This window comes from Medicago truncatula, chromosome 3 (genome assembly GCF_003473485.1).
Source record: "Medicago truncatula cultivar Jemalong A17 chromosome 3, MtrunA17r5.0-ANR, whole genome shotgun sequence".
Lineage (NCBI taxonomy): Eukaryota > Viridiplantae > Streptophyta > Magnoliopsida > Fabales > Fabaceae > Medicago > Medicago truncatula.
Genome location: NC_053044.1, coordinates 34,917,859 through 34,969,045, shown reverse-complemented (window position 1 = coordinate 34,969,045; position 51,187 = coordinate 34,917,859). Strand labels below are relative to the sequence as shown.

At 33.4% G+C, this 51,187-nt stretch overlaps 7 protein-coding genes and 2 non-coding genes across 9 annotated transcripts; 7 read left to right on the top strand and 2 right to left on the bottom strand.

Annotated features, from left to right (window-relative positions):
• The first annotated feature begins 1,701 nt into the window (after window positions 1–1,701).
• LOC11417979 (nematode resistance protein-like HSPRO2) lies at window positions 1,702–3,476 on the top strand. Its single transcript, XM_003600818.4, has one exon. It carries the CDS (start codon window positions 1,866–1,868, stop codon window positions 3,240–3,242), a length of 1,377 nt encoding a protein of 458 aa, XP_003600866.1. The 5' UTR covers window positions 1,702–1,865; the 3' UTR covers window positions 3,243–3,476.
• Window positions 3,477–6,098: 2,622 nt separating this feature from the next.
• LOC11406756 (probable LRR receptor-like serine/threonine-protein kinase At3g47570) lies at window positions 6,099–9,563 on the top strand. Its single transcript, XM_003600817.4, has 2 exons — window positions 6,099–8,822; window positions 8,953–9,563. The coding sequence occupies exons 1-2, from the start codon at window positions 6,155–6,157 to the stop codon at window positions 9,351–9,353; spliced, it is 3,069 nt and encodes a 1,022-aa protein (XP_003600865.1). The 5' UTR covers window positions 6,099–6,154; the 3' UTR covers window positions 9,354–9,563.
• A 5,104-nt stretch (window positions 9,564–14,667) lies between these two features.
• LOC11408305 (probable aquaporin PIP-type 7a) lies at window positions 14,668–16,817 on the top strand. The gene is made up of 4 exons (XM_003600815.4): window positions 14,668–15,084; window positions 15,706–16,004; window positions 16,193–16,333; window positions 16,446–16,817. Exons 1-4 carry the CDS (start codon window positions 14,748–14,750, stop codon window positions 16,539–16,541), a joined length of 873 nt encoding a protein of 290 aa, XP_003600863.1. The 5' UTR covers window positions 14,668–14,747; the 3' UTR covers window positions 16,542–16,817.
• A 3,824-nt stretch (window positions 16,818–20,641) lies between these two features.
• Window positions 20,642–26,112, top strand: LOC11408201 (eukaryotic translation initiation factor 3 subunit F). Its single transcript, XM_003600814.4, has 6 exons — window positions 20,642–20,974; window positions 23,839–23,918; window positions 24,415–24,644; window positions 25,311–25,432; window positions 25,504–25,617; window positions 25,791–26,112. Exons 1-6 carry the CDS (start codon window positions 20,744–20,746, stop codon window positions 25,878–25,880), a joined length of 867 nt encoding a protein of 288 aa, XP_003600862.1. The 5' UTR covers window positions 20,642–20,743; the 3' UTR covers window positions 25,881–26,112.
• LOC112420553 (small nucleolar RNA snoR1) lies at window positions 22,123–22,217 on the top strand. The gene has a single exon (XR_003010733.1). It is a non-coding gene; the product is annotated as a small nucleolar RNA snoR1 (small nucleolar RNA).
• Window positions 23,396–23,494, top strand: LOC112420554 (small nucleolar RNA snoR1). The gene has a single exon (XR_003010734.1). It is a non-coding gene; the product is annotated as a small nucleolar RNA snoR1 (small nucleolar RNA).
• Window positions 26,113–27,869: 1,757 nt separating the features above from the next.
• On the top strand, window positions 27,870–33,411 carry LOC11422604 (26S proteasome non-ATPase regulatory subunit 7 homolog A). Its single transcript, XM_003600813.4, has 10 exons — window positions 27,870–28,191; window positions 31,085–31,177; window positions 31,256–31,337; window positions 31,623–31,719; window positions 31,859–31,934; window positions 32,063–32,121; window positions 32,292–32,414; window positions 32,634–32,691; window positions 32,777–32,862; window positions 33,029–33,411. Exons 1-10 carry the CDS (start codon window positions 28,005–28,007, stop codon window positions 33,095–33,097), a joined length of 930 nt encoding a protein of 309 aa, XP_003600861.1. The 5' UTR covers window positions 27,870–28,004; the 3' UTR covers window positions 33,098–33,411.
• A 2,209-nt stretch (window positions 33,412–35,620) lies between these two features.
• Window positions 35,621–37,278, bottom strand: LOC11408200 (uncharacterized acetyltransferase At3g50280). Its single transcript, XM_003600812.4, has one exon. It carries the CDS (start codon window positions 37,187–37,189, stop codon window positions 35,768–35,770), a length of 1,422 nt encoding a protein of 473 aa, XP_003600860.2. The 5' UTR covers window positions 37,190–37,278; the 3' UTR covers window positions 35,621–35,767.
• An 8,070-nt stretch (window positions 37,279–45,348) lies between these two features.
• On the bottom strand, window positions 45,349–46,302 carry LOC25489365 (translation initiation factor IF-2). The gene has a single exon (XM_013605293.3). The coding sequence runs from the start codon at window positions 46,300–46,302 to the stop codon at window positions 45,349–45,351; it is 954 nt and encodes a 317-aa protein (XP_013460747.1).
• Between the last annotated feature and the right edge of the window lie 4,885 nt (window positions 46,303–51,187).

Sequence of the window (51,187 nt, the reverse complement as noted above, 5' to 3'; positions counted from 1 at the left end):
AACAAGTCCATGACAGAATACTGAATAGTAATGAATTAATAACGTAACCGGCGCCGAGTGATTGGTCACAATGTCAAAAAGTAGTGGCGAAAATATCACGATGGCTGGCTTCCAAGTTCCAACGCGTATGCAATGCATCCAATGTTTAACATATGTAACGTTTTTATCAAACAAAAAAAAAATGCTAAAGTCTAAATAGAACGTTCCCACTACTTAGCATTTAATTTGATTATTTTTTTGGACAATATTCTTCTACGACAGTTCAAAGTAAACAGACGCCTTCTTTCTTTGTCTTGGCATGGTTTTAGATGCTTATGGATAAGCTTTAATCTTCATGTGCCGCTCCACCTTTCCTCTCATTATCCTATTCCTTTTATATCATTATTTTATGGGCTAGCTGACTACTGTCCTTAGAACATCGATTAAAAAAAAGTCATTTTAACTTGTGCCCTTAAGACACATGTTAAGAATTCTATTAATAACATATATTTATTATTAAAAAAATTAATTCTTAACTTTTGAGAAATAAATAGCATAATTTTCAATACATAATTTCTATTTTGGGTATCTTAACATGTACCCTTTGCACAAGTTAACATTTTCCTTAAAAAAAATCTATAAATAAATTTTTTACATTGAAATATAAGATGTAATTTTTTATCGAGTAATGATTACACAATTTTTCATAAAAGTTTACTGTTTTGGATGCTTAACCATTGTCTTCGAAGTATTGATTAGCATTCTTCTTATTTTATTGGTCGTGCTAACGGGTGTTCTAAGGAAGGATACACTTGTTATGGATTCAAAAAATAAAACAATTGTTAAATTTTAGGTAGAAAATCGCTTTTCAATGTTTCAATTATATTGAATATACAATTTTCAAGATAAGTTTTAAATTTTTTAAGAAGTGTCCTACAGACATTTGACCGTGCTAACTTGTGCCCTTAGGGTATGGTGTACCCTTTAGTCACTATTACAAGCAAAAGTTTAATTTTTAAGTTCATTCAATAAATAATATGTGTTTTATTTAATATATCATATACATCATTTATTAAATGAATCTAAAATATAAAATTTTGTTTATGTGATCGAAGAGTGTACACTACGAAAATTTTGTGCTAATTTATTTATCTAAAGACTAAAATTTAATGTTTTATAATAAATATTATCTATGTCCCTATATTTAAACATCTATTTGACTTTATTTTTGTCTCTAAATATAAACTCATTTTTAAATTATTAGATGTATTTATTATTTTTTCCTAAACATACCCCTAATTAATACTACTAATTTGTCTTAAAATTTGAAAAACTAAATTTAATACACATACAAACAAATGATAATTTAATAATATTAACGCACAAAACAGACACATTAGTTATACCAAAAAATTTTCTTAAAAAATGTAAAAAAGATAAACGGAACTTACATATAAGAACAGAGTGAGTATTTAATATTTATGGAATAACGCTCTAAGAAGTTAACACGACAGTTGCTTTATATCCTCGTCTCATAACAAAAATGTTTTGCGGTCATTAATAATAAATGAGCATGCCTTTCTTAAAAAAATGAATTAAAAAAATATTTTCATTTCTTTAATTTTCCCACACAAATTTTAAAATAATTCTTCAAACCACCGCGACTTTCAAATTCCATGCACCCTAAAATCCTCGCAGTCCACACGTCTTTTTTGCTCATTTCCTTGCTGTTTCAAATTGAACAACCCATATCTTCTATCTCTTTTCATATAAATATCCTTCTCTCTTCCCTTATCCATTTCAACTCAACAACACAACAAACACAACTCCATTTCAACACAACACAAAACAAACACAACAATACTCATAGTCCTCAATTTGCAAAGATGGTTGATTTACACTGGAAACTAAACATGCCCAACTCCGACATGTCTTCCAAATCTCCAAAACTATCTATCTCCGAAAAATCATCACCACGCAATTCCTTACCATCATTACAACTACCCTCAATCACCAACGACATCTCCGCAGCAGCACCTCCTCTTTGCGCGGCATACGACTACTATCTCCGACTCCCAGAGCTCTCGAAGCTCTGGGAGTCACGAGAATTCCCCAATTGGAGCAACGAATCAATCCTAAAACCAGCTTTACAAGCACTAGAAATCACTTTCCGTTTCATCTCTACAGTTCTCTCCGACCCTAGACCCTACACGAACAGTAGGGAATGGAGCCGGAGACTCGAATCCCTCGCTACATGGCAGATTGAGATAATCGCCATGCTATGCGAAGATGAAGAAAATAACCCCGAGACACGTGGTACAGCACCAACCGCTTATCTCAGCAGCGGTGAAAGCAAGATAAGAAGCTACAGTGAAACAAGTCTTCTTCCACGCCTTGCTACATGGTACAAATCCAAGGACGTAGCACAGAGGATTCTTCTCTCCGTAGAGTGTCAAATGATGAGATGCTCTTATACTTTAGGTTTAGGTGAACCAAACCTCGCCGGAAAACCGAGCTTAAAATACGACACCGTTTGCAAGCCGAACGAAGTTCATAATCTCAAAACAACTCCCTATGACGACAGAATCGATAACTACGAAAATAACGCGGTCCACGCAACTCATCAGATAGTCGAGTCGTGGATCCACGTTTCTCGTAAACTTCTAGAAAGAATCACAGACGCGATTATTTCTAGAAGGTTTGAGAAAGCAGTTGAGGATTGTTACACGGTGGAGAGAATCTGGAAGCTTTTAACTGAAGTTGAAGATATTCATCTGATGATGGATCCTTTCGATTTCTTGAAGCTGAAGAATCAACTATCATTGAAATCATCATGTTACGAAACTGCATCGTTTTGCATGAGATCAAAGGAGTTGGTTGAAGTAACAAAGATGTGTAGAGATTTAAGGCATAAGGTTCCTGAGATATTGGAAGTTGAAGTGGATCCCTTAGGTGGTCCAAGGATTCAAGAAGCTGCGATGAAACTCTATGTGGCGGAGAAGATGAATGGATTTGAGAAGATTCATTTGTTGCAAGCTATGCAAGGTATTGAGGTAGCTATGAAGAGATTCTTCTATGCGTATAAGCAGGTGTTGGTGGTGGTGATGGGAAGTTCTGAGGCTAATGGAAACCGAGTTGGAGTGAGTTGTGATGGCGGTGACTCGTTGACTCATATGTTCCTTGAACCTACCTACTTTCCTAGCTTGGATGCTGCTAAGACTTTTCTTGGATACTTTTGGGATAATGATAATAAATGGGTGTGAAAGATAATTTAATTTAATTAGTGCTATCATGTTACAACTAAGGCAAGGCGGTGACATTTACACCTTGGTAATTTACTTTAGGTTGATCTGAAACACATAAAAAAAATAGGGGAAAAACAAAGTACGATGTATAATCAATCATAAAATTCTTTCTTTTTTAAATTTAATGGATTAAATTTTGTAAGGTGTTGTTGTATGCATATTGGTGAAATATTTTAACAATTTTTTATGACACGGTTTTATGCCTTCTCTTTTTTTATTTTTTATTTCAAAGCATAAACTAAAATTTATTCAACAAAGGATGCTTAAACTATACTTCTCAAAAAATTCATATTTACCCCATTCAATCATCAGAATACACCTCAAAATAAACACCCGCCCCTAACAACTCAAATAAGCAACAATAGTATATGTAAGACTTGGCTCAACAAATAATGCCAATATTGTTGGATAATTTGACATAATTATTTAGCTCAAACATAAAAGTAAAAAATTTATATTTTCAAAATAAATTTTTTATTTATAGTTTTCTTCATCATTGTTATTAGGGTATCGGTTAGCAAGACTCTTCTTCTTTATACAATACAATAATACTCTTTCAATCTTAAATATAAACAAAAAAGTAGAAAAATGTATTGGTCTAAATTTGGAATACAATACAGTTAATTTTCTATTTATGTTAGTTACCTTAAATATGGTTGAAAAAAATGATGTGAATACTTGTCCGAAAACTTTTGAGTATGCATATTCAAGATCATCACAAATGTATGGATTTTAGGTACTTGAAAAGTTAGTGGGGTTGGTCTACTAAATTATGTTCGAGCTGGTCACGATAATGGAATGTTTGCGTGTTACCGTTGAGATTAGAATGTGGTTGTTAGAGTTATAACACGATTTTTGGAGTTTCATATTCTTTTCTTTCTATCTAACTAATAATTTTGTGGTCTCAAATTTATCTGATAGGGAAATGGAATAATCAAACCGTTGATTAATCAACTAGATCCAAGGAAATTACATGGAAACGTATCAAAGGAAGAGACAAATGTGAAATAGGGAAAATCAATCATATGACTTTAACGTTCATTTTTATCTTTTTGATAAGTGTAACGTTCATTTTTAGTTTTTAACATAAATCTCTGTAAGAAACATCAACTACTAAATATCTAGAATGATTATATTAAAAATGGAAATGCTATTAAGTGTCTTTAAACATTGTAGCCTTAAGGTCTGCAATTTAGTGTTATTCATTTATTCGTTTAAATAGTTGTTTATGTTCTTTATTTGGAGAGGATCTAAGGTTGTTGGCTTGAACCATAACGCATTTAGGTTATGTATTCAGACGTTCTATAACGAGGATCTACGCCTTGGGCAAGTTAAAAACAGTTGCCCACCATGTCTTTGGTATGTAGTCCAGAGTGATTGACTTTATACGATGTTATACGAAGGGAGCATGTCAAATTGAATGGACAATTGCAAGGAGGAATTTTCGAGTAAGATTTTCGAATTCGCGAGTGATGATGAATTTATATAAGGAATATCCTTTTATCTAGAAAATAAATTTTTAAGTTCGACTAGGAGTGTCGAGAGTAGGACATACTCTCAACAAGAGTTTTGTTGATAAGATGCATACCGTGTCTTACGAGGGATTAAGTCGAGAGGGTTGACTCTTCCTCGTAGTGTTGATGGTGAAGAAACTTGCACATCGATAAAGGAATGTGACTTTTTTTTTTCCCTCTTAGAGATTAAGTTGAATTATTTCCTTTTCCTTAAAATAAAATCTGTGAATTTAGTTCCTCCTTACCCTCGGTAAGTAAATGAATTTGCAGTCATAGCTCACCTATTAGAATTTGCAGTCTTTCCCCTTACTACATAATATGTCATGCCCATGTATTGTTTAAGAGGGAGAATTGAATTATTTCCCATCTTGTTTTGGCATCTAATAATAGGTCTTGATTGTTCCGAAGTAAAGCTTAAATATTACTCATATTAACTGTATTGACCCATAATTTAAGAGAGATTTGAATCCTATTCTCCTCTCTATTCCTGTTTTCGTGACACTCTTTTTTCGTCCTAGTATTTTTCGTTGTAAAATCATTTTGTAGCTTCATAAAATTCACAGCAAACAATCTATCAATAAATAAATCACAGTAAATATGCAAACACAAGCAAGACCTTGAGGAGGGATTAAATCTGAAATATATGGAAACACTATTAAATCACACAAGAGTTTATCAAGTCTTTCATTGTCAACGTGAAGATTTCTTTAATGAGTAATTTATAGGTATTTGTTAGCGTCTATTAAGTCTTAAAGCTTATTATGACCGATCATCGAAGTCAAATTTATCTAAACTTAATTGATTCCATTTCTAAAATGAAGAACATTTCAGTCCAACAATACCACTCACTGGTAAATAGCATGATTCAATAACCAAAACTACATGTAGTCCCGACGGCACGGCATCCTCCTATAATACTACTAGTTAGAACGTTAACTTTCTTTTTTTTGACGTAAGATAACTTTTAATTTAAAGGATCTTTTGTAATTTGTATTGTATAAAAAGGACAATCGAATCAATTATGTTGGTCCATCTTATATTTTCACTTTTTTTTTTACTATAAATTTAAGAGTCTAGATACATCATCATGTAAAATTATTTAACTTTGAACTTAACTTCATTTGAACGGAACATAAATTTAGAAAAAGAGACATATCAATATATTTGACTTTTAAGGATTATTTTTATAAAGCATAGGAAATCAAAATTCAATGTAAAGATGTCACACATACGACTTCATGATGTTACCCTATAACATTTAAGTCTATAAAAAAGTATCAAAAAGAAAGTGGTTCTTCTGTATGTTTCATCCTACCAAGCCTCAATAATTTCTAGCTCTTCAGGTTCCTTAACCAAATGAAACCCTTTTTGCACATGTTACATGCACTTTTGCTACTACTATATAATTTAAACATACTTTGGTTTGGCACAAACACATTTGCTTATGCATCAGGAAATGATACAGATTTTTTGGCATTGCTCAAATTCAAGGAATCAATATCCAAAGACTCAAATAGAATCTTAGACTCTTGGAATAGCTCTACACAATTTTGCAAGTGGCATGGAATCACATGCATGAATCAAAGAGTTACAGAATTGAAACTAGAAGGATATAAGTTGCATGGATCTATATCACCTTATGTTGGTAATCTCTCTTTTTTGACAAACTTGAATCTCATGAACAACAGCTTCTATGGAACAATCCCACAAGAATTGTGTAGTTTAGTACAATTACAAAAACTTTACCTCACAAATAACTCATTGGTTGGGGAAATTCCTACAAACTTGTCAAGTTTGTTGAATCTTAAAGACTTATTCTTGCAAGGGAACAATCTTGTTGGCAGAATACCAATTGAAATTGGCTCTCTTAGGAAGCTCCAAAGAGTAAACATTTGGAATAACAATTTAACAGCAGAAATTCCACCATCTATAGAGAATCTTACATCTCTTATTAATCTTAATTTAGGTTCCAACAACTTGGAGGGGAATATTCCACCTGAAATATGTCATTTGAAGAATTTGGCAACTATATCAGTAGGTATAAACAAATTCTCTGGTAACCTTCCACTTTGTCTTTATAATATGTCATCTCTTACTCTACTTGCTGTTGACTTGAACAAATTTAATGGCTCTCTTCCACAAAAAATGTTTCACACTCTTCCCAATCTCAAAACACTTTTCATTGGTGGGAATCAATTCTCAGGTCCAATCCCAACTTCCATATCAAATGCTTCTAACCTTCGATCATTTGATATCACTCAAAACCGATTCACGGGTCAAGTTCCAAATCTTGGGAAGCTAAAAGATCTTCAGCTCATAGGTTTGTCCCAAAACAATCTTGGAAGCAATTCAACTAAAGATTTGGAGTTTATAAAGTCATTGGTGAATTGTAGTAAGTTGTATGTGGTTGATATATCCTACAATAATTTTGGAGGTCCTTTGCCAAATTCCTTGGGAAATATGTCCAACCTCAACAACCTATATCTCGGTGGCAATCATATATTAGGAAAAATTCCCGCGGAATTAGGAAATCTAGCAAACCTATATCTCTTGACCGTGGAAAATAACCGTTTTGAAGGGATTATTCCAGATACTTTCGGAAAGTTTCAAAAGTTGCAAGTGTTAGAATTGAGTGGAAACCGGTTATCTGGAAATATACCAGCTTTTATAGGAAACCTCAGTCAGTTGTTTTATTTAGGTCTAGGAGATAACATATTAGAAGGAAATATTCCTCTAAGCATAGGAAACTGCCAAAAGTTATATCACTTAGACCTTTCGCAAAACAATCTTAGAGGAACCATACCGATAGAGGTTTTTAGTCTCTTCTCACTAACAAGGCTATTGGACTTGTCGGGAAACTTGTTGAGTGGTAGTCTACTACAAGAAGTAGGCAGGCTAGAAAATATCGGAAAGTTGAATTTTTCTGAGAATAATCTATCTGGTGATATTCCTAGAACGATTGGGGAATGCGTAAGCTTGGAGTACCTTTATTTGCAAGGAAATTCCTTCCATGGAGTCATACCAACCTCTCTAGCTTCACTGAAAGGCCTTCAACATTTAGACCTATCACGAAACCACTTGTCTGGATCAATTCCTAAAGGTCTACAAAATATTTCTTTCCTACAATACTTCAATGTATCTTTTAACATGTTGGAAGGCGAGGTACCAACGGAAGGTGTCTTTCAAAATTCAAGTGAGGTGGCGGTAACAGGCAACAATAACCTTTGTGGAGGTGTTTCAAAATTGCACCTACCTCCATGCCCTTTAAAAGGAGAGAAACATTCAAAACATCGTGATTTCAAGTTGATAGCAGTGATAGTTAGTGTGGTTTCTTTTCTTCTTATACTTCTATTTATCCTAACTATCTATTGCAGAAGGAAAAGAAACAAGAAACCTTATTCCGATTCACCAACAATTGACCTTCTTGTTAAGATTTCATATGAAGACTTGTATAATGGAACCGATGGATTCTCAACAAGAAATTTGATAGGATTTGGAAATTTTGGCTCTGTATACCTAGGAACTCTTGAGTTCGAGGATACAGTCGTAGCCATAAAGGTTTTGAAGCTTCATAAGAAAGGAGCTCACAAGAGTTTCCTTGCTGAATGCAATGCACTCAAAAATATTAGACACCGAAATTTGGTTAAGATTTTAACAAGCTGTTCCAGTACAGATTTCAAAGATCAAGAATTTAAAGCTCTTGTTTTCGAGTACATGAAAAACGGAAGCTTAGAAAGTTGGTTGCATCCAGCAAAAGAAATTGCAGGTCCAGAAAAAACATTGAATCTAGCACAAAGGTTAAATATTATTATTGACGTTGCTTCGGCATTTCATTATCTTCATCATGAATGTCAGCAACCTGTCATTCATTGTGATTTAAAGCCTAGCAACGTTCTTCTTGATGATTCTATGGTAGCTCATGTGAGTGATTTTGGCATAGCAAAGTTGCTTCCAAGTATTGGAGTCTCACTGATGCAAAATAGTACTGTTGGAATACAAGGGACAATTGGTTATGCTCCTCCAGGTATATTATAGTTATATTTGTTGGTTAAGCTGTGAAATGTTTTTATTTTTAATTCAAGTTTCTGGTACTTTTACTTGCTTAAAAATTATGAAAACTTCAAGGGTATTAACTGTTTTTTATTTCACTTCAGAGTATGGAATGGGTTCTAAGCTTTCAGTTGAAGGCGACATGTATAGCTTCGGAATTCTAATTTTAGAAATGCTGACCGCAAGGAGACCTACAGATGAAATGTTTGAAGATAGTTATAGTCTCCATAATTTTGTTAAAATTTCAATTTCGAACGATCTTTTGCAGATTGTGGATCCAGCCATTATTCGCAACGAATTGGAAGGGGCTACTGGCAGTGGTTTTATGCATTCTAATGTAGAGAAATGTTTAATTTCACTTTTTAGTATTGCACTTGGTTGTTCAATGGAATCACCAAAAGAAAGGATGAGTATGGTTGAAGTCATTAGAGAGCTTAATATAATTAAAAGTTTCTTTCCTACTGGGGATCAAGCTGAATTACAACCACAAAAAAGTATGATGTAATGGTGCCACCATAGTATATTTTTTTTCTTTCCAGTAATGCTTATCATTTTCATGTTTTACTTTTTTCTTCAGTAAGGTATGACTGTAATGTATGCATGATATGGAGATTTATCAAGGATTGCTTAAAGAATTCTCCTGCAATATTCTAAGAAGTATGCTTAAGGCAAAATATTCAATATAAAGGACTATAAGAGACTTTCAAAGTGGAAATTTCAATGTGTTAGACAGAACCACATAATGTTTGCCAGAAATTAACTTGAACAAGAACAGACTTTTGGTACTCAAAACCTTGGATAATTTTCTTTTGCTTTTCTAAACACCTATGTTGTTTTATCATTCGCTATTGTTTATAAGCTTGCACGACTAAAAAAATTTGTTTGATAAACGTTATTTACTCACGGACTTATATCTTATTTTTACTAGCTTATAGTGTTTTTTGATAATTTAATTCAAGTAGATTATAGCTTGGAGTTTTTTTATCTCAATTTTATCCCAGTAATCTCAATTGAAAAATCAAATATTACACACACATAATTTCATATTTATTAACTAATTTAGCCGTTAATTTTATCAAACACCGCAAAATTTATCAAATAGTTTATCCGCTATCAGTTATAAACTAGCTTGTCAACTTCTTCTATAACTTCATTTGCTATAACATGTGAAGGTGTGTGGTACTTTTTCATCCAATCAACATCAACAGTTGGGAAATCGAAACGTGACCAGTTTCACAAGTACATAGATGAAGTTGTTGTGTTGCATCTTCAAGAGTTAAATCGCTTGAACCTAATGATTGGTCTCAAGTGATTAATGAGATTTAACAAATAAAGAATCATTTAAGAGAATCCGAGTTTAATTTTTAGATATAGCAAACCTTAACCGAATTATTACGATCAAACTTGGGATTATCAAGACTCTCTTCTTTTAGGAAAGAGAGTGTTAACACCGAGAAAAGAAAAAAAACTAAAGCACTTATGGGAATATAAAGCATACGTTTGGTTTCACGTTACAAGCTCTCGGACGTACGTTTATGCTCATAAACGTGATTCTAATAGATACTATTGCACCATCATATATAGATTTGCAAGAAAGTCACAAAGTGCAGAGCAGCAACAACTCTAAACAACTATTAGAGGGACCAATAAAGAAATATCTTAAAAATTATTTTGGTTGCGTAAGAATAATCTAATTTCAGTTTTTAGTAAAAAAAAATGACATGAAGGTTGATCTAGTTGGCTCATACACCACAAGTGTGTGAGTTCAACTCTCACTGTTGACGGCATGAAGACCTCTCGTTAATAAATAATCTATAAGTACATCTATCAACGTTATATAAGTTTTGAGGTCTGTCTTGCCTCTAGGGCACCCTCGAAATCCAACTCACATAAATTATTTTATTAAAAAAAAGTATCATTTCAACATTGATTCTAATTTCAAGGCTATAAGTACAAAAATTTATCTTTCAAACTGAATATGATATTTGATATTGAGTAGGTTCACAAAATTATATATGTATTAATTAGAGAGTTCGTTCTTAGAAAGAATATTTACATCGTATATATCTTCTTTCTAAATTATTATTTTTTAATTATTATTACAATTTTTTTTTTATTACATCCCAGTTATTATCTTGTTTTAGCATAGAGTTGAGAAAGTGGGGTGGAGATTGTCTCCGGTTTTTTTTTTATCTCATGTGTAATCTAAGTCCTCCATTAAATAGGTGAGAAAGTATGTTTGTAATAATAAAAAGGAAGATAGTATAATCAAAGGTGGATATAGTTATGCATCGTAGAAAATTCGAGGGATCTCCGCCGGAGAGAATTCACTCCCGAAAAAGTGTCGGGAGTAATAATAATCTATTGATGAAGATGATCAAAAGACATTGATATTATATCTCTATCTATTAAAAACTTTAAAGCGTCGAAAATAATATATGTAAGTCATATCTCTTGTAATTTCTTCATTTAATCCATTTATTATAGCCGTTAAAAGACTAATTAGCTATACTTGAGCATGAAAACTTTTTTTCACATATTAATTTACTTAAACTAATATCATTTGAGAAGCATTAAACACTAACTATAAATATTTCTTTCAGCTAAAATTTGTACTTTAACCGGTCACGTTAGTGAAGATTAGACCCTTCTCTTTCACGTTTTCCTTTCCATAATGTTTTTTTTACTAAAACCAACATTTTTAACACCATATAAACATTTTCACATGATATGAAGGGGCAAAGTGGGCCATGCCACCCTATTTCGACCAGGATGTGATGTATATAACCTAAACCTACAATATGCCAGAAAATTAAGAATAAAAACCCAAAAACTGGGTTCAAAATGATCACCAACCATTCGTTTTATTAATGTTATCCGGACAGGTCATTAACGCTATTCAGGGAATTAAATTAATGTATGTTAGGTGACATTATTAAAATATAATCCATAATCAAGCTGCAAAGTATATTAATTCAAGGCTTTTTTATCACAAGGATATTATAGTAATGGCTTGTTACAAGCATGTAAACTTAATCATTGTCTTGTTCAAACAAGTAAAATTTTATTCTAGAGTAGACGCCAGCACTATATATTCCGATTGGAGAATTAACATTTAATTATGGAAGTTAATGGCTGGACGGCCATATACTAATGACCATATATTATTTGTTTTGTTTCAATGACATACTATCTAAAATGATTTGCAATAGAAACAAATAATAATTTATTTGTTCGTGAATAATAATGGACAGAAGAACATCTAGTCAAAAATAGTATAATGAACAGAAGAACCTAATTTATCGAGAAGCAAAGAACGTGGGCTATATTTGGTAAAATTCATAAATCAAAGTCACGAACAATCGAGTCTGATATTCATCGCATTCATGTCAAAGTTTACAATGGTGTATATACATGTATATTTTTTTTTTTTTGGTGGGGGTTTGAACCTCAGACCTTACATATATTATGCATTATTTCTATCAACTGAACTGAACTCACAAAAACGTATATTAGTATTACACACTAATTGGTTAGTAGCAATGATAAACATATCTTATATATATATGTACAACAATCTCATAATAAGATTCATTAAACTATTGAATTCAATATATATGAATATATGTTAACTTTTCAATTCTCAGATGACCAGAACTCTGATAATTTAGGGTTCGGCTAAAGTCAAATAGAATCTGATCAAGAATTGTTTCGTCAGGAAACAAACTCAAGTTTATTTAAAAATTTTGTCTTTTAGTGGAGTTCAATAGTTTGGTTTTTAAGAAAATAATTAGTAATATAAATTTTTTTAAAAAAATGTATAGTATAATTATGCTCTTTATTTTACTCAAATAATTTTTTTTATCATTTATTGATCAAAAGCCAAACTAAAAAAAAAAAGTAATATTTAAAATTATTTAATAAGATATAAAATACAATATTTTTTTAAAAGGCGCAGCAATAATCATATTAATGATACCTAACCTGTCGAATCAAGCAAACAAGTATTCCACATTTAACTTTTCTTCCTCTCTCTCTTCTCTCCTTCTCAAACCTTGGCTGTCACCATTTTCTTCTTCTTCTTTTCAGAGGGGTGATTTAGGGTCAATTTTGACCCAAAAATCACCCCTTCGAATTGTTTTTCCTTATATCCTAATTGAATAAGTGATTTTACATATTTTCTGTTTTCTTTTGTTTGTTTTTGTGATTTCGTCGTCTCTGAACGACTCTGTTTGTTTTGATTTTCCGACTTTGTGCGGTGTGTTTTTTATTTACGGTCTTAGTGCGGCGTTTATTTGATTCAGGTTGAAAGATTAGCTTTGAGCAAGTGCAGATCCGATCAATGACAATGACTTTGGCGTCGTCAACGGTGCAGATCCAGAGACATGATTATTCCAGAGATATGAATATAATCATATTTGTAGGCATATGTACTTTGCCGTTTTATTCTATTAACATGGATGTTTTGAGTTTGTTCGCATATTCATCATTTTTGTTTTTAGCGAATTTAAATTTGTATTGTATCGATGTACTTTATCAATTTGAATGAATGAATATCGTTTACTTTTTGTAAAATAAAATAAAAAATACCTAACCCGTCGTAAGAATATTCAAGATGGAAGAAACAACGAGAATAACAAGTCCATCAAATAATACACATGCTAACACCAATATCCACATACTTTGAAGACGCAACTTTTTTATATATTTAAAAATATAATATCAGTTTGTATTAAAAAAAATTGTAATAATTATATTAAGGCAGATTAATATTGTTAAAATATTTAGATCTTCTGAAATAATTTTTCTCGAGGGAAGTTCTTCTGAAATAATTAAAATGTAGAGTAAAAATATTAGGGTTAAATATATTTTTTGTCCTTATAAATATGTTAACTTTTTGTTTTAATCTTTTTAAAAAATTTCTTCTGCTTTTGGTCCTTAAAAATATACAAAAATATTCTAATTTTTTTCGGAAATATATTTTACAATATTCTACACATTTCTGCACAATTTCATTAAAATATACAAAAATTAACTTAAAAATAGAGATCAAAAGTAGTGAATTAATGATTGAAAATTTTATAGAAACTAAAAATTGAAGGAAAATTTATAGGAACTAAAACAAAAAGTTTATATATTTACGGAAAGAAAAATATATTTAACCTAAAAAAATTAAGAGTTATTATCTTCGCCATTCATCTCCATATTATCAAAGCCACAATGTCACTTGGCACATGGCACCACTCTGATGCATTGTAGTTAGTCATTGCGGCTTGGTTCTACATCTAGTCTTCTACAGGACAAGTATCCCGTTGTTATAGAACTCTAACGTTCCAAAACGTGATTCTACTTTCGGTACAATATGCATTATTTGACGACAAACTGCACCGGCCAGAAGGTAAATGGAGTCTACACTCCTCAGTCTCACTATTGTATGGGACCATACCATCATATCAATGTCCATGTCCATGTCGATATAGAACTCACTAGATGATTTTGAATTTTTACTCTTTCAAATACTTCACCACTCACTATACTCAAATATTTTCCTTCCACATTATTTTGATTGATGTCCCCGTGCTAGCTGCTCACAACATGGTGGGGTCCAAAATTTGCATGGTTATAAACCACTCCAGCTAGGACAAACGACTCTATGTTGCTGTCATGAATATGATTGGACGGCCAAAAAGATAAGAAGCCAAATTCTATAATATTCAATTTTTTACACATTAAATGGACCCACCACCCACCACCCATGTCCCACTTCTTTTTTTTTTGTCCTTAATAATAACTCACTCTATTTATATATCAAACATCTTAATAACCTACCTCATCACAACCTAACCTCAACCACTCAATATTCATATTCATCAACACACAAGAGTCTAGAGAGTGAGCTATGGAGGCTAAAGAACAAGATGTTTCATTGGGAGCTAACAAATTCCCAGAGAGACAACCAATTGGTATTGCAGCTCAGAGCCATGATGATGGCAAGGACTACAAGGAACCACCACCAGCACCATTGTTTGAGCCTTCTGAACTCACTTCATGGTCTTTCTACAGAGCTGGGATAGCTGAGTTTGTAGCCACTTTTCTGTTCTTGTACATCACTATCTTGACTGTTATGGGTGTTAACAGGTCTGAGTCTAAGTGTAAAACTGTTGGTATTCAAGGAATTGCTTGGTCTTTTGGTGGCATGATCTTTGCTCTTGTTTACTGTACCGCTGGTATCTCTGGTATGTATCTTTAAATCTAGTGAATTTCTCTATTAACCATGAATTTAGTAACAAAATTTAGTTTATTTTTTCCAATTATTTCTGTAACTCTGTTTTTTTGTTTGGTAATTTTCCTAGTACTAGTTTGTTCTAAAGTTTAATTTTTATTTATTTGATAAAAAATAAATTAGGTAAGTTCATAGTTCATTAAGTTGAGAAAAAGTCTCAAGACTCTAGGATTATTCCACTAAGAATCCAACTCAGATTCTCCAGAACTAAGAGCTGTTTTGTTTGATTAGCAGCTTTTTTTTAATAAATTTTGTTTTATTAATAGTGAGTAGTAACCAACTATTAACATTAACATATTACATGATGAAGGAATTGATAACCTAGGTTTGTCTAGTTGCTAAAGAACAGCTCATACTCCGTTAGGGTTTGAGTTCAACTCTCACTCATTGAGTAAGGATCTCGTTGATACGTAATCAACGTTCTTTGAGTCTTGAGGTCTGTATGACCCTGAACTCAGCTAAACTTTACCACATCAAAAATACATGAAGGAATGAATTAGTGTTAATTATAATACTTTTATTTGGTAACAATAATGATTTATTATGGTACTAATATGTAATGTTATGGATGCAGGGGGTCACATAAACCCAGCAGTGACATTCGGTTTGTTCTTGGCAAGGAAATTGTCATTGACCAGGGCTGTGTTCTACATGGTTATGCAAACCCTTGGTGCTATCTGTGGTGCTGGTGTGGTTAAGGGTTTTGAGGGAAAGACTTTCTACACCAACAAAAACGGTGGTGCTAACTTTGTTGCCCCTGGTTACACTAAAGGTGATGGACTTGGAGCTGAGATTGTTGGTACCTTTGTTCTTGTCTACACCGTCTTCTCCGCCACTGATGCCAAGCGTAGCGCCAGAGACTCCCACGTTCCCGTATGTCCCTAATTATTCAATGCATGTTTGGTATCACGATAATTTTATCTAAATCACATTAAGCCACCTATTGAAATCATGTGGCTCGCCGTGATTTTGATAAAACCATAAAAAACATGCCCTAATTGAAATATATTGACACATGTGTATAATTTGTAAACTAATTTTAATTTAATGTTTATTATTAGATTTTGGCTCCATTGCCAATTGGGTTCGCTGTATTTTTGGTGCATTTGGCCACTATCCCAATCACTGGAACTGGTATCAACCCTGCTAGGAGTCTTGGTGCTGCAATTATCTTCAACAAAGACCTTGGTTGGGATGATCACGTATGTTTTAACTCTAACCACTCTCAATTTCAATTTCAATTTTTAATATTTATTAATTGCTGAATTATTTTTGAATTTACAATTAATTAACCTCATCATTTTTTATGTGCAGTGGATTTTCTGGGTTGGACCATTCATTGGTGCAGCACTTGCAGCTCTTTACCACACAGTTGTGATCAGAGCCATTCCTTTCAAGTCAAGTAATTAAATTTAATCCAACGGTTTATGATCTTTGATGCCAAACCAGGCCAACTTTGTGGGTTTTATTTCATTTGATCCTTATCTGGTTTTAATTTGTATGTAAAGGATGTTGTAAGTGTAACGTGTAATGATTATTATTATTATTAGGTGGTGAGTGCGTTGGGTGATGGGTCAGTTTTCCATTACTTTTAAGTTGGAATATGGCTCAACCCTACCCATGTGTGATGTATTGTTGTAATTGTTATCTTTTTAATTTATAAAACAATAATATTCTCTTTTGGCATTTTTCTCTGTTGGTCCATCTTTCTCAAACACCTATGTCTGTACTAACTGTTAACTCTTGTCTACTGGGCATTGGCTTCTTTCACAGGATAAGTATGTGCCATGATATATGCTATATATGGTGCCACAGCTGGCACATTTGCACATATGTGTGATTAATTTTTCTCTTTAAAATATAGTTAAAAAGACGTTGGAGTTGGAAGAGTTGGGTCGGGTGTGAAATTAAATTGTCTATAACTTGTCTTGGCCTTCATCAACGGATAAAGAATTTTTTATAGCCTCAAAGATATGATATAGCAGGAGATAATAATAGAAGAGAGAAGTGATAAAGGATGTGATATGATATGGTGATAATAATGGAGAAATATAAAAAAAAAGTACAAGAATAGTGTAAAAATTAGAAATGTCAAATTCTACTCCTAGAGTTTACTTGTTTTATATTAATTGATTGGTTTGTATATAATTGAGATGGAGATTGAGATGAGATGAAATGCACATTAAATTAAATATATACTCCATGAAAGGAACAGAGACACGAAAATCGGTGCAAGTCCTGACTGTGTGGCTAAATATAGATGCGAATAATGCCAACATAAACAGCTTGGATGACTTTTTTGTTTGAAGAATATTGGTTTTTCTTTTTGAAAGAGGAATATTTGTTGATTCATTGTAAAGACATCTATAAATTACATAAATTATATGCTCCACTTTTTAATTCATGGTTTCAATTAGTGAAGTAGCAAAACAAAGACAAACTGTACACACACATAAAAAAAACACAAAAATTGTCCCTTTCTATTGTAAAGAAAATAATAGTCTCTAATATTTGGTTTTAGAGAGTAAAGGTGAGTCATCTCATCATTGGTGTATATATTTTAAAGTCAGAATAGCTGAAAAGGAAAGGTAAAAAATAACACTTATTAGAAATGTCAAATACCACTCGTAGAGTGTTCAAATTGTTTTGTTGTCAGTTTTTTTAAAATTTATTTGATGATTTAAAAAAAGAAAAGTATAAAAATTAGATCCTGGTAAAAATGTCTCCCTTGGCATCATCCAATAGCAAGTTGTTGATATCGTGAAATTATTTTTCAAAGGTGCTGATATCATGATGTAGAGTATGATTTGTCAAAAAAAAAAAATGATGTAGAGTATGAAGACCCTAAACATTTTATGTTGAAAAACTCTCAATTTGCCCAAAAAGTCAGCACACAAATTTCTCCCCTAACATTTGTTACAACCTAATATTCCACTCAATACTTTAAGCCAAGGTAGCATATAGGTGATGATTTTTCAAGAAGCTCTAAAATTAAATGAATGTTATTGAGAGTAGCTCTCAAAAAGTTTAAAAGTTTTAACTTAACTAACAAAATGTTAAAATTGTTAGCTCGAACGTCATGATCAGTGTTTGAATCTCGACCCTCTCACTTATGTGTGTAAGTTTGCAATTACGGTCGTTATTTTGCTATAAAAAATAGCTCTCTAAAATACCCCGCATTCAATTTGTAATGGCTTACCATCTTTTTCACAGTTAGACGAAGTTGGGCACTTGTGACTTTAACATAGACCAGAATTATGAAATTGCAAGTGTTAAAAGGAATTAAGGAAGTAGGCTCCTAATGTACATGTAACATAAGTGTAATTTTGTTTTAATCAATTCATCTACTTCATTCATGGTTTGTGCCCCTATGTGCAGGAAATAGGCTCCAATGCTGAATAGGCTATTAATTAATTGAATCTTGAAATGGGTGGCTGCATCAATGCATGAAGAGGTTTCACATTCATTTGTTGCTTGAATTGTCATGGCTGAATAATTACTACCTGTTACACTTCAATAATGCAACGACCTCTTCCACCTCTTTATGCTCTTGTATTTGTCATCTTGTCTTGATTGTTCTGCACGTCCTTTTCTTCAACTCTTTATTTCCATGATGAAAGAAACAGACCACACATCTGTGTTAAAGCTTCCTAAGCTTTTAAATGGCTAAAACTAAAGAATAAATTGTTCTAAGTATTTCTGGGCCTAATTAATCAAATTGATCCCACACACAAAATTAAAGAACACCACAAAATTAGGACTTCATGCCCGCTCCCCACGCCACCTTCACATTAAATGATCACATTCACAAGCTTTGGCTCTTTTTTTTTGAGTAATGATACATAAACACCCTTTATTCCCATGCACCCTTGTACACCCCATGCATTAGGAAGAGAAAAGAGGAGAGAAAAGAGAAAGTGTGCTTGTGCGGGGTCCACATGACTACGTGTCAGATTTTTGTGTGGGTGTCAAAGGGTGTATTGCCGCCTATGGGTGTCTATGTATCATTACTTTTTTTTTTTTCTTTCAAATTGATCCTTTGCTCCCATCACGTTGGTTAATTAGGCCTATGTACGAAGTTGACAGAGTGGTGGTATGAAGAGATCATCAACTTTTCACTTTACCATTGGTAAATTGTCATGACATTGGATGATGTGTCATGTCTTATGTACTTGCCTATCCATAGTAAGCTGGTGCACCATCGAGCTCGAATGTCCAAAGAAGAGGGTGCTGCTTTCCTTAATGAATTGCTTGATATGGACATTGAAGTTGCTTACGACGAATGTGATAGATTGAAGTGTGCTCACTTCACATTTAGTTGGATGCTTGAAGTTTTCAGTGATCATTACACTAAAGCCTTACATTTGGATAGTGCATCAGGGAGGGAGGTTGAGAGAGATGGGAATATGATTATGCGCATACGAGTTTACTTACTTTACCTCGTTGGAGGCACCATTTTTACAGACAAAAACAATCAGTATGTTGATGCAGTGTTTCTAAAGTATCTATGAGACTTCACTACAGTTAATAAGTTGTCCTGAGGTGCTTCAACTCTAGCATAAATTTATTATTGCTTGGTATAAGCAAATGTTCCCCAAGGATCATAAAATGGGGTCGGATAATGTACCCTATTACATGTATTATTTGTTTTGTAATATTTAAGACATTTATAATTTAATATGTGTGTTTAATTAAATATATGTTTGTAATACTTGGATGAATTTTTTTGTCCAGGTATGGGTTATACAACATTTTGCTAAAATATATTCATATGATATTGACCCCCAACTATATAGTGGAGAGGCCACATGCACACTTCATTACTAGCAAGGGCCATAAGCCATCAGAGAGCTACATAACCTTATTTGATCCCCTAAACGACTTGACTTTTATCCTCTATGAAGACCATCATCAGACACGTTCGTTCGACGACATATGTTAGTATTATGGATGGATAAAGCACACCCGCAATATGATTTATTGCCACTTGACAGAACATGAGATGATTTAAAAAAAGATGATGTTGTAGCGTACAATGATTTATATTTTACGCTACAACATATTACCCATGAAACAAAGCGGGTCGCTCTATATGAAATCCCACGTAGAAATATGACGTTGATGACTCTGGTGACATATCACTTCCTAACTCCGATCACAACTCAGTTTGTAACTTGTGAACACGAATTCAGGTGTTACGTTATGGGATAAGCATTTTTGAAAATTTGAAGGGCCTTCGAGTCGCTTATTGAGCAAAGACAAATGCTCTTTAGGCACCAGGATAGAAGACCAGAAGTAACACTTTTTAAATCGGGTGAACCGATTTAAAAATTGTCTCAATCGATCTCAAAAGGGTTGTTAACTACCATTAGGTGGATGTCTGAGAGCAATCACTAGGTACCTAAAGAGCAATCGTCATGAGCAAATTTTAACTTAAAAGGCCTACAAGGCCCAATACTGAAAGCAGCAACAGTTATTCTGGATCAGCCCACATGTGAAAAACCCTAGCGAAACAATCACACTCATTCTCTTCTATTGCTTCTTCTTCTTCTTCTTCTTCTTCACACGCCTTGTGAGCAGCGAAGGTGTTGAATCCAACCTCCTCTGCGAACATGGCGTCAACCAATCGCACAGTGTTGCAATTCTCTTCATCTTCTTCCTCTTCGCAGAGCTTATCCGCTAAGGTTCACCCTCTCGTCGTATTCAACATCTGCGACTGTTACGTTCGTCGCCCTGATCAAGCTGAACGCGTCATTGGAACGCTTCTTGGATCTGTGCTTCCCGATGGAACTGTTGATATCCGTAATTCATATGCTGTTCCTCACAATGAATCCGTTGATCAGGTCCTTCACTCGCCTCCATCTACATTTTAATCTGTGATAATCAATAATCAATTTTTTTCTTCAAATTAAGCTTAATTTTGGTTAATAGATTTATTTTTATCTTTGTGAGAATCACTGTGAACTCTATGTTTGGAAGCCAAAGTAATAATATTGTTGTATTGATAAAAAAAGATAGGAGAGAATGGATGGTGGACAGCAACGATTAATTTCGTTCCAGTGTATGAATACACTCGAACGGAATTCATCGTTGTTGTATTGCTTAAAAGAATCAGATGGGAGGGAATGGAACGAGACCATTCTGTTAAAATTACAACTCTTACAATTAGAAATGACAACATTAGAGAGAGTGTTGGTTAGCACCTATAGTAGAAAAGATGGTAGAAACTAGACTTGGTGGTTTGTGCATGTAGAGAGAAGAAATGCGGATTCTGTAGTTAGGAGAGTAGATCAGATGGAGGGGAGTCAAATCTTTAGAGATGTAGGGGATGACCTAGAAAAACTATAAGGGAAACTATTAATTAGGATCTAGATATTAATGAATTGGAGAAAGACATGGTTTTTGATAGAACACTATGGCGTCATTTGATTCATTTAGCCGACCCCACTTAGTGGGATAAGGCTTGGTTGTTGTTGTTATAATCTTAATCAACTAAAACATGGCTATTTAGTTTTACTCGTCGAAAATTCATGTAGACATTTCCTTCTCGCCTTTGAAGCTAAAACATGGGGGGAAGCTAGAAAAACAAACACCATTAAGAGCATGAACTTCTGAACAAAAACTTATAAATAAAAATAGATTTGCTCATGTAATGGCTGTTATTTTTCTAGATATTAGCTGCCGACACTTAATGTGGGAATTAGCTTCTATACTTTAATTCTTTTAGAAGCTCTCTCATCTGCTTCTTATAAGCTATAAGCTAATCCAAAATTTGTTCTGAGTTTGAAAGTAAATACTTATCTCATGCTTCTTATAAGCTATAAGCTAATCCAAAATTTCCTGAGTTGTAAGGTAAATACTTATCTCATTGGTCTTATGAATCCTATAATTTCCCAGATGTAGCAACAGCCACTTTCTGGCTTGATCACCGGGTTCTGTTCCTAAATTCCTCTAGTTTTTGTTCATCTTATTGAATTTTTGTCTAGATAAGGGCGAGGATGAAGAGTGCTATTTATATTCTGACACCTCTTGTATGAGATGAATCAGAGGATTCATCTATGAGCACATAAAGCAACTCTCTGAGTCCTGTAATAACTTTTTTTCTTTGAATCAGTGATAATCAATATTTTTTTTCTTTTCAAATTAAGCTTAATTTAGGTTAATAGACTTATTTTTGTCTTTGTGAGAATCATTGCGAACTCTATGTTTCGAAGCCAAAGCAATGATATTGTTGTATTGATAAAGAACTCTATGTTTGGAAGCCAAAGCAATGATATTGTTGTATTGATAAAAAAAGATAGGAGTGAATGGATGGTGAACAATAATGACTAATTTCGCTCCAGCTCATGAAACTGGAATGAAATTCATCGTTGTCGTATTGCTTAAAAGAATCAGATAAGAGGGAATGAAATGAGACCATCTGTGAAAATTACAACTCTTAGAATTAGAAATGACAAGTTGACAACATTAGAAGAGAGTTGGGGCAGCACCTATAGTAAGAAAAGATGGTAGAAACTAGACTTAGGTTGTTTTGGCATGTAGAGAGAAGACGTCTGAATTCTGTTGTAACGAGAGTAGATCAAAAGGAGAGGAAGACCTAGATAAGCTATATAAGAAACTATCAAGAAGGATCTAGATATTAATGAATTGGTGAAAGACATGGTTTTTGACATAATACTATGGCGTCGTTTGATTCATGTAGCAGACCCCACTTAGTGGAATAAGGCTTGGTTGTTGTTTTTGTTGTAATCTTAATTAATTAAAACATGACTATTTAGTTTTACTCAACAAACATTTATGTAGATGTTTTCTTGCTTTTGAAGCTAAAACTTATGTAGACGTTTCCTTCTCACTTTCAAAGCTAAAACATGGAGTAAGCTAGAAAAACAAACACCATTTAAGAGCATGAACTTCTGAACAAACACTTATAAAGAAAAATAGATTTGCTCATGTAATGGCTGTTATTTTTCTAGATATTAGCTGCCCACACTTAATGTGGGAATTAGCTTCTGTACTTTAATTCTTTTAGAAGCTCTCTCATCTGATAGTTATAAGCTATAAGCTAATCCAAAATTTGTTCTGAGTTTGAAAGTACATACTTATCTCATGCTTCTTATAAGCTATAAGCTAATCCAAAATTTCTTGAGTTTGAAAGTAAATACTTATCTCAGATGTAGCGACAGCCACTTTCTGGCTTGATCACCGGGTTCTGTTCCTAAATTCCTCAAGTTTTTGTTCATCTTACTGAATTTTTGTCTAGATAAGGCGAGGATGAAGAGTGCTATTTATATTCTGACACCTCTTGTATGAGATGAATCTATCAGAAGATTCATCTATGAGCACATAAAGCAACTCTCTGAGTCCTATAATAATTTTTTAAATGAATTACCTGTCGTTTATTGATATCTAATTAGAGGTACTTTTTTAGGAGTTTTTTTTTTTCTCTTTGCAGGAGAGATTAATAATTTTATGAAGCAATTAGATTGCTAAGCTATATAGAAGTCTTCAGAAAGTGACTATGTGTTTAAAATTAGTTTTGACTTTGATTGATAAGGTGGATAATACATTTATTGCTCACGTGTAAAAGTTATACGCTTATGGTTTATTTCTCCTGTAGTCGTGTCTATTTCTTCTTATCATTAGCTAAATAAAATTATTACCTGTTCTAACTCAAAAAGAATTGTTCTGATTTTTCACTTTTTTCCAGGTTGCGTTGGACATAGAGTACCACCATAATATGTTGTTATCCCACCAAAAAGTGAATCAAAAGGAAATCATAGTTGGATGGTAAGTCCAGTTCTTTTAAAATTTCATAGTTGTCAATGTTATCACTCAAGTAGTGCATATAAAAGTATTCTCAGTGAAGTGTATTTAAAAAAACTTTGAAATCCATATGGCGTAGGTTCAAAATGTTCACTCTGATATCTGGAAGTGTGGAATGGAATGTAATGTTTTTCTCTGAATATTTTTTTAGCTGTAACTTTTTTTATGGGAAGGCCCATTGGTATATAAAACAAATGGTTTCTTTAGAGATCATCACCGGTTAATATTAATATGAAATGGTTTCTTTAGAGATCATCACTGGTTAATATTAATATGAAATGGTTTCTTTAGGGATCATCACTGGTTGATATTAATATACAAATGGACTAGAGAGCTGTGTTATGCTAAGTTGCCTCTTCTTGAGTGGTGTATTTGTTGATCTTGGGAGGATGACTCATCCCTTGTCTATATCTTTATTTCTTGGTTAGAAACTGGTGTAAACTTTGGTTATTTTATGCAGGTATTCAACTGGACTTGGAGTAACTGGTGGAAGTGCATTGATCCATGAGTTTTATTCTCGAGAAGTGCCCAATCCCATTCATTTGACTGTTGATACAGGATTCACAGCTGGAGGGGGTACCATCAAAGCTTATGTGTCAAACAATTTATCTCTTGGAGACAGGCAGATTGCTGCACAGTTTCAAGAAATTCCACTGGATCTTCGTATGGTTGAAGCTGAGCGAATTGGATGTAAGTATTGATTGGATTCTCTTTACAATCACCCTCTTTCTTTCTTTTTTTCCTTCTTATTCTTCTCCCTCTATAAAGCTTTATTTGTCATTTTAAATTGTAACCTTATATATTTGCCGAAGCTTGTGTCCTGAAGCTCTCGTGGTTGCCTATTTTAAAGATAATCTTTTCTGACACTGACACGAAAGTACTTTGAAATTCTTAGCTTTTAATTATGTAATGGAATTAACCTTTATACAACCCGTGAACATTTACATTTCTTTGTTGGGGGTTGAGTTGTTGTTTCACTTTCATTGAGAAAATCAATCCAGTAGTAGGTAATGTTATGAATCTTAATTAATTATATTCTACTAACATATCAGTGACCCTATTTTATCTACCAAATGACAAACCCTCTAATTGAGCCAAGTTTCACCATACTGTATATAGACTTGTTTGTCTGAAGTTTATGTTAAACATCACTTTTATTGTTTCCGTTGGTAATGTCTCTGCCAATCATTAAATATCTTTCTCACTTCTGAACCAAGCAATTGGAGTGTCTTTTCAATATCAAATATATATTCATTGTCTGTGTTTTTTCTTTTGTGAAAATATTAAATTAATGTGGTACAAAATATTGATTTTTAATGATTGAAGCTGATTTATTGTTTTTTCTTGTAATGTCAGTTGATATCCTAAAGGCAACCACTGTTGACAAAATCCCCTCTGACTTAGAAGGCATGGAAGCATCAATGGAGCATCTGCTAGCTCTGATTAATGACATCTACAAATATGTTGATGATGTTGTGGTATGATGCGCTGCATTCTTTTATTACTCACTTTGTTGTCTGGGATTGTATTGATTAATTTTTAATCGCAGGAAGGGCGTGTTGCACCAGACAACAAAATTGGGAAATTTATATCAGATGCAGTAGGTTCCCTTCCCAAATTGCCCCCATCTGATTTTGATAAGCTTGTGAATGACAGCTTACAGGTGAGATTATGTTCTGTGTAGCTGTGTTTTACGAAGTGGATCTTATATTTTTACAACAAGTGTAAAATATGATCAAACAGATACTCGTTTCTTATTTTATTTGTTTACGATCACATTTTCTAAGCTCACCTATCATAGCTTTGTTTGGCTGACGCATGCTTCATCTGTTTCAGGATCACTTGCTCATGGTATACTTATCTAGCATCACAAGAACTCAACTTAGCTTGGCTGAAAAATTGAACACGGCTGCTCAGATTTTGTAATTCTGACTGTCTTTGAGCGAAGGCAAATTTTCAAAGAGGTTTCCTTGTCATATTTTCCAGAAACTTGTAGTATCAGCATTTTATTCTCAAGTCAACCTTTGCTTATTTTGTTGTATTTTGCGCATGGCAACACATACGTGGTTTTCTTCTATAAGGTTGTAGTGTAGCATTCACTTGTGTAATTTGTTATATTTGAAAAAAAATGAGCGAAATCCTTTTTTCTACTTTTAGATATTTTAATTGTGTTTGAAAACGTTAGCATTTTCCAAAAATATAATATAATGATCACAGTTTTTTTATATAAATCAGTTTAAGTTAGTATTTTTGTTCCTCTGAATAGACATACAAACACTTTTAGCAAGGCTGATGAATTACTGCTATTTTAAGTTGAAATTTGTGTTTGATTAATTGAATTTACTGCTTCTTTCATTTTCAAGGTGCTTTTTGTATGGTTTTTGCTAAATTATCCACGATTTCTTTGAATTCATAATTTTCTTAAAGTTTGTTTTAACTACGAAAAATATATTTTAAATTAAGAATCATACCCAAAAACACTTGAGACAATGTATTTAAGTTGTCTATTTTCCGTAAGTGTTTCTGTAGTGTATAAAAATTTACTTTCCTTTTCAATTTTCAGAGTCATAATTTTATAAAGCATTCTACATGAAATTGAAGTAGGGTAAGTTCTTTACATAATAACGGTTATCTAAACTTATTTTATGGAAGTTTCAATTTTTTTTAATTGTTTGAGAAATCTAATAAAATAATCTCAATTCACCTAACTATTATTAATAAGAAGAATTCTTAAATAAATGAAATTCATAATAAATGAAATTCATTTTATCATTTAAATAATTCTACTAATCATTTTAAGAATTGTGCATAACCCAAATGAGACACCTAAAATTAGAGAAATAGTTACATAGTTTATTTATTTATTTATTTATTTTTTGGTTAAGTAGCCTAGTAGCTAGAGCTCACACAATTTAATTGTGGGAAAGTGGAGTGTCCGGAGTTCGAACCTACCAACTGAATTAAGTTCACGGAAATCATACTTACATAATTTATACATGAACCAGTTAAAGTTCAATTAATCGTCTTGTCATTTAAACAGTGAATTTGAATAAATAGTGGTCAATGTAACGAGTAAAATCTCAATGCATCTAATTAAAAAAAAAAAAAAAAAGGTTAACAAATTGTTTGGTGTCACTTTCATTAACAATTACACTTATTGGAGAATCTCTAGTTGGCATTTTAAACTTAAATTCACACCCTTTTATTTTTCTTTCACAATTAATGTGAGAATAACCCTTAACACTTTACCCAAGATAACTTCATTTTCATCTTGTTTCTCAACCTATTCATTCTTGGTACTTTATAATGCTGAAAAAGATCTTTCAATTTTAGAAGCCAGAAGAGTGATGTAGTAACTTAATTATTCGTAGCTACCAAACATGTATAAATTTCCTAAGGTGATTGATTGATAAAAAAAATTAAATTTGATTCTCGATGAGCATCAAAAAGTTAAATCCCGAAGTTGAAATTTAAAATAAATCTTCGCTTGTTCATTGAAATCTTTGTTTTAATTTTTTTTTTTGTCAAGTGTTTTAATATTTTTCTACTAGAGTGCATTTATAATCTTTGGTTTAAAAAATCCGGGAATATAAGTACAGAACGTGAAATATTCTTCTCTTTTGATTTTTTTCACTTTTCTTTCTTAGTTTTAATTTGGAAGTAGATTATGATACGATGAACATCACAAACCTCTGCATCAATTATAATTTGAATTTTAGATTTTGACAGAATTTGGATATATATAACCAAATAGAGGTATTTTGGGAACTTTGAAGGGTGGAAAAAGAAATTCCTAAAAAATCACTTTAAATAATGTGCTACAGGCCCAATTAGGATGGGCCACTAAAAACAAAAAACAAAAAACAAAAAACAAAGTACAGTACAGCTTTCGTATTCGTATCGAACACGAAAAGAATAGAAAAGAAAAAAATAAAGCAAAATACAGCGGTGACTTGGTTTGGTTAGTGGTGTTGCAGAGGGAAAATTGAATCGAAAGAAAACACTTTGCAACATTCGAAACAAGAGTGAAATCTAAGCTTCGAATTCGCCATGGATGTGATAAAAACGCAACAAATCTCATCTCGTTCGATCGAGAAGGTGGTGGTTCATCCTCTAGTGTTACTCAGCATCGTTGATAACTACAATAGAGTCGCTAAGGATACTCGCAAGCGTGTTGTTGGTGTTTTGCTCGGTTCTACTTTCAAAGGCACCGTTGATGTTTCCAATAGCTACGCCGGTTCGGATCTTTTCTCTTTTACTACACCGTTTCACGTTATTTGTTTATTTATTTTACTCAATGGTTAATGTTTTGTTGTGTTGAATTTGTGCCCTAATTTTAGCAAGGCTAAGTTTAGTTATGAATTTAAAGTGAAATTTGTGTTTGTTCAATTTTAAATTATTTATGTAAAGAGGTCATTGAACATGCTTAAGATTTGTTACATTTGAATCTGGAATTAGAAAACCTGATTTTGTTTTAGAGTGTAGTTATATAAGATGATTTGAATGGTGGTGTTAGGCAGTTGATACTTGATACCCAATGTAACACTTAGTCTGAATGTGAGACGAATTGAACCTAACTTCATTTAAAAATCTGTAACAGAATGACAATTCTGTGTTATGGTTGAAGGCTTTCGTTAGGAAGTCGACAACCAACATGTAAAACTTGGTTGTATAGTACCTTAGAGTCGGTGCTCCCAATAAAGGGCATAGGATCCCTGGTCGACCGAGCTAAAGGGACAAGGTAGAATGCGGAACAGATGTAGGGACTGACTTAGGACTCACTTAGTTTAAAGTCCCAACACCTGCCCCTGTGACTGGATGGTCGACTTAGTAGTAGTACTGACGTCTAATTTCAAGAAGTTAGGCTGGCCACCACATGGAATTACTGTACTATGCCTGATCATTGCCAACTAAGGGCAGAAAATTCCTTAGGACCAACACTTCCTATGGATTTGGGCCTGACAAATGATTGGAAGAGGCAAAACCCTAAAGCAGATAATATAAAAGGGGGACTTAGCTTCTGGGGCAAGGGATCTAACCATTACACACTCAATACTCACCCTAAAACCTTAGGCAAACCAGGCTTAATCAGGGCCAAACCCGCAGGACTGTGTTCTAGAGCAGAACATTGGTCGAATCTCTATGCCAGTTATGTGTGATGGTTGAAGTATTTTCTTAGCTTTTGTGTTGTCTCTTTTAGGACAATTTTAGTGATTAGTTTGTTAGAGGGAGGGGGGAATGTTCTCAGTATGGATCAAACCCTGGACCTCTTATATAGAACTCCTTCAGTATAATTTCATACAATTCTTGAAGACTCCTGTCCACAGTTGTCACTTATTAATAAATTGACATGTTTCTTAGTTCTTACACAGTATGTTTAAGGTATAACAAAGTTTCCTGTGACACTAGTTGCTCCATTGGTTTGTGTACAGAGTTGGATATCCAATTGAATGTGTAAAGTCATTACTTCAAATATAAATTTGGTTCAGATGATTCTATCATTTATAGAAATAGAATCAGCTTATAGAATAAGTTAATTGTATATCTCTTGCTAATTCGTTATCTAATTAACAGTGCCCTTTGAAGAAGATGACAAGGACCCTAGCATTTTGTTCCTCTTTTACTACTACACATTTTGCTATTTTTTTTTAGGAGAAATAATATTTGAACAACCATTTTGTGACAACTTATATGACAATTTCCTTTCTCATACTCACATTATGTTCTCATTCTCTCTCTCTCTCTCTCTCTCTCTCTATATATATATATATATATATATATATATATTGCTTTGATTTTTGTGCTAAGACCCACATAAATGTATATTTTGGTTGTCCCTCAAGTTGTCTCATAAAATGGTTGTTCAAATAACATTCCTCTTTCAAAAAAAGTCATGTTTATTCAAATTTAACCGATCTACACCCTCCAGTCACTATTATAAGCAAAAATCAACATCTCTTTCAAAAAAAGTCATGTTTATTCAAATTTAACCAATCTGTGTAGAGCGCATTGAACTTGGATTAAATTTCTTTTACATTTGAATCATGAATGAACAGACCTGATTTTTGACTTAGGAGTAGTGTATGTGTAATTCTAACCTTAAGTTTTTTTATGTACTACCCCAGGCTCCATTATAAGAAGTATAAAAATGCCTAAATTTTTTGGATTCTATAAGAAAAAGTTTTACTTTTTCAAAAATACCCTTACATCGATTCCTTAATATCATGGGAAATAACCATTATAATTAGGGGTAGACCAGTAAATGTATTTTCTTTTTTAAATGAAATCAAGAAAATTAAATGCACTCAACTGTCATCCTTAATGTGTGAAAGTACATATTTTTGCTTATAATTGAGTCTAGAGTGAGTATATGGTATGATATGGTAATCAATATTTACTTTAATGTATTCTTCTCTATTTTGGTCCACATGTTTGCCACTCTGTGTAATGCCCAAAGTTATTACCTATTAGCAATTTCTAGGAGGTATAGTTTAGTATGAGATGGCTCAAAGCATGATACGACTTGTTTGTGGAAATCTTTACCTTAATTTTTTTAGTCTTGTTCTACGTGATGACTAAAGGGTTGTGTTAGGCAGTTGGCAACCAATGTAAAATCGGTCGAATCTCTTTTACTGTTCAGTATGATGGTTGAAGGATTGTGTTAGGCAGTCAACATCCAACATTTATTTTTAGTGGAATCTGTATGACAGTTTTGTGTGATACTGTGATGGTTGAAATGTTTCGTTAGGCAGTCAACAACCAACATAAAACTTGGTTGAATCTCTATGACAGTTCTGTGTGATGGTTGAAGGGTTTTCTTAGCTTTGGTGCTGTCTTATTTATAATTTCAAAGAATTTTTGAAGACAGCTTGCCACAGTTGTGGCTTCTATTAGTTTGACATGTTTGTTATATAGTAAGTAATTATAACAAATAATGAAGTTTCTCATGACACTAGTTTCTCCACTGATCTGTTTATTGAGTTGGATATCCAATTGAATGTGTGAAACAATTACTTCAAATATAAATTTGGTTAAGATGATTCTATCATCTATGTGTGATTTAGAAATAGAATCAGCTAATAGAATATGTTAATTGTATATCTCTGACTAATTGGTTATCTAATCAACAGTGCCTTTTGAAGAAGATGACAAGGACCCCAGCATTTGGTTTCTCGACCACAATTATCACGAAGCAATGTTTTCCATGTTTAAGAGAATAAATGGTATGAGTTTGTAGATTTTTCATTTTCTTGTATCAATCTCTCCATTGAATATCTGATCTAAACAAACAATCTTTACAGCAAAGGAGCATGTGGTGGGGTGGTATAGCACTGGTCCAAAGCTGCGAGAAAATGACCTCGACATTCATGGGTTATTTAATGAGTATGTTTTATGAACTGAAATCTTGTGTGGAGTAATGTTTCAATTCTTTACCTTTACCCCATTTAGGCTTTAATATCTCCAAAATATTTGTAAATTTAGTGACGGCAAATTCTTTACCCTTATACCCTTGTGAAAATGTTGTCATGATTTGGTTAGTGTGTCACAAGACATTTCTATATGTTGCTGCTGTTGTGTTTGCCTCTTTACTTGCATTATTGTCTTCATCTGTGCTTTGTATTCCGGATCAATCTCTATCCAAATTGATCATGCTTTTAACTATTGCAGCTATGTTCCAAATCCCGTTTTGGTTATAATTGATGTTGAACCTAAGGAGTTGGGAATTCCAACAAAAGCATACTATGCTGTTGAGGAGGTTAAAGAGGTAGGGTTAAAGTCCCTTATACCCATGATAGAATTATTAAACTTATATTTTTATTGATATTATTGCAAAAATGACTCCTCTGTATATGGACGGTGGGAGAAGAGATAGTATTTTAATAGATAGTTTATTCTGAATGCAGAATGCTACTCAGAAAAGCCAAAAGGTCTTTGTGCATGTGCAATCAGAGATCGCTGCTCATGAGGTTGAGGAAATAGGTATGTCATTTAATGTAGAACTTCTGCAATTTTTCCATGGTTCATTTTTACTAGGTCTTTTGATTTTATCCATATAGTTGCTTGCTGAACATTTTTTTCTTTTTTGAATTCTTCTTATCTTTGTGCAGGAGTGGAACACTTGCTCAGGGATGTGAAGGATACAACCATTAGCACCCTTGCAACCGAGGTTTTTTTTTCTCCTTAAACAGATTCTTATTTATTAATTTCGTTTACTTCATTTCCTTTTTTCATGAAACAGTCTCTTTTTGTACGTTTTTTTCCCTGCAATGCTTTTTTGTGGTTTATTTTAGTGAAGAAAATGAATGCAGAGTGCTTACACTGTAGCTTTTTACATAGGTGAGCGGAAAACTCACAGCCTTGAAAGGTTTGGATGCAAGACTTAAAGAGATAAGGGGTTACCTTGATCTTGTTATTGATGGAAAGCTTCCCTTAAACCATGAGATCCTATACCATCTGCAGGTTTGTTTCTCATAATCTTGCATATTAAATACTAATCCCTAGGCTTCAAATTGTTCGTGAATGTGGACCAACGTATATAATGTTGATCCCCACCTCTAATTGTCAACCACGAGACATATATGGATGGAAAAAATAATTGCATTGAATAACAAGTTTTATTGTTGCTTTTGCTCCATTATTGTTTTTTCCCCTATCTAATTTCTTGCTGTAATTTGTTAGGACGTGTTCAACCTGCTACCAAATCTCAATGTCTCTGATCTTATCAAGGCTTTTGCAGGTTAAATTTTGTGATTTGATTGTATGAATATGATGTTTATCCGAATGTCTCTTCTAGATTGTTAATTCTTGTTCTACATGTGTAGTGAAAACGAATGATATGATGCTGGTAATATACCTATCGTCTCTCATTAGAAGTGTAATTGCACTCCACAACTTGATTAACAACAAGGTGAGATTCAGTATCCTGAATTTTGGGCAAAGTATTATTTATCTTTGCTGATTTTGGCTCTATATTTAGGATTCATTATTACATTATATTTAGGATTCATTATTACATTATATTTAGGATTCATCACTGTGATTTATGAGTTTTAATATTTGAAATGTAATTTCAGATGCTCAACAAAGAACATGAAAGGGCAGAAGACTCAAAACCAGCACCAGTACCAAGTGCAGCTGCATAAGGTTTCGACGATTGCAATGGGTTGAGCTCTAAAGGCACTATGATTGATTCCATTCCATGGACCGGGATTCTTACATTTTAATTGCATTTGTCGGTCTTCTTGAGCATTTCTGATAGGGTAGAGAAATACAAGTAACATGCATGGCATAATTCATTTACACTATTTCCCGTGCTCTTTATTTCTGTATGTTACTCTTGTATCCTATGATCATCTTCTTAGTTTAGTATTTGTTGAAGAACCTATTATCAACAAATGGATCAGGATCTCAGAAATGAAATCTGTCTCATTAACTTTTGCTGATTATCACCTGTCCATCAAGCAACAGTTTTAGATTAGTTAACACGCGAGCAGTGTTGTGAGTTGCAACTCATACATGATGTTGTGTAGTCAGCAATGAGCCAATAGATTGAACAACCTTCACTTTTTTTTTTTTTTTTTTAACGGAAACCGTTCTGTATTTGCGAGTATATTTTTCTGATGAGAAAACAAATGGAGTATGTTTCAGTCAGTACTTGATTCTCTCCAAATCTTTCCTATCATTTATGAATTGCACTTACATAAGATTTCGACATATGTTATTTACACCCTATTTTTACGTCTTTATCTTTATTACTTAAGAAAAACCTGCTACACTGACTGGCGACTTCTCATCCCCTTCCCCCCAACCCCTCCCTCGCAAAGTACCATACCCTGTACCCTGCTCAAAGGGTCTCAAACCTTTCTTTATTCCTTAACGTTGCAACCGGTTTCATTTTAATAGTGTATATTTTATTTTATTTTTTATTATTATTTAGATTAACTATTCATCTCCTCTATTCAACCTTTCTAAGATGGTCTCTACATGATTCTATGTTAGACGCTACTTTTGTCAAGATGGTCTCTACAAGATTCTATGTCAGACACTACATTTATCAATTTGGTCGTTACACTTCCGATGGAATTACCAAAGAATGAACAAAACTACGAAACCAACCTTCTCAAATTATCTTTTGTTTTGATCAACCAAAAGCCATTGACGGCAATTCCCAACTTTGAAATTAAAGTGGGTAACATAGCTAATGGTTATTGGAATGTATTATAGAAGTGCGTTAAATTGGAATGTATTATAGAAGTGCGTTAAAATGTGTAACCCTAATACGTATTTCTCAATCTAAAAACACATTATGCGATAACTAAAACAAATTACATATTTGCTCATAAAAAAATGCATTAAGCAGGTGCATATTTTGCACGTGAGAAAAAATGCAGCCGTTGTCCTAGGCTTTCTATGGTATATATATCAAATTCATATACGTAACAGGATGCTTTGCCTTACACCATAACCATCATCCCAATAGGTAAAACCCCCATGTGATTCATTAACGTACAAATCGAGTAACACGCATGGTCAACCATCTCTAAACCAAGTCATGATTATATTGGATTCTGCAGATAAATGGGTGTATGGGGATGATAGTGAGTGACTGAGTTCAATTATATCTATAGGCATAAGCCTGTATTAAGAATTATGAAGCATCAAGAAATAGTCAATGGGGACCACGTATATATGTAAAAGATGGAGTGCGAGATTTATTTTCATATTGAATTATCGGTGATGCTGCACATACATGCGTATAGCTCATATGAGTCCAAACTCCAAACGCATGATAAGATGAATAAAACTACTTATGCATGCATGGGGATTGTTGTAAGTGTATTGATACCGTTGTTGACTAGCCGGAAATCTTCATAGTTGCTTTCTCATATATTTTTCATCATCTGTTCAGGCATACGTCTTTGACTAGGTAGGTACGTACGGCCAACTAAATTGAATTAATTCCTTTTTTTTTTTTTTTGAGAAAAGTGGGCTGATGCCCAAAGAAACTAGAAGGAAGTATAAAGATGACAACTTCCACCAAATAACCCAAATACATGGATCTAACTTGAGCATAACAATGCCAATAAAACATTAAAATAGACTCATGATCGCATCACATATCAGCAAACGTGACCGCACACGCATTAACTTTACGGTATGAGTGACAAACTTTGAATTCTTAATTCATAGTTGGCGGACTCTTTAGCTTTTGTATCAATCTCCAACCATACACATTTTCCACTCCTTCACTCCTAAGAATGTCAACAATAATTTTAGAATTCACGTTATGTTTTTGTGTATTCTGGGAAACGAAGTGTTTTCTTTGGTGCTAATTTGAAGGATTGGAACACTTCTAATATATTATTCAAGATATTTAAGCTCTAAATTATGCATTGACACGCGTAATAAGATCAATTGTGTGTATTATGAGACAGTGGAAGTATCCTTTATGTGGTATCAAGTTGCCAAATTTTGGACGACACCACATCCACACTATCTTCATTAAAATTGCATAGTATTTTATATGCTGAGGAATTTCTACCCACGATTTTAAAACAGAGAAAAAAATACAATAGTAATAATCAAAATGAAATGGAGGGAGTAGCATTTCCAGCAATTACACCATAAATTTCAAAATTACCACCACGGTCATTTGATTCAAAATATTCAACTAATACTAACTAATAAATGATATAGTAATTGAAATCAAGACTAACTTTCAAGGACTACAACGTAACAATGGTTCCCAAAGTATAGTTTTATTCCAACGGAGAGGAGGTGACAATTACGCGCTTCCAACATTCTCCCACGTGTCACTGCTGACAAGAAGCATAGGCCATGAACTCCTCATCACTCTCAAGCCTTGCCATCGTCTCCGGCGCCAAAAGCACCTCCACATCCACCGCACCACCACCTTTCCTCCCCGGAAACGCCGACATCTTCCCATCAAACTTATTCGCACCACCACTCCTCACCGCCAACGGCCGCCCCCATCCAAAATCATTCTCATACATCGGAAACCTATGGGAACTTCCCATCTGAAGAGTTGCACCGTCATGATTCCCCATCGGAAAACACTTCGGCTCAACGTCCCATTTCCCTGCGACGCGCCTCACTGTAGCACTATCGTACTCCTTCACACTCTTACTCAGCTGCATCGCACTCCATGTAAGATCGTTTTCAACGACTTCACGCGCTGATGCGTACGTGGCAATGCTTTGAATCGCGTTCCCGAAGTAATACTCTGGTAACTTTGGTTCCAAACGGCTTCGAACATTCACAGCATTTCTATACGTCGTCGTTTTAGAACTATCAAGTTTCCTCGCGCGTGTAACACATCGCCACATTAACGCGTTGAGTGATTGAAACGATGAAATCTCTGTCGTTTCGACAGTTACTCTTTCTGCAACCGCTTTCATTTGAGCATCGTCGTTTTTCATCTTTGATATTATCTCAGCCACGTCAGCATTTTCCGGTGATGTACGGTGGTTAATGTTCTTATTCACCGTTGCTTTTAGCTTCTGAATTGATTCTCGAGTGAAGGTGAAAATTCTCTCACGGAGAGGCGCGTCGGCGTTGAACGATACTTTGATTTCACCTTCCGGTAACTGGACAGGGACTTTCGACATCAGGATCGATTCCCGGCGGAAATACGGGATTCTGTTAGCGACTGTGAGTCCTCTAGAAATGTCTGCAAACGTGTTGAAGAAATTCCAGAAGGTGGAACCGTCGGTGACGGCATGGGAGACAGCGATGCCGATGAAGATTCCATCGGCGAGGGAAGTTACCTGAACAGCTAAAATCGGTGAGAAATGAGCAGTGTAGTTGATTTTGCGGTGGAATGGGAAGAATTGTTTGAATGCTGGATGGACATCAGGTGGTGATAAAAGGTGAGTGATAGTGAGATCCGTGGCGCTGGCATGGATGAAATCTACGCCAGAGTCATTGCATGTGATAAAGATGTGACCGGCAGAGTCGGTCACAAAACGGCCAGCAAGTGGGGGGAAGATTGATAGGGTTTTAGAGAGAGAGGTTTTAAGGTGGGGGACGAGTGTTTGAGAAGGGAGAGATGGCGATGTGAAGAGATTGCCCTTTTGGATGTAATGGCAACATATCATGTTAAGGTCTGAGATAGAAAGTTTGAGGTCTGCTAGGGTCGATTTTTGGTCTGGGAAAACAGTGCATTTTGAGAGGATGGTAACTGCACTAGAATCTTTAGAACAATGTTTTGCCATTATTATACTATATTTTACTTAAGAGAGTAGTAGATATTGATCTTTCACTCTTGGTGCAAGTTTTGTTCTTTTATATAGTTTGCAAGTGATTGAGATGGTTTTAGACGTTCATTGTGTCTTGTTTTTATAGACAACCTTAAGATGTGTTGGTGCATGCACCCTATAAGTTGATGACGGGTGGTTGTTGGTGCAACTTCTATAATAATTGGATTCTTTGCTCTTGGTCATCACATCACTCACTAGTGACCGTTGGATCAAAATTAATCACCTACATATTTTAATGCAAATTTTAATTTTAATTTTAATTTTTTTAAAGAAATTTTTATCTATTAAATACCATATGTAAGTAAAAGTTGGTCAAACAAAATTGAAGTATTTGTTTCAAAATTCTCTCTAGATACATCAAATTTATTTGACTCATTTTTGCTCACGGATAGTATAAAATCAAATTCATTTAACTCACTTTTGCTTACATATAGTATAAATAAAGTATCAATGAAATTTGAACGGTATAATCTCAATCTAACAAGCACAAATGTATTGATGGTATGAATGGATAAAAATTCGACTATGAGCAATCATGGTCTTGCAACTTCCCTTTTTTTTGTCTTGACCCTCCATTTATTAATGGAAATGATCTAATTTGATAATCTTAAAAGACGGTAAAATCTGACTAAGGATTATTTTACGTCAAATTTGAACATGATTCTTCAAACCTATACTGTTATTAATGATACAAAAATGAAAATAATTGATAATTTTAAATAGAAAAAGTTATTTTTTAAAGTTTGAATGTATTGAATGCGCTATTTTTAAGACAAAATTTCTTTTTTAGTCTTAACAAATGAGGGCACTTGTTAGTATTTCCCCAATAATAATAATAGTAGCATTCCCATTTGTATGATTGTTACTTTTTTCTCTTTAGGTTTTTCTTTGTTTTTTGAGAAATTCAGTCTTGGTTATCTGCACGTGGTTAATTTCAATCAAAATGAACTTATTAAGAGAGTTATTTCCCTAGAAAGAAAAAAAAGTGGGTTATAGCTTAGATTATAATCAAATTTTTTGCTGCTGATAATAATAGCAGTACTTTTTTGTATGATTTTTGCTTTTTTTTTCCTTTCTCTCTAGCTTATGTGCACATCAGCACATGGTTAATTTCAATCAAAATGAACATATTAAGTTAGTGAGTTATTGCTAAGATCATAGTCAAATTATTTGCTATTAATAATAATAGCAGTACTATTTTGTAAATATTTTTTGTTTTTTTTTTCCTGTCTAGGTTATCAACACATGGTTAATTTCAATCAAAATAGACTTGTTAAGATAGTGAGTTAATGCTAAGATCATAATCAAATTCTTTGCTATTTGGACCAACATATATTGGGAATAGTTTTTAAGCTTTTAACTATTACTTTATGTTTTTGTATATTTGTAATTATTTTGATGATATATGGATATTGGTTTGTAGTGATTGTGATTCTCTTCTTCTTTTTCTCCTTTTGTACAATGTATATAGATATATAGATTCAATTCAATTCAATCACCCAACACATACAAGCAAAATGAGGGATGCATTCACGATCGGATATGATCATATCATTCAAATCAAATTAATTACTTTCTGTCACGTGACAAATACAATTTGAAACTCACATATAATAAATTTAAACTGTGAAATTCTAAGTAAACGTGTCAAACCTAACAAACATTGTCAGTTGAGCTAATCGTTATAGACAAATCAAATCAACTTTGTATGTGTTTATTAAAGCGGTGGAAGTGCAAATACCTCGTTACGAGGCACTTTCTGCCGTGGTTTAAAAGCTACAAAAGGTAGCTTCACATAAAACGTCGATTTGGACAATTTTCACTGCTAAGCCAATCACGCCTTTTGTCACAAGGTTCTTATATCGAATGAATTTGTGTAATTAAACATGAAAGCCATTTTACCAATTTTACGTTGGAGTGTTAATATTGAACTTCGAATTATGTGCGTTCTTCGATATTAAAATGGTTTGAGACGTTGGGTTTGTTGTGTCTTGTTTTTATAGACAGCCTTAAGGTGTGTTGGTGCATGCACCCTTAAAAGTTGATGACAGGTGGTTGGCGGCCTTCTGCAACTTCCAAATCGGATTCCCTCCTATCAAAATTTTGACGGTTAAGATTATAAACGGTTAAGATTTTAATGTAAGTTTTTTTTATTGTTAAGCGGGGTCCCCGGACACTGATTAATCATACAAAAAAAGGATTTTATTACCATAAAAGAAAATTTTGTTGACTTATTTATGAATTAATTACACAATTTTTAATGCAATAATTACTATATAATTTTGTTTTTTTAGTAACTTTAATCGGTGTCTCTTTTTTTATTAAAGGTGTGTTTGTTTCAAGTTTACCAAATTTATTCCTGGAAATAACATTCTTTAGAATATAAAGATAGGAATTTTATTCCAAGGTATATAGAAAAAACATGTTTGGTTAGTTTTATAATATTTCTTGGAATCATAAAAATAAGGATTATAATAGGTAACTACATTAGAATTTATTCTCATCTCCATGGGAACTTTATTCCCACCAATTTCTTTGGGAAAATTTTTCTATTTTCAGGAACATTTTATACCCAGGAATAAAATTTAGTAAACTTGTAACAAACATAGGCATATACATTTCTATCATTTTATTCTCAGGAATCAACAAATATAACTTGAAACAAACACACCCTAAAAAGTTTATTGGCGGGAGCTCACATATTTAAATGTGGTAAATTAGGGTGTGCGATGTTCAAACTCTAACCCCTACATATAATATACATTGCCCCTACTACCTAGCCTAAACTCATGGAGACAAATTTTAATATTTTTAAAAATAATAAAATATTAGTTTGAAATTAAGAATTGTTTGAACTCAACACAATGACCACTAAGCAATCATGGTCTAGCAATGCAATTTTTTTTTTTGCTCATTAGCCCTCCTTTTTGAGCGAAATGATCTTTGATAATATTTTTTTTAAACAATCTAAAATGAGACATATTAAACCGAACAATGAGTCCCCTAAGCTCATCCGGTAAGGGATAATGCACAATATGTGTAGGGGTTGGGGTTCGAACCTCGGACATCCCACTTATTCATCTTTAAGGTGAATTTCTCTAGCCACTAGACTACTTGACAAAAAAAAACAAAAAAACCGAACAATGAATTTTAACCAACATAAGAAGTGTCGGAAAAAAAAAAATGGTCTTTGATAATCTTAAAGGAAAAGTAAAGTCTCGCTAGAGATTATTTTTGTTGGAATTCAAACATGGTTCTCCAGAACATCTCATCATTAATATTCACTTAAGCTTAATCATTTGGTTTTCATTTTCTTTTTTTGACAAATTGGTTTTCCGTTCTTTGTTGTAATGGGATTCATCATAGCCATAATAATTGTACTTCTATTTTGTAAGAGTCTTTTTCTCCAGGTTATCTGTATGTGGTTAATTTCAATCAAATGGACCTATTAAGAGGGTGAGTTGAGTTAATATCATAATCAGATTCTTTGCTATTTGGACCAGCATAAACTAGGAATAACTTTTTAAGATTTTTGGACTATTTTGTCAAAAATAAAAAGATTTTTGTACTATTATGTTATTTGGACCAGCATAAACTAGGAATAACTTTTAAGATTTTTGTATTTATTTGGATGATATATGGATATCGGTTGTGATTCTCGTCTTCTTTTTCTCTTTTTGTACAATGTGTATAGATTCAATCACCCTGGAGATACAGGGAAAATGAGGCACGAGTTCATGAATGGATATGAATTATGATCATTCAAATCTAATTTAGGATCCTCTTGAACATTTTGAAAGCCCCGGTCATATTAAAAATAATAATCTTTATGCATAGTGACATGATTTGTTGGTTGAGGACATGATTTTTAATTTTTTTTTATTAATATAAACAATAATTTCGCTTTATGTGCGGAAACTAGGATTTAAACCGACAACCATAGGTAAGCACAAAAAGACTCGCTTGACAACTTTAAGAAAAAATAAAATATTTTAAAATCAACATATTAAATTTAAGGATAAAATATGTTTTTAGTCTTATAAATTATAATTTTTTAGGTTTAGTTCATACAAAAATTGCATTCAATTTTTTAAAATTTTACAAAAAAAAAAGTGTTTCAAGTCTTGGCCTTAATCTATATAACGAAAAATTAAAGACTAAAATTAAAAACTTACATTAAAAATTGCAAGTGTCGTAGAGATAAAAAACAAAATAATTCGAAAATTAACTTAGAGCAGCAACAAATGACAAAAATTGATAGTATGCTATTTAAAAAAGTTGGACAAAATGTGTTTTTTTATCCATAATTGACGGTTTAAAAAATAGATTCTTGATGAAAAAGTTTTCTCTATAGTTGTTATTGACATCGGAAGTACCAAACTTATACATATAAATCTATCAATCATGTACCTCAATATTTATTATTTGGGATAGTTAGATATATTAATCAATTCAAAAAAATATTATTTGGAGGTAGTCAAGGCTACTCCTTTTACATGAAAGGCTATGCCACAGATTACATACGTTAAATTTAAAGGAACCCTGTTATAAATTTTTATTTTTAAAGTTATTAGTTTACTTTTAAGTTTTTAAGTTATTTGAATATTGTTTTGTTTTACGTTCTAGTGCATTTTTTTGGGTGGATGGAGGCACCATTGGTGCCAAGACTGCTGATTTAAGATTGTATTTTGTTAGTGTTTTCTGTGGTATACCTTATACATGCACTACTAAAAAAAGTAAAATTAGATAGGGAAATTAGTGATAGAAAAAATAAAATTTCTCACAAATTCCTTGGTCGTAAAATTTAGTGACGGAATTAGAGAGGAATTTCACGTTTTCCCTTTCTAAAATTCCCTCACTAATTTTTGCTTTTTTAACAGTGATGGAAGATGGCTCTCTGATTAATATATCATTTTGATTTTATTTTATTTTTTTTTAAAAAAGACTGCTGATTTAAGAACATGAACAAAGATCCCAAATCAAAAGTATCGGCTACTTTATAAACATTCATCCCACAAACCAGAACAAGGATGTTTAGAGACAAGGAAACCTTCCCTATTCCTATATGAAGTCAGAGAGCAAATAGGGATTCCATTTTCCCTCAAGCCATACCAGACAGCCTATCACTCTCTGCATGAACAATGTACATGTTAACCAGAGAAGAATACCAAGGAAGCTTCCTAATGATCTCACACCACACGTCCAGAGTCAGCGCAATTCCTATGGGAGGAGCATGGCTAATCAAGACAACTATACACATAGAGCTAGCCACAACAAGAAGCTGTTGTAAAAAAAAAAAAAAAAAAACCACAACACGAAGCATTTTTCGTACAATAAGTATAACACTGCAAATTATAATGATTTCAATGCACGTCTAGGAACGATGCTTGAGCCAATGGAGAAGGAGACATTCTCTCATCTAGATTTTAGAATATCAGGGCCTATGTTTTCCAGGTTTATGGTGAATAAAATCTCAAGCGATTGGAATATGTATTCCTACATAGTGCACTGGAAAGAAGTTTTACTTACTGAAAACAATAAAGTATCACATTCGAATATATGGCAAAAAAATTGTTTTCAACTTGGATAACCAAAAAAGTAAACTAACAACCCACAACTGACAGAACATTCTTTTGTGCTAAACATTCTTCAGCCTTAATGTATTACGACAGTGAAGTAACTTAACAATAATTTCCACTAAAAAACATACAGTATGAAAGATATAGTTCTTGGCAAGGACAATATCCATTCAAATCAAAAGATAAACAAAAGTACACTCCAACAACCACTATGTGCATAACCACAACGGAATGCTGCATCATTTTTGTTTAGCTACTGATACAAATTGGAGCTTCCTAATTTTCACAAGGTGTCTACATTGAGGCGCGGAAAAATGTATGTCGCCACCAATCTAAACATAGGCTACATCATTCTAATGATACCTCCAATGAAATACGTACTCCCACTGGATAATTTGCTTATCAAATTAACTATCTCGGTCATCTTTTTCAACACAAAAGAGCACAAGTTCAATTATGTTTACCTATAGAGTTTGGTTAGGACATGTGGATTAAAAGTGACAATGCCATTGCTTACTATATGAAGAGAGAACAGGGTGGTGAAAAACTCTGGAGTGAACAATCGCCAAAAGTGGTAATGTACGTCTAGCAACAACAAAGATACACATGCTTTTTAACATAAAAACTACGGTTTTAAAAGTAGAACTAAGTGAGAACCTATAGACCTTTGATATTAACCCATACATCATGATTTCATTTCATTTATAATTATTTTACTCAATATTTCCATATCATTCAGCAATGAACTCAAATTATCAATATTAAAAAGTCACTACTTGTCCCAGCTGGTTAAATATATGATAAATAAAGCAACATTATAAGCTGCACTAGCCCTAAGTTTCCAACGAATTTAAGGAGAGCAGAATTTCTTTCAAGTAATAATCCAAAGAACCTCAAACTCGTCAATATGGAACACAATTGAAAGGAAAACAATGCCATATGGGCTATGACTTCACTTTCGCAAGGTTAATTGATGGAAAGGCAAACATGATTAACACAAGCATATTGTACCCATGTTAAGTACATTAGGCATAAAGATAATGCTATAATGGAAACATCACACAACAATCGGGAAGATCAATAACAAACTTATGCTACAAACTGATTTTGTATTATACAGACACTCTGAACAAAACCACAGAATATAGTAGACACACTTAAAAAGAAACCAACTTTAAGTGTGAACACCCATACCTGCCCTATCACATCAGTACACTAAAAAACAATAATTTCCACTAAAAAATGACATGATGAAAGAATTAATTTTTAGTTCTTAGCAAGGACAAAAGCAATATCATATCCATTTAAATTGAAAGATAAACAATTACACATCGGTGCACTCCAACCATTATGCATGTAAACACGATGAAGTACTCTATCACTGCATTTGGCTGGCTACCAATTGGAGCTTCCTAATTTTAACAGTGTGTACATTGGGACGCAAACAAATTATGCCACCACTCACCACCAATCTGAACATGTAGGCTAAATTGTTCTAGTGATAGATCCAATGACACAAGTACTCTCAGTGGATAATGCATATTTGCCATTCAAAAAAAAAAAAAAAAACTCTCACTGGATGATGCAAAATGCAGAAGAGCTCAAGTTCAATTATGTTTCAGTAGTTGACATTGGTCTGGATATGTGGATTAAAAGTGACATTGTCATTATTTACTATATGAAGAGAACCAGGTGATAAAAACTCTGGAGTGAACAAACGTCAAAAGTAGCAATGTGAGTCTATATAAGAAACAAAGAAACGCATGCTTTTTAACATAAGAACTACAGTTTAAAAGCAGAACTGACCGAGAACCTATATTCCATCGATATAACCACGTACATCTTCATTTCAGTTTTAATTATTTTACTCGATATTTCCATAAGCTCATTCAGCAATGAATTCAAATTATCAATATTGAAAAAGTCAATACACGCCCTAGCTGGTCAAATATTTGATAAATAAAGCAACATTATAAGCACCACAGCTGAAATGCTTAACAAGCAATCATCTGAAGAACCTCAAATTCTTCAACATGCTACACATTTGAAAGGAAAGCCATATGGGTTCACTTTTGCTAGGTTAATTTATGAAAAGGTAACATAGCCTTGTACCCATATCAGATACATTAGGCATAAATATAACGCTAAAAGGGAAACCTCACGCAACATTGAGGAAGATCATGAACAGACTTATGCTGCAAACTAATTCTGCATTATACATAGACCTATGAGAAATCATGAACAAAACACAGAACACACTAGCCACACTTAAAAGAAAACCAAATTTATTTAATTTTCATAATATAACCGGATGAACAATTCCAAATCATCGCATCACATGGTAAACATTTTCTTTCTTACTTCATTCATTATCATCTAGCATCAAATAAAGCAACAAATATGCATTCAATCCAACACTAAATTCAAATATATACATACATCACATATATATCTTTTTATATATGTCAAAGCAACACCAGATAGAATAATTATCCTTCAAACTCCAAACCTTATCAAACACCAGCCACAAAGAACTCAATAATCTCGGTAATGTGCATCTCCATAATCATCCCTCGCAGAAGCAACATCACTTTCAACCATATCCGCAAGCCTGCGCTCTTCATACTTCATCCCTTCTTCCAGAGAAAGTCCACCCAGCGCCCCAGCAGCAGCACCAACAGCCAGCCCAGCTCCTAAGCCCATTTTACCGCCTTTTGGCCTTGGATCAAACGAGGATGAATATTCAAGCGGCGCAGACGGTCCACTCGGTCCAGCAGCAGCAGCATAACTTCCAGTACGTTCAAAGAAAGGCCGCGGCGGCGGTGGATAAGCACCACCAGGATAATAGCCAGGAAAGTAACTGCCACCAGAATAGTTATTATCAGAGTAATTGGTGTAGTAATTGTAAGGTGAAGGTGAAGGTGGTGGAGAAGGTGCAGAAGAAGAGTTTCCTCTGTAATAAACAAAGGAAGGATTTGAAGAATTAGGGTTAGGGTTAGGGTGAGGATTAGGGATTGTGTTGTTATAATCAAACATTTGTGATATCGGTGGCGATGGCGGAGGAGGAGAGCGGCCAAGGAGGCTAATTTTGAGATGAATTTTCCCCTGCGGTCGACCCGATGGTCGAACGACGGAGAATTTCTTGACGATTGTGGAGTGATGAAGGTCAGGAAGGTCTTTGAGGGGAAGACGGAGGGTAGCGACGAGGGGTTTAGGGGTATCGGAGGGTTTGGAATGGAAGATTTCAAGGGTGAGGGTGGAATCTTGAAGAGGAAGAGAGAGAGGGAGGGTGAAACGTTCGTTCCAGACGGGGGAGGTGTTACCGGAATCGTCGGATTTGGTGGCGAGACGACGGTCAGGATCGAGCCAGAAGACGACATAGGGTTTGAGATCGCCGGTTTTCCAGTTGACGTTTTTGAGGTGTTTGGCGGAGATGATAGTTAAGTCGAGATCGATGGATTTTGACGGTGGAGGACGTGAAGATGCCATTGTTGTTTTGTGATGAGGTTGCAACTAACACTGGTTATGACACAATAGGATGTGTAGTTAAGGCTTATCCAATCTTTAATAGTGAAGACCAAAGACCGATTTTATTTTATTTTTGGAAGGTTGTGAAGACCAATTTTGTGACAAATTGATCTATCAAACAAATTAACTAAACTTTTGTTAAACAAGAAAACATAACTAACTAAACATGAAGAAAAAAAAACTCAAATTTTAGTGTTTTGTAATGACAAAATTTGATTACATATTTTTTTAATTAAAAATATATTTGGCATATGTATGTTAAGACTAATCTCTTCAAATTATCTGTCCCTATGAGCTTAATTCATTTAGCAAGGACAATGCATAAATATGCAAGAACTAGGGTTCGAACCCTAGACACCACCAAAAAAAAAAAAATCTCTTCAAAATATTTGAGATTTATTTAAAGAATTGACATCTTCTTTCAATTATTTTTTCATGCACATCCATCATAGGTCAAACCTTAGACCAAATGGAATATGAAACTCGAGTCCTATCTGAGCTCCACGTCCACCCTCAATGCATACTTAGGCCAGTTCGAATGGCTGCAACATGTAACACCTTACATCCCTCAATGGTCGTAGCAGCTGCAAACGACTAAACTCCATCATAGTTTTATTTGTACCACTTTTCACATCGAAGCAAGGTACATATTATTTCTTCTAAAAAATATCTCTAAGTATTGTTCTCTTATCGACTTGAACGTTGAAGTGCTTGCAAATATCCTCAACTTCAACTCGATCGATTGTTGTTCCGCTCCGACCAACCGTTCTCAATCACACCCAATCTTTAGTTACTAGTGATTTGATTGAAAAATGTTCTATGTTTAGATACATTCATATAAAAGTGAGTTGAATACAAAAAGTTTACTATTAAAATTATGTTTGGAGTCCAAAATTGATTTTAAGAGGTAATATGGTCATTATAAATAATTATAAAGTGACGTTTTTTATCTATAAATTGATTTAAAATTCATTATTCATTTTCTTCTTCCTTCCTCCACTAACATCATAAATAATTTAGCATTGTAAACCTGCAAATAGAACTCACTTTCAAATATCAGTGTTTGTACAAATGTCTTACATCGAATCTTTGTGTACATAGACATCCAATTTTTTTTTCCTATGACAAGTTAAGTAAAGTTATGTACTTTTCTTTAAGGGTGCGAGCTAATTTTTTTTGTTGCTAGTATATGGATCAGAGAAAGTAAGTTTCAAGATACATTATTCCCAAAAAAAAAAAAAATCTCCTCAGTCTCTGAGCATAAGATTATGAAGTGCACAATGCATGGTATTAGGATCTTAAACATCATTCACCGTCCTCCAACGACGTCCTCTCTATTGAGACCGTACGTAACTCAATCAATGTTGATTCGACAAAATTCTATTTGTTTATCATATTTTTATCGAATCAACGCCAATCCTTCTATGGACGGCCTAAATTTTGACTTAATCGTAGCAACACTCGGTTATTGTGGAAATTTTGTGCTATTTTCAAACATCAATCTATTATAGATCACATATGATACTTCTCCTCGGTCACAATATGTACTAGACTACTAGTTCTCACCGGACAAATCACTTAAATTCAAATTGGAAGCTGACACTCTATATTTCCTTCAGTGCTCTCTATAACGAATGGCATTGGTTTGATATAGATTGAATTGAAGGATCATTTTGGCAGCATTAAGATTGAACATACTGGTATTAACACATTAAGATTCACCATATTTCGGATGGGAATTCCTGTGTTTTCACATATCTATTAAAGAGTCTAAACCAGCATGAACCATGATCCATCCATTGTGGACCAAGAAATTTCCTATCAAGATTCACAGCTAATTAACTACCAAATTCCATCTTTGGCTTGATTCCAAACAAACAAAAAAACAAATTCCATAATTAGTACGTACTAGTTAACACAGATTAGTCATAAAATTTCATGATCAATGATCATGACCACATTCTATCTAACCTCAGAATTTCACACATGAACAAAAATTAACACAAGCTAGCATAACAACTAGTATCAAATATCAATACATCCCCACAATTCACAAATGAGTTTGATTCAACCAACTAGTATGATCGTAACAGAATATAGTAAACAGAAAAAAGAAAAAGAACTCATTACTCACAGAATCATGCACAACAAAGTACTAAGTCTTAAGTAACTATCTCTCAATTAACAACATCATCTTCAAAAAACAAGTCATCAGCATAATATTGAAGAGTAGATTCAGAATCACCCTTGATTCTCTGAAGTCTCATAGCAAGCAGAATACTCCCTTCAAGCCTATTTCCATTTCCATCACTCCTAAGCAGAGGAAACGACCCAACTTTACGTCGATAAAACTCCATCGGAACAGGAATCTTCACCCTCCCTATCACAACTTTACCACTAGAAGTTCCAGGATCAAGCAAAGAATCAAACCTCTGTACCTCAACATTCAGAAAAACTTCATCATCAAGATTCTCTAACACGACCATATCATCTTGATTCCATTCAGGGTTAACACCTACAGCAATCTTGGTGGAAGCTTCTTCATCAGGCTTTAACCAATACACCACATTGTAAGCTCTGTTGTTAACACTTGGGTAATTTGCGGGGTTGTCGATTCCTTCAGCCTTGTAAATCATCACATGCAAAGCAACTTTGAATTCTTCTGTGAGGATGCTTTTGCTCTTTTGGTTTGCATTGTTCAAGGGTTTTGGTGATGGTGATGGTGCAGACACACGTGTGATGCTGCATTTTTGGGCTTGTATTTCTGGCTTTCTTTTCTTGATTGGAAGAACGGTCTTGGTCGTCATGGTGGAAACAAAGAAGAAAGGTTTTCACGTGCAAAACTGATCAAAGAAAAAGAAGAAATATTGAAGGTTATGGCACAAGAATTGTGAATAATGTGGGAGATTATAACAACTTGCAAGAAATGAAAATGGAATGGAAGAAGAAAAAAAGAGAGTGAAATTTGGATTAAGATTTGGAAGATATGTAATTGAGAAAATTTGGCGGTTCAGTTGCTTGGTTTTCTAGCTTGACTTTGACTAGGTAGATTCTTCTAACTGATTGGATAACTATCAAGTAGAAAAAATAGGAGGAACACTCAAAATAACTAACTAACTAACTCATTAAATTTTTTTGGTTACAAAGGACTAAGTGTATTTAAGGTGTTTATTTTGGACAAGGGGAAACCTTTATTAATTAAAGTGGCACATTTGGTCATCTTACAAGTGTTTCTAAGGAGAATTAGATTAATTAAATTTTTAAAAATTACAAAGGTCGAGATCTTATCACTAAACTATCACATTTAATTTAATGACAAGATATTGACCTACTATGAGACCTTCTAATGTTAATATTTAATAATTTAACTAGATCTTATATGATACATTGTTTCGGTATAATCACTTTCTTAACTAACAAGTTAATAATATTTATGTTCTATAAGTATAACTTAATTGTTAGAGATATTTCATGTAATATGGAAGGATCGAGGGTCGAACTTTAGATTCTTCACGTATCTAATTAGTAGACTATTTGACAAAAAATAATTAATGATATTTATTATAACCAAATGAACTATTTGTAAATATACGCTTTTCTTATTAGAACCAATTTCTTTTGTCAATTTAAGGTTAGATTGTAAACATACGCTTTTCCTATTTCCATTATGCCCTTTGTCCTTTAAATTGATTTTGAGATGTACCCATTTCACGTTGTTATGTTGCTGTTGTAACTTGTTGTTTATTCACTCATCTTTTGTAGCTTAAAAAAGAGAGTAATGATATTTTGACAACTAATTTTCAATAATTTTTAATGACAACCTTTTTCCTCTCTTTTTATTGGACAATAACAATAGAGAGAAAAAGAAAGAGAGAGAATAAAAGTACAATGAGAGTATGAGAGATGATTGTCACAAAAGTTGTTAAAAAATGGATGTTCAAATATCATTACTCCATAAAAAACTATCTCAGTTTTCTCTATATTTATTTGTCATGAATCACCTTCAGCTGTCAAAATAATTCAAATGGTAGAAAAAGAACGGCTTTTGAAAGTTTGTAAAGAGAAAAGGAAACAATATACTTGAGTGAAGTCCATATGGATACTACGCTTTAAAATTAAATTTTATATAAAGTGATGAGGTTCACCTAATAAAAGAATGAATGTTTGCTCAAAAAAAAAAATGTTAGAGAAAGTGTTAGAAAATAATTGTCCCTATCATTTCTCTTTTATTAAAATATGATATGATGATTTGAAATGCACCTTGATTATTTGGCCAGGCTAATTTCCTAGGGGTAAACTCTCTTGCTAAAAATCACGTTAGTTGTACAACCAAAAAAAAATCTCATGTTAGTAGAGTTGAGTTACTGATTTGTTTCCATGCACAAAAGATAGGTCTGAGTACGCTTACTATTTGTCTAATGATCAACATATTAATAGCGGCGGATCTAGACTCACAATATTAGTGAGGTTAAAAAATTCCGTCAAATAATTAAATAATATTAACTTTAATAAAGATGTCACAAGAGATCAATCAAATGCTCTAACAGAATATCCGTGCATACAGACAGTTGAGCGTGTTGCGCTCTTCTTTTGGAAGCAAGTCGCACTTGCGTAGAAATAAAAAAAAAAATCATTGTATTGATATATGAATAAAAATATAGACAGATGCACAAATTGTACAAAACATTATTTCAGTATTAAATACGAGTAAAAATATAGACATGTGTATAAAAAAATTGATCCCCACATTAATTTTATTTTTTTGAAACGACAAAATATATTAAAAACTTGATCCCTGTTCAAGACGAACAAAGACCAGTATCAGAGGTTACATGATAAAGACGTC

Bases quoted from the DNA above. Each gene is read 5' to 3' on its own strand.
- LOC11417979 (XM_003600818.4), top strand. From the start codon at position 1,866: ATGGTTGATTTACACTGGAAACTAAACATGCCCAACTCCGACATGTCT.
- LOC11406756 (XM_003600817.4), top strand. From the start codon at position 6,155: ATGAAACCCTTTTTGCACATGTTACATGCACTTTTGCTACTACTATAT. The intron at 8,823-8,952 runs GTATATTATAGT...ATTTCACTTCAG, and splicing joins AATTGGTTATGCTCCTCCAG to AGTATGGAATGGGTTCTAAG.
- LOC11408305 (XM_003600815.4), top strand. From the start codon at position 14,748: ATGGAGGCTAAAGAACAAGATGTTTCATTGGGAGCTAACAAATTCCCA. The intron at 15,085-15,705 runs GTATGTATCTTT...TTATGGATGCAG, and splicing joins CTGTACCGCTGGTATCTCTG to GGGGTCACATAAACCCAGCA. The intron at 16,334-16,445 runs GTATGTTTTAAC...TTTTATGTGCAG, and splicing joins ACCTTGGTTGGGATGATCAC to TGGATTTTCTGGGTTGGACC.
- LOC11408201 (XM_003600814.4), top strand. From the start codon at position 20,744: ATGGCGTCAACCAATCGCACAGTGTTGCAATTCTCTTCATCTTCTTCC. The intron at 23,919-24,414 runs GTAAGTCCAGTT...TATTTTATGCAG, and splicing joins AAGGAAATCATAGTTGGATG to GTATTCAACTGGACTTGGAG. The intron at 24,645-25,310 runs GTAAGTATTGAT...TTGTAATGTCAG, and splicing joins TGAAGCTGAGCGAATTGGAT to TTGATATCCTAAAGGCAACC.
- LOC11422604 (XM_003600813.4), top strand. From the start codon at position 28,005: ATGGATGTGATAAAAACGCAACAAATCTCATCTCGTTCGATCGAGAAG. The intron at 31,720-31,858 runs GTAGGGTTAAAG...TTCTGAATGCAG, and splicing joins CTGTTGAGGAGGTTAAAGAG to AATGCTACTCAGAAAAGCCA. The intron at 32,122-32,291 runs GTTTTTTTTTCT...CTTTTTACATAG, and splicing joins TTAGCACCCTTGCAACCGAG to GTGAGCGGAAAACTCACAGC.
- LOC11408200 (XM_003600812.4), bottom strand. From the start codon at position 37,189: ATGGCAAAACATTGTTCTAAAGATTCTAGTGCAGTTACCATCCTCTCA.
- LOC25489365 (XM_013605293.3), bottom strand. From the start codon at position 46,302: ATGGCATCTTCACGTCCTCCACCGTCAAAATCCATCGATCTCGACTTA.